The sequence below is a fragment of the Triticum urartu genome, chromosome 3A, assembly GCF_056163025.1.
Source record: "Triticum urartu cultivar PI428250 chromosome 3A, HENAU_Tu73, whole genome shotgun sequence".
Classification (NCBI taxonomy): Eukaryota; Viridiplantae; Streptophyta; class Magnoliopsida; order Poales; family Poaceae; genus Triticum; species Triticum urartu.
In genome coordinates this window covers 312,446,194-312,518,282 of record NC_141875.1, presented here as the reverse complement: position 1 = coordinate 312,518,282, position 72,089 = coordinate 312,446,194, and the positions used below count along the sequence as shown (strand labels likewise).

At 45.0% G+C, this 72,089-nt stretch overlaps 1 protein-coding gene and 1 pseudogene across 1 annotated transcript; one reads left to right on the top strand and one right to left on the bottom strand.

Moving 5' to 3' along the window:
• The first annotated feature begins 35,788 nt into the window (after nucleotides 1-35,788).
• Nucleotides 35,789-39,408, top strand: LOC147979557 (uncharacterized; annotated as a pseudogene).
• Nucleotides 39,409-41,374: 1,966 nt separating this feature from the next.
• Nucleotides 41,375-56,644, bottom strand: LOC147979556 (uncharacterized). The gene is made up of 4 exons (XM_087515263.1): nucleotides 56,387-56,644; nucleotides 47,364-47,841; nucleotides 42,330-42,392; nucleotides 41,375-41,394 (listed from the first exon to the last, which is right to left on the bottom strand). Exons 1-4 carry the CDS (start codon nucleotides 56,642-56,644, stop codon nucleotides 41,375-41,377), a joined length of 819 nt encoding a protein of 272 aa, XP_087371389.1.
• Nucleotides 56,645-72,089: the final 15,445 nt, after the last annotated feature.

Sequence of the window (72,089 nt, the reverse complement as noted above, 5' to 3'; positions counted from 1 at the left end):
TAAGCAAATTCAATATGAGGCAAGCATTCTTCCCACATTTTCTTGTTATTCTTCAAAACAGCCCTAAGCATAGTAGACAATGTTCTATTGACTACTTCAGTTTGTCCATCAGTTTGGGGGTGACAAGTAGTACTAAAAAGCAGCTTAGTCCCCAACTTAGCCCATAAACATCTCCAAAAGTGGCTAAGAAATTTAGTATCACGATTTGAAACAATAGTATTTGACACACCATGTAAGCGAATAATTTCACGAAAGAACAAATCAGCAACATTAACAGCATCATCGCTTTTATGACATGGTATAAAGTGTGCCATTTTCGAGAACCTATCCACGACAACAAATATGCTATCCCTCCCCTTCTTTGTTCAAGGTAAACCTAAAACAAAGTCCATAGATATATCCTCCCAAGGAACACTAGGTACAGGCAAAGGCATATATAAACCATGAGGATTGAGTCGTGACTTAGCTCTTTGACATGTAGTGCAGCGAGCAACAAAACGCTCAACATCCCGTCTCATCTTTGGCCAAAAGAAATGTGTAGCAAGTATATCCTCCGTCTTCTTGACGCCAAAGTGTCCCATTAATCCTCCTCCATGCGCCTCCTGCAACAACAAAAGACGAACGGAGCTAGCTGGAATGCATAGCCTTTCAATACCGTGAAGGCTTCTTCCTGTGCGGTACCCCAAACAAGAGGTACATCCTTCTTTGTAAGCTCGTTGAGAGGTGCAGCAATGGTGCTGAAATCTCTCACAAAACGCCTATAAAAACCAGCGAGGCCAAGGAAACTCCTCACTTGTGTGACCGTTTTGGGCTGCGGCCAACTCTCAATAGCTTCAATCTTGGCTTTATCAACTTCAATTCCCTGTGGAGTAACAACATAGCCAAGAAAAGATACTCGGTCGGTGCAAAAGGTGCACTTTCCAAGGTTACCAAACAAACGTGCATCACGTAGAGCAATAAAAACAGCACATAAATGTTCCAAATGTTCCTCCAAAGATTTGCTATAAATCAATATGTCATCAAAGTAAACTACCACAAATCGTCCAATGAAAGCACGTAAAACTTCGTTCATTAACCTCATGAAAGTACTAGGTGCATTAGTTAACCCAAAAGGCATGACTAACCACTCATATAATCCAAACTTAGTTTTAAATGCTGTTTTCCATTCATCTCCCAATTTCATACGAATTTGATGGTAACCACTACGCAAATCAACTTTGGAGAATATTGTAGAGCCACTCAATTCATCAAGCATATCATCTAGCCTAGGAATAGGATGACGATAACGAATAGTAATATTATTAATGCCTCTACAATCAACGCACATACGCGACGTACCATCCTTTTTCGGCACTAAAATGATAGGAACAGCACAAGGACTAAGGGATTCGCGTATATAACCTTTGTCGAGCAGTTCTTGTACTTGACGCATAATCTCCTTCGTCTCCTCTGGATTGGTACGGTATGGTGCCCGGTTGGGTAATGATGCACCGGGAATTAAGTCAATTTGATGCTCAATCCCGCGAATAGGTGGTAATCCCGGTGGCACGTCTTGTGGAAAGACGTCGGCGAACTCCTGCAAAATGTTAGTGACAGCAGGAGGCAAAGAGGAAGGCACGTCCTCGTATGAAAATAATGCCTCTTTGCACACAAAAGCATAGCAAACAGATTTGCTAAAATCTAGATCATCAATATCAGATTTGGTGGCAAGTAAACATGCACTTTTCAATTTAATTTCAGAAGCAACACTAGATTGTTTATTATTATTAGGCTGCATTTGTTGCTCAAATTCTTTTGCCACAATCTGATTTTCACTCTTAGTTTTCTCCTGTTTTGCTTTATTAGCTATATTAATATCATCTTTCAAAATGGAATCAGGAGTCATAGGAAGCAAAGTAATATTTTTATCCTTATGAACAAGAGTATACTGATTGTTTCTACCATGGTGAATAGAATTTTTATCAAATTGCCACGGTCTACCAAGTAATAAGGAACATGCTTGCATAGGTACGACATCACAATCAACATAATCAGCATATGTAGAGATACTAAAATGCACACGAACAGTACGTGTTACCTTAACCTTGCCGCTGTTGTTGAACCATTGGATGTAGTAAGGATGTGGATGTGGTCTTGTGGTGAGAGATAGCTTCTCCACCATCTCGATGCTAGCCAAGTTGTTGCAACTCCCTCCATCTATGATCACGCGAACAGAACGTTCCTTCACAACTCCCTTTGTATGGAACAAATTATGCCTCTGATTTTGCTCAGCTTGTGTAACCTGCACACTCAAAACACGTTGAGCAACTAAACATTCATACCTGTCAGCATCTTCAGGAGCCATGTATTGCGTCTCATGATCAGAATCGTCTCCACCGTGTTCGTCACGTGTAATAAGAGCCAAAGACTCCTCATCATAGTCACTAGCGGACTCATACCCACCATCCTCAGTAACAATCATCACACGCTTAGATGGGCATTCTCTCGCATAATGACCTCCACCCTTGCAACGGCGACAAATAATATCATGTGTTTGCCCTGTTGATGCCATGGATGAAGAAGAGCTCTTTGCAGGCCCAGAAGGTGTGCTCTTGGCAGATAGTGGTGATTGTGCCTGCTTTATTGTATCACGGTTGGAGGTGGCAGCCGACGGAGGCGCCGGTGTAGCAGAACGTGTGGAAGTAGATGATGCACGTGGTGTCCATGAAGAAGGTCGACCTGCAGAAAAGTTAGTCCGCGCCAATGCCTGTCGATCCTGCACTTCACGTTCAGCTTTACAAGCAAGATGGAATAAACGAGTGATATTAGTATACTCCTTATACTCTAGAATCGTCTGAATCTCTCTATTTAATCCACCCATAAAACGTGCAAGCATAGCTTCATTCTCCTCAACAATACCACATCTAATCATGCCAGTTTGTAATTCCTGATAATATTCTTCTACGGAATTTTTTCCCTGTCTTAAGCGCTGCAATTTTTGAAGTAATTCACGTTGATAATATGGTGGAACCCAACGAGTACGCATAGCAGTTTTCAAAGCAGCCCAAGTAGCAGGAATGGGATATAATCTACAATGCTCAGACCATCAAACACATGCAAAACTAGTGAATGCACAAACAACAGCAGGAACACGTCTCTCCTCGGGATATTGTAAACATGTAAATCGTTGTTCAGTTTCTAACTCCCAAGTAAGATATATATCAGGAACATATCTACCCTCAAATGGTGGAATATTCAATTTTAGTTTAGGGAGATGGTCATGATCTCGTACCTGAGGGTGAGCCCTACCATTGCCATTATTTGCATGTGGACGACCTGATGGCTGCTGTGCTGGTGGTGGCATGTAGTTCTGATTTTGATCAACCTCATCCTCGTAATCGCCAGCAAAATCATCCTCCTCCGCATCAGCAGCAGGAGCCACAGAAGTAGCAACAGCAGCACCAACAGTTTGGCCAGGTGCAAGAGGGAGACGGCTCGCTCGGTGGAGGGCTGTTTCACGATGTGTAGGTAGTCGTCGTTGTTGTTGTTGTAGAGGTGCGTTAGGTGCAGCCGGTGGTGGTGGTGGAAGACGCGCGAGCAATTCATTAAACCTGTTATCGAGCTTTGTTTCGAACGTCTTCTCCATGTCATCTATCTTCTCCATGGCCTCTTCAAATCTGTTTAGCACATCCTGCACCTGTCCATTCATCATTTGCTGAAATTTATCATGCAACTCCTGATTCGTCATGTTTTCCCAGTCAGTCTCGTCGGCTTGTGATCCTGCCATGGTTAGCAACAATAGAAAACACACAAGAATATGATCCTACAGAATACTAACAAGAGGTGGTGGTGGCGGGTGTCACAAATCCGTCAAGCAAATCTCAAATTCTTACCAGTTCTTACCCAGCAGCAGGCGGTGATCGGCAACCGTTGTAGTCAAAACTCTCAAAAGCTTGGATAGAGCGATTGCCAGGGAGAGTCAAACGCACGACGTAGAGGTATGTGGAGCTGGGAAGGCTTATAGTATGGTAGCAAAAAGGGTCAGCAATAATCAATTCAGAGATGCAAAGTTGAATAAACGCTCAACGACGGTACTGTGCTCGTCCTAGGCTAGACCGTGCTAGAGACGCGAGCCAAGAACACTAACAAAATCACGGCGCTGCACGTAAATAAGGGAAAAGCACACTCTGGAACTTTTTTTTCGCTTTTTTTTTGTGCTCCTCTTTTTTTTTGCGCTCCTCTTTTTTTTTGCGAAAAATTACTATAATGGCGAGTGTCTCAAAACTCTTCCCTCGTCAAACTGATAGGATGGGCACAAAAAAAAATTTCCACTTTTTTTTCGGAAATCAGGGCAGCGACGACGAAAAAGTGCGACAAAAAATCACTATGATGGCACGTGGCTCAAAAGACTCAGAAAAGCCTAAAAATAGGATAGGGAAAAAATATTTTTGCCCGTGAAAATTTTGGCCTAAAAACTGCCCGGGGGTCTCCAGACTTTTTTATTTCCGAGACCTACGCAGGCAAGGAAAGACGACTCGGAATTTAGATTGATCTCAAGAACAAACCTAATATGAGAAGAACTCGGATTGGTGGTGGATATATGGTTGTGGTATATGGCAGCGGTGGTGGTATATGGTAGCGGTGGTGGTATATGGATAGAGATTGGTGGTGGTATATGGATACGGATTGGTGGTGGTATATGGATATGGATTCAGAGCGGTGGCGGATAAGCAAAAGTGGTAGATGGGCGATAATGATGGTGCGGCGGCGGCGTGACAATTTATGACCAGAACTCGAAACTCTAAAAGACTAGACTCTAAGACCAGCAACTTGACACGACGATGCAACCGCAAATTCAACAAAGCAAAAACCCTAAAAAGATTATGCAAAGGCTCAGATTGGTTCGGATATGATGAACTAACCCTAATTTTTTTTGTGTGGCTTTGTCGTGGACTGTAGGTATGAAGAACAGACTCGATCTAATCTACGAAAAACTGTAAAATCTCACCGAGCAACCTGGAAATCTGATACCACTTGATAGAGGCAAAGGTGTCCCGATGTTTCGATGAGATGGTGGCTATCGTTTTCTGTGGGAGTCGACCTTGACGATCCGACTATGAACGTGCGAGATGCCGCGCCTTAGCAATCGCTAAACCAACTTCCGAGGGGTTATTGACCACGCCGGAGCACGATCAACCTGACCACAAGGGCCTGTTTCCTGCGAGCAAACGAAGAACAAGCAAGAAACTGAGATTGCAATCTGGATATTGCGAATATAAGATGAAAGCTTTATTGATCAAGGTGGGGTTCTGTGACGTCTTGGTCTGGTCGTTGGACACAAACGAAGTACGCGAAGTTGCAGCTATGGCGAACTTTTAATCTAAACAAAACCCAAAGTCTAAACGACGCCCTAAGGGCTGTATATATGGAGGAAGAGAGGGGAATTTCGTGGCCCTTGAGGGTGGGGTCCGAAACCAACCCTAACTCTTGTTTCCCCACACATACGGACTCTAAAAATAGCCTATACTTAAGTATTTCGAAATTACATGGGCCTGGCCCAGTAATAAGGTGACGCAGCACCTAGAATAGCCTATGGACGAATATTATGAAGTGGCATCTTGTATATTTCGTCCATGGCTTCATGCACTCCTTATGGCGGCTTCAAAGTCCTGAAATCATCACTTGTAACTCCGTTCTTGATCCCCTTATGCATGCCATCAAGTTCATGCGTGTTCTTGCTCCAATGTTCATCCTTCTCCAAGCTAGGCCCTTCATTTGAAAGCAAAACAAATGTATCCAATTTAGGCAGCATCATAATCTCATGAACATTAGAATCATTACCAAGAAACGAAAGTACCTGGTAATTTAATTGGCGTGCGCGAGCTCTAGTAATTGGTCCAGTATATGTAACAGTAGGGGCTGTGGGTGTAACAATGGTATTGATGTCCTCATCACGAGGGCTGTAGAAGAAGAGACAGGCGTCAACACTCTGGACAACCCGGAACCTCCGGCTAGAGCCCGGAACTTCCGGCCGACCCGGAGCTTCCGGCCGCTGATGACTTCGACCAGCCCAGGCGTGCCAACTCTCGGGTTAGCCCGGACCCCGTCCCGGACCTTCCGACGCCTGGAACTTCTGGCCCTGCCTGCGCGCAGCCACTTGGGCCGAGGCCCGTGTACCCTTTCGTCACCTAGACTATATATATTCTATCTCGTACAACTTTCTAGGGTTAGCGTTGGTTTAGCTCATACTTAGAGATAGAGCTTTGCTCATCCACATCGGATCTACTCCTCGTGAGAGACCGCGGCCTCTTCGGAGAAGATCCCTTTGGATTCAAGACCTCCTTTCGGAGAAGAACTTCAAGACCTCCTCACGGAGAAGACCAGCTACCCTTGTATCATCCTTAGTTGTCCGTGGATTCGTGTATCGTTCTATGTACCCGAGGATCTAGCACATGTGTGACTTGTTCTTGTAAGTTTGAGTGTTCCTCTTGTGTTTCCCCTTGTGTTTTCCCTCGTTTCCCTCTTTGTGTTCCTCGTGTTCTTCGCGGGATCCGCTCCTTTCGTGAAAGGTCGGGAGATTAGGGTTCTGCCCTACATCATCTTGGTATCTAGAGCAAGGTTGATCACGATTTTGGAGCCTCCCCGTTGTGTTTCTAGCCTAATTTTGTTGTTTTTCATCCTAATCCGAAAATCCCCACCAAAAATAGCCCCAAATTTTTTTGATTTGTTGGTGTGTTGAGATTTTGTTGGTTTTGATCCGTGAATTTTGTGTGTGGTTCGTAGATCTAGCCTCCCCACCCTTCTTTTCCTCCAATTTCTTCTTTTTCCCCTTCGGATTTAGGCTTTCCCCAACTTTTTCCGCCCAAATTGATAGAGGCAAAGGTGTCCCGATGTTTCGATGAGATGGTGGCTATCGTTTTCTGTGGGAGTCGACCTTGACGATCCGACTACGAACGTGCGAGACGTCGCGCCTTAGCAATCGCTAAACCAACTTCCGAGGGGTTATTGACCACGCCGGAGCACGATCAACCTGACCACGAGGGCCTGTTTCCTGCGAGCAAACGAAGAACAAGCAAGAAACTGAGATTGCAATCTGGATATTGCGAATATAAGATGAAAGCTTTTATTGATCAAGGTGGGGTTCTGTGACGTCTTGGTCTGGTCGTTGGACACAAACGAAGTACGCGAAGTTGCAGCTATGGCGAACTTTTAATCTAAACAAAACCCAAAGTCTAAAGGACGCCCTAAGGGCTATATATATGGAGGAAGAGAGGGGAATTTCGTGGCCCTTGAGGGTGGGGTCCGAAACCAACCCTAACTCTTGTTTCCCCACACATACGGACTCTAAAAATAGCCTATACTTAAGTATTTCGAAATTACATGGGCCTGGCCCATTAATAAGGTGACGCAGCACCTAGAATAGCCTATGGACGAATATTATGAAGTGGCATCTTATATATTTCGTCCATGGCTTCATGCACTCCTTATGGCGGCTTCAAAGTCCTGAAATCATCACTTGTAACTCCGTTCTTGATCCCCTTGCGCATGCCATCAACTTCATGCGTGTTCTTGCTCCAACGTTCATCCTTCTCCAAGCTAGGCCCTTCATTTGAAAGCAAAACAAATGTATCCAATTTAGGCAACATCATAATCTCATGAACATTAGAATCATTACCAAGAAACGAAAGTACCTGGTAATTTAATTGGCGTGCGCGAGCTCTAGTAATTGGTCCAGTATATGTAACAGTAGGGGCTGTGGGTGTAACAATGGTATTGATGTCCTCATCACAAATCCACGATCCCGAAGTCTCTGTTCTTTGCAAAATCACGACCACCGGAATTTCCGGTCCAGCCCGGACATTCCGGCCCCCGGACCTTCCGGCCTTCCCCGGAACCTCCGGACCCCGGACCTTCCGTCATGCCCGGAACTTCCGGCTTAGGTAGAAAGTTCGCACTTCTTCCACAACTCCGCCCAATTTCCTCCAAATTTTGTTTCGGTGCTTTCCATATACCATATATACTTCAGCATACCTCCACCACTTCCGCATAACCCAACTATTTTTTGACGGTTTTGCTCTTCGACACAATTGCTACTTCGAGGTTTGAGAAGTTGAGTTGTGGTACCGTATCCTTTTCTGTTTCGGCTATCTAGGTACGGTTCGACATCGACATCACCGCCGCTCATCTTCGCCACGGACGCGTCATCAACAACGACCACCTCGACTACATCTTGTAATTCGTGCCACCATTTTGACACCATACCGGAAGTAAGACTGGTAACCTCATCTTGGTATTGGACATATCACTCTTGCCATTACATTGTTAGCCATCATAGCCTTACTCCTTTGCGTTGCTTACCCATCAAGACTAGCCATTGAGTATTGCCGGCAATAAGACTTGTGCACATTAGTGATCATACTTCCCATAGCATACATACATCATTGTTGCCTATATTGGTATCATCTCTTGTGTCACAAAGTTGTCATCGCATACTCACTTGCTATCTTGGTTCATCAAGCATTGCATGAGAAAAGAGCTCAAACATCAAAGAGCCAAACAAGCTTTTAAGCAAAGAGGAAAGATAAGCAAAGATCTTTTAAGCAAGAACCATAGAATCATACAACATTAAGATTGTCATACTCGATCATCTTGGATCATATCATAGCAACACCTTGCATACAAAATATTTGGGATAGAAGTCGTTGCATTTTTGCTAAGTAGGTTGTGCACAAGTTCTTGTATCCGCCTATCGTGCAATCGTGCTAGTGTCTCTCTAGTGTTGTGCAACTGATGAGGACATCAATACCATTGTTACACCCACAGCCCCTACTGTTACATATACTGGACCAATTACTAGAGCTCGGGCACGCCAATTAAATTACCAGGTACTTTCGTTTCTTGGTAATGATTCTAATGTTCATGAGATTATGATGCTGCCTAAATTGGATACATTTGTTTTGCTTACAAATGAAGGGCCTAGCTTGGAGAAGGATGAACATTGGAGCAAGAAAACGCATGGAGTTGATGGCATGCGCAAGGGGATCAAGAACGGAGTTACAAGTGATGATTTCAGGACTTTGAAGCCGCCATAAGGAGTGCATGAAGTCTTGGACGAAATATACAAGATGCCACTTCATAATATTCGTCCATAGGCTATTCTAGGTGCTGCGTCACCTTATTAATGGGCCAGGCCCATGTAATTCGAAATACTTAAGTATAGGCTATTTTTAGAGTCCGTATGTGTGGGGAAACAAGAGTTAGGGTTGGTTTCGGACCCCACCCTCAAGGGCCACGAAATTCCCCCCTCTTCCTCCATATATACAGCCCTTAGGGCGTCGTTTAGACTTTGGGTTTTGTTTAGATTAAAAGTTTGCCATAGCTGCAACTTCGCGTACTTCGTTTGTGTCCAACGACCAGACCAAGACGTCACAGAACCCCACCTTGATCAATAAAGCTTTCATCTTATATTCGCAATATCCCGATTGCAATCTCAGTTTCTTGCTTGTTCTTCGTTTGCTTGCAGGAAACAGACCCTCGTGGTCAGGTTGATCGTGCTCCGGCGTGGTCAATAACCCTCGGAAGTTGGTTTAGCGATTGCTAAGGTGCGACGTCTCGCACGTTCGTAGTCGGATCGTCAAGGTCGACTCCCACAGAAAACGACAGCCACCATCTCATCGAAACATCGGGACACCTTAGCCTCTATCAAGTGGTATCAGATTTCCAGGTTGCTCGGTGAGATTTTTACAGTTTTTCGTAGATTAGATCGAGTCTGTTCTTCATACCTACAGTCCACGAAAAAAAAGCCACACAAAAAATTAGGGTTAGTTCATCATATCCGAACCAATCTGAGCCTTTGCATAATCTTTTTAGGGTTTTTGCTTTGTTGAATTTGCGGTTGCATCGTCGTGTCAAGTTGCTAGTCTTAGAGTCTAGTCTTTTAGAGTTTCGAGTTCTGGTCATAAGTTGTCACGCCGCCGCCGCACCATCATTATCGCCCATCTACCACTTTTGCTTATCCGCCACCGCTCTGAATCCATATCCACATACCACCACCAATCCGTATCCATATACCACCACCAATCTCTATCCATATACCACCACCGCTACCATATACCACCACCGCTGCCATATACCACAACCATATATCCACCACCAATCCGAGTTCTTCTCATATTAGGTTTGTTCTTGAGATCAATCTAAATTCCGAGTCGTCTTTCCTTGCCTGCGTAGGTCTTGGAAAAAAAAAGTCTGGAGACCCCCGGGCAGTTTTTAGGCCAAAATTTTCACGGGCAAAATTTTTTTTCCCTATCCTATTTTTAGGCTTTTCTGAGTCTTTTGAGCCACGTGCCATCATAGTGATTTTTTGTCGCACTTTTTCGTCGTCGCTGCCCTGATTTCTGAAAAAAAAAGTGAATTTTTTTTTTTCGTGCCCATCCTATCAGTTTGACGAGGGAAGAGTTTTGAGACACTCGCCATTATAGTGATTTTTCGCAAAAAAAAAGAGGAGCGCAAAAAAAAGGAGCGCAAAAAAAAGAGCGAAAAAAAAGTTTCAGAGTGTGCTTTTCCCATATTTACGTGCAGCGCCGTGATTTTGTTAGTGTTCTAGGCTCGCGTCTCTAGCACGGTCTAGCCTAGGATCAGCACAGTACCGTCGTTGAGCGTTTATTCAACTTTGCATCTCTGAATTGATTATTGCTGACCCTTTTTGCTACCATACTATAAGCCTTCCCAGCTCCACATACATCTACGTCGTGCGTTTGACTCTCCCTGGCAATCGCTCTATCCAAGCTTTTGAGAGTTTTTGACTACAACGGTTGCCGATCACCGCCTGCTGCTGGGTAAGAACTGGTAAGAATTTGATGAGGTCATCAATACCATTGTTACACCCACAGCCCCTACTGTTACATATACTGGACCAATTACTAGAGCTCCCGCACGTCAATTAAATTACCAGGTACTTTCATTTCTTGGTAATGATTCTAATGTTCATGAGATTATGATGCTGCCTAAATTGGATACATTTGTTTTGCTTACAAATGAAGGGCCTAGCTTGGAGAAGGATGAACATTGGAGCAAGAACACGCATGGAGTTGATGGCATGCGCAAGGGGATCAAGAACGGAGTTACAAGTGATGATTTCAGGACTTTGAAGCCGCCATAAGGAGTGCATGAAGCCTTGGACGAAATATACAAGATGCCACTTCATAATATTCGTCCATAGGCTATTCTAGGTGTTGCGTCACCTTATTAATGGGCCGGGCCCATGTAATTTCGAAATACTTAAGTATAGGCTATTTTTAGAGTCCGTATGTGTGGGGAAACAAGAGTTAGGGTTGGTTTCGGATCCCACCCTCAAGGGCCACGAAATTCCCCCCTCTTCCTCCATATATACAGCCCTTAGGGCGTCGTTTAGACTTTGCGTTTTGTTTAGATTAAAAGTTCGCCATAGCTGCAACTTCGCGTACTTCGTTTGTGTCCAACGACCAGACCAAGACGTCACAGAACCCCACCTTAATCAATAAAGCTTTCATCTTATATTCGCAATATCCCGATTGCAATCTCAGTTTCTTGCTTGTTCTTCGTTTGCTCGCAGGAAACAGACCCTCGTGGTCAGGTTGATCGTGCTCCGGCGTGGTCAATAACCCTCGGAAGTTGGTTTAGCGATTGCTAAGGCGCGACGTCTCGCACATTCGTAGTCGGATCGTCAAGGTCGACTCCCACATAAAACGATAGCCACCATCTCATCGAAACATCGGGACACCTTAGCCTCTATCAAGTGGTATCAGATTTCCAGGTTGCTCGGTGAGATTTTTACTGTTTTTCGTAGATTAGATCGAGTCTGTTCTTCATACCTACAGTCCACAAAAAAAAGCCACACAAAAAAAAATTAGGGTTAGTTCATCATATCCGAACCAATCTGAGCCTTTGCATAATCTTTTTAGGGTTTTTGCTTTGTTGAATTTGCGGTTGCATCGTCATGTCAAGTTGCTGGTCTTAGAGTCTAGTCTTTTAGAGTTTCGAGTTCTGGTCATAAGTTGTCACGCCGCCGCCGCACCATCATCATCGCCCATCTACCACTTTTGCTTGTTCGCCACCGCTCTGAATCCGTATCCATATACCACCACCAATCCGTATCCATATACCACCACCAATCTCTATCCATATACCACCACCGCTACCATATACCACCACCGCTGCCATATACCACAACCATATGATGAGGACATGGCTACCACAGTTACACCCATATCCCCTGTTGTTTTACCTCTTGGAACAGTTGCTAGAGCTCAGATACGCCAATTAAATTATCAGGTACTTTCGTTTCTTGGTAATGTTTCTAGTGTTCATGAGAATATGATGCTGCCTAACTTAGATACATTTGTGTTGCTTGCAATTGAAGGGCCTAGCACGGACAAGAAGGATGAACATTGGAGCATGGTCAAGCATGGAGATGAAGGTGCGTGCAAAGAGAACAAGAACGGAGGTTCAAGTGGAGATTTCCGGACTTTGAAGCCACCATGATGACATACAAGAAGATGGACGAAATATACAAGATGGCCTTTCATAAATTTCCTCCATAGCTTATTATTGGTGTTGCGCCACCTTATTTTGGGCCAGGCCCATGTAATCTATTTTTAGAGTCCATATTATAGGGGAAAGGACTTAGGAGGTGTTTTAGTCCCACCTTCCCAAGGGTGGACAAAATCCCCTCTCTTTTCCCTATATATATAGCCCTTAAGGCTTCGTTTAGACAGGGGATTTGTTTAGTTAAAAGTTAGCCATTGCAACTTCGTGTACTTCGTTTGTGCCAACGACCAGACCAAGACCGCTTACGGATCCCCACCATTATCAATACCTCATATATATTTGCAATATTCAGATTGCTTTATCATATTCTTGCTCGTTCTTCGATTGCTTGCAGGAATAGACCTTCGTGGTCAGGCTGACCGTGCTTCCGGCATCGTCAGTAACCTCAGGAGATTGGTTTAGCGATTACTAAGGCGCAACGTCGTGCACGTTTGTAGTCGGATCATCAAAGTCGTCTCCACCAAATCGATAGTTATCATCTCATCGAAAGATCGGGACCCTCGCCTCTATCAAGTGGTATCAGTTTTCAGGTTGCTCGGTGAGATTTCCAATTTTTCATAGTCTAGATTGCATATGTTCTTCGTACCTAGAGTCCAAGAAAAAGCCACCAAAAAAGAGTTAGATTAGTTCATCCGTGTCCCAGACAGTCTGAGCCTTTCGCTATTATCACTTAGTTTTTGCATTGTTGAATTTTCGGTTGCATCGTGTGTCGAGTTGCTGGTTTTTAGTGTCTAAACTTTTAGAGTTTCGAGTTCTAGTCATGTTTTGTTCACGTCACATCCGCTCACACCATCATTCACTTCATTATCATCTTTCGCTGCTACTTATTTTCGTTCGCCACTGCTGTCGCCATCACCACCATCCATCTGCTGTTGTTTGAAGTTGTGCACGTATCTTTGCAAGGAAAGAAGAGCCCCAAAAAGAAGTAAAAAAAAGGTGGTTCGGCCACATCTGGTGATCTTGTTGCGACTGGTTTTGTTGGATTCGGTTTTGGTAAGTTCTGATCGACCAAAAAAGAGAGAGAGAGATAGTTGCCACGTTTGGATATTGAAGGGAAAAAAGGAGGCAATTTCGAAACAAATCTGCACACAAATCAAGGGTTACCTTGTTGGCAAAGATTCTGTTCATTTCTTTTTCCTTGTCCAGTTTTCCAGGAAAGAGAAATATAAGGAAAGCATTGCGTGGCAATTTCGTTTTGAGGAAAGTTGAGATCTGGTTCGGTTTACAATATAAATCTATTGATTTTATTTTTCTTTCCTTGTTTGCCACGTTGGAGTTTGGAAAGCAAAAAATATCAGAAAGGAAAGATTTGATCGGCCACAGAAGAAGGGCAACCGCAGATCTGTTTGGTATTATTTTTTTTGTAAGGTAAAAAAAATCTGAGAGGAAAGATTTGAAAGAAACAAATCACGCCAGTAGTTGGAAGGAAAGTAAACAATATATATAGTCCTATTTTTCTTCGGTTGTGCTCTACAAGGAGAGGCAGAAGAACGATTGATTGAGGAATAAAATAAAGAAGGAAAGGTCTGACCGGTTTGGCAGGTTTTAATCGATTAACAATAAAGTGCAGATCTGTTTCCAAGTTTGGAAGGTATTCAAAGAGAAGAAAACAGGGCAAGTCTAATCAGCCAAAAAAGATAGAGGAGGAATTAAAAGAAATATAAGAGGGAGAATAAAGGAAGGAGATTGAAAAAGATAGGAAAGTGCACGTGGATTTTGCCTAGGTCCTCACGTTGGAGTTCAAAAAGTCTCTTGGCTGATTCAGTTGTGTTTCCTAAAAAAACAGCCCATGCAGTTTTTTTTTCTGAGAGAAAGGAATTAGGAAAGAAAGGAAACAAAAGGCTTACGTGCTATCGATTTGCACTGGGAGTAGTAGGCCATTTGGTTTAACAAAAAAAAAGGGTGGTTGTGTGCAGCACTACAGAGAGATAGATCATCAGGACAGCAAAAAAAAATCAACCTTTTTAGTACGCCCATTTTTTGCTGGTTGCTTCCTGCTTATGCATGCACATCCGTTCGTCAAGTTGTTACGTGAATCCCTCTGTGTCTTAGGCTCGCGTCTCTAGTACAGTCTAGCCTAGGACCAGCACTCGACCACTTTGAACGAATTTTCAGCTTGCACTAATTAACGTGGTTGTAGCATTTTTTTTCCACATATATAAAGCCAACCCAGCTCCACATATTTCTACACCGTCTATCCATACGTTCACCTGGCAATCGCTTTACCCAACTTTTGGAGTTACTTGACACCGCTGGTTGCCGATCACCGCCTGCTGCATGGTAAGACATTGTAAGACATTGATATTTGCTTTACTGTGAGCGTTTTACTACCACATCCTAGTAGTTATAGGAACATTATTTTTGGATTTTGTTTCTTGTTTCTACTAATCATGACAGGATCTAGAGTCAATCCATGGGCTTTGTCGATCGCGGGAGACGTGCCACCACCTATGCAAATTCCACAACGATCACGAGAGGTGCATAAACATCCAAATGCACATGATCAGGTTAATGTTTCTATACCATCATTTAATGGCCGTTTTAGACCTGCTTTATATATTGAATGGGAGTTCGACATAAATATTATATTTGCTTCCCATAATTTTGATGAATGTAAAAAAGTTAAGGTTGCGGTTGGTTCTTTCACTGGTTATGCTTTAGTTTGGTGGAGTGAATATTGTCGGTTACACCCTGAATATATACCTATTACTTGGGATGATTTGAAACTTGCCATGCGACATACATTCGTCCCCGCTTATTATACTCGTGACATGATTAAAAAGTTGCAACATTTAAAACAAGGTAGTGACACTGTAATGAAATATTATGATACTTTACAAACTACCTTGTTGCATTCCTCTTTAGAAGAAAGTGAAGAAGATTTTATGGATAGATTTTGGGGAGGATTAAACCGTGACATTCAGGAGATACTAATTCATGAAACATGTTATCCTATGGACCGTTTGTTTCGTCTTGCTTGCAAAGCTGAACATGAGATAACAAGACGTGTTGCCCACAAGATAAACAAGCGGAAGGTGCAAATCCCACGAGTTGCGACGGTTGTTCCTTCCACCACTGCGTCTCCTATGGCAACAACATCCATTGTTGAGAGCACTACATCAGCTCCACCATGTGACGTGTCGCCACCTAGAGTGCCTACATCATCTTTGTTGATCATAAGAGGTAATGACAAAGGTACCGATCTTCCACCTCCACATGAGTATGATGAATTCCTTGTCAATTTAAATGAACCATGCGATGAGCTACCCACTACTTTGATCACACCAGCTATTTTAGAGGACTATGTTCATGATTTGACTTTGCCATGTGATCAAACAATTTTGAGTGAACCCATTGAATTAACTATTGATGCAAAAGAACCATGTGAATCAGTGAAAAGATCAGATTTGGATCAAATACGTTTGAAAATAGTTGTGCCAATGTTTAATCATTTTGATATGACCTCTAATCTTGGTGATGGTTCATCAAGGTTGGGATGGTTTAATGATGAGCATTGCCAATCTTTTATTATGAATAAGAGCTTCACTTATATGTGCAAACTGAGTTGCAATATTTTCATGCCTTTGACTTCTTGTGATAATATATTGGCTTTATTTTTCACGACTTTTGAAGGGTGCTCTTGTATAACTGTGTCACATGTGCCACAACTGAGATCAGTTAAAATGGATGACATATACATATACAACGTGTACACCTTGTCTCTATTGTTAGCCATATTTCAGATTAAGCAACGCCGAGGACGGCTTTGTTTTCAAGAAGGGGAGGATGATGAGGACATGGCTACCACAGTTACACCCATATCCCCTGTTGTTTTACCTCTTGGAACAGTTGCTAGAGCTCAGATACGCCAATTAAATTATCAGGTACTTTCGTTTCTTGGTAATGTTTCTAGTGTTCATGAGAATATGATGCTGCCTAACTTAGATACATTTGTGTTGCTTGCAATTGAAGGGCCTAGCACGGACAAGAAGGATGAACATTGGAGCATGGTCAAGCATGGAGATGAAGGTGCGTGCAAAGAGAACAAGAACGGAGGTTCAAGTGGAGATTTCCGGACTTTGAAGCCACCATGATGACATACAAGAAGATGGACGAAATATACAAGATGGCCTTTCATAAATTTCCTCCATAGCTTATTATTGGTGTTGCGCCACCTTATTTTGGGCCAGGCCCATGTAATCTATTTTTAGAGTCCATATTATAGGGGAAAGGACTTAGGAGGTGTTTTAGTCCCACCTTGCCAAGGGTGGACAAAATCCCCTCTCTTTTCCCTATATATATAGCCCTTAAGGCTTCGTTTAGACGGGGGATTTGTTTAGTTAAAAGTTAGCCATTGCAACTTCGTGTACTTCGTTTGTGTCCAACGACCAGACCACGACCGCTTACGGATCCCCACCATTATCAATACCTCATATATATTTGCAATATTCAGATTGCTTTATCATATTCTTGCTCGTTCTTCGATTGCTTGCAGGAATAGACCTTCGTGGTCAGGCTGACCGTGCTTCCGGCATCGTCAGTAACCTCAGGAGATTGGTTTAGCGATTACTAAGGCGCAACGTCGTGCACGTTTGTAGTCGGATCATCAAAGTCGTCTCCACCAAATCGATAGTTATCATCTCATCGAAAGATCGGGACCCTCGCCTCTATCACCATATATCCACCACCAATCCGAGTTCTTCTCATATTAGGTTTGTTCTTGAGATCAATCTAAATTCCGATTCGTGTTTCCTTGCCTGCGTAGGTCTCGGAAAAAAAAGTCTGGAGACCTCCGGGCAGTTTTTAGGCCAAAATTTTCACGGGCAAATTTTTTATTCCCTATCCTATTTTTGGGCTTTTCTGAGTCTTTTGAGCCACGTGCCATCATAGTGATTTTTTGTCGTACTTTTTCGTCGTCGCTGCCCTGATTTCCGAAAAAAAAGTGAAAAAAAAAATTTCGTGCCCATCCTATCAGTTTGACGAGGGAAGAGTTTTGAGACACTCGCCATTATAGTGATTTTTCGCAAAAAAAAGAGGAGCGCAAAAAAAAGGAGCGCAAAAAAAAGAGCGAAAAAAAAGTTCCAGAGTGTGCTTTTCCCATATTTACGTGCAGCGCCGTGATTTTGTTAGTGTTCTAGGCTCGCGTCTCTAGCACGGTCTAGCCTAGGACCAGCACAGTACCGTCGTTGAGCGTTTATTCAACTTTGCATCTCTGAATTGATTATTGCTGACCCTTTTTGCTACCATACTATAAGCCTTCCCAGCTCCACATACATCTACGTCGTGCGTTTGACTCTCCCTGGCAATCGCTCTATCCAAGCTTTTGAGAGTTTTTCACTACAACGGTTGCCGATCACCGCCTGCTGCTGGGTAAGAACTGGTAAGAATTTGAGATTTGCTTGACGGATTTGTGACACCCGCCACCACCACCACTTGTTAGTAGTCTGTAGGATCATATTCTTGTGTGTTTCTATTGCTGCTAACCATGCCAGGATCACAAGCCGACGAGACTGACTGGGAGAACTTGACGAACAAGGAGCTTCATGATACGTTTCAGCAAATGATGAATGGACAGGTGCAAGATGTGATAAACAGATTTGAAGAGGCCATGGAGAAGATAGATGGCATGGAGAAGACGTTTGAAACAAAGCTCGATAACAAGTTTGCTGAATTGCTTTCGCGTTTTCCACCACCACCACCGGCTGCTCCTGCCGCACCTCTGCAACAACAGCAACAACACCGACTACCTCCACGTCGGGAAACAGCCCTCCGCCGAGCGAGCCGTGTCCCTCTTCAGTCGGGCCAAACTGCTGGTGCTGCTGTTGATACTTCTGTGGCTCCTACTGCTGATGTGGAGGAGGATGCTTATGTGGGAGATTATGAGGATGAGGTTGATCAAAATCAGAACTACGTGCCACCAACAGCACAGCAACCACCAGGTCGTCCACATGCAAATAATGGCAATGGTAGGGCTCACCCTCAGGTACGAGATCATGACCATCTCCCTAAAATAAAATTGAATATTCCACCATTTGAGGGTAGATATGTTCCTGATATATATCTTACTTGGGAGTTAGAAACTGAACAACGATTTACATGTTTACAATATCCCGAGGAGAAACGTGTTCCTGCTGCTGTTTGTGCTTTCACTACTTTTGCATGTGTTTGGTGGTCTGAGCATTGTAGATTATATCCTATTCCGGCTACTTGGGCTGCTTTGAAAACTGCTATGCGTACTCGTTGGGTTCCACCATATTATCAACGTGAATTACTTCAAAAATTGCAGCGCTTAAGACAGGGAAAAAATTATGTAGAAGAATATTATCAGGAATTACAAACTGGCATGATTAGATGTGGTATTGTTGAGGAGAATGAAGCTATGCTTGCACGTTTTATGGGTGGATTAAATAGAGAGATTCAGACGATTCTAGAGTATAAGGAGTATACTAATATCACTCGTTTATTCCATCTTGCTTGTAAAGCTGAACGTGAAGTGCGGGATCGACAGGCATTGGCGCGGACTAACTTTTCTGCAGGTCGACCTTCATCATGGACACCACATGCATCATCTACTTCCACACGTTCTGCTACACCGGCGCCTCCGTCGGCTACCACCTCCAACCGTGATACAATAAAGCAGGCACAATCACCACTATCTGCCAAGAGCACACCTTCTGGGCCTGCAAAGAGCTCTTCTTCATCCATGGCATCAACAGGGCAAACACATGATATTATTTGTCGACGTTGCAAGGGTGGAGGTCATTATGCGAGAGAATGCCCATCTAAGCGTGTGATGATTGTTACTGAGGATGGTGGGTATGAGTCCGCTAGTGACTATGATGAGGAGACTTTAGCTCTTATTACACGTGACGAACATGGTGGAGACGATTCTGATCAACGCAATACATGGCTCCTGAAGATGCTGACAGGTATGAAAGTTTAGTTGCTCAACGTGTTTTGAGTGTGCAGGTTACACAAGCTGAGCAAAATCAGAGGCATAATTTGTTCCATACAAAGGGAGTTGTGAAGGAACGTTCTGTTCGCGTGATCATAGATGGAGGGAGCTGCAATAACTTGGCTAGCATGGAGATGGTGGAGAAGCTATCTCTCACCACAAGACCACATCCACATCCTTACTACATCCAATGGTTCAACAACAGCGGCAAGGTTAAGGTAACACGTACTGTTCGTGTGCATTTTAGTATCTCTACATATGCTGATTATGTTGATTGTGATGTGGTACCTATGCAAGCATGTTCCTTATTACTTGGTAGACCATGGCAATTTGATAAAAATTCTGTACACCATGGTAGAAACAATCAGTATACTCTTGTTCATAACGATAAAAATATTACTTTGCTTCCTATGACTCCTGATTCCATTTTGAAAGATGATATTAATAGAGCTAATAAAGCAAAACAGGAGACAAATAAGAGTGAAAATCAGATTGTGGCAAAAGAATTTGAGCACCAAATGAAGCCTAATAATAAACCATCTACTGTTGTTTCTGAAATTAAATTGAAAAGTGCATGTTTACTTGCCACCAAATCTGATATTGATGAGCTAGATTTCAGCAAATCTGTTTGCTATGCTTTTGTGTGCAAAGAGGCATTATTTTCATTCGAGGACGCGCCTTCCTCTTTGCCCCTGCTGTCACTAACATTTTGCAGGAGTTCGCGGACGTCTTTCCACAAGACGTGCCACCGGGATTACCACCTATTCGAGGGATTGAGCATCAAATTGACTTAATTCCCGGTGCTTCGCTACCCAACCGTGCACCATACCGTACTAATCCAGAGGAGACAAAGGAGATTATGCGTCAAGTACAAGAACTGCTCGACAAAGGTTATATACGTGAATCCCTTAGTCCTTGTGCTGTTCCTATCATTTTAGTGCCGAAAAAGGATGGTACGTCGCGTATGTGCGTTGATTGTAGAGGCATTAATAATATTACTATTCGTTATCGTCATCCTATTCCTAGGCTAGATGATATGCTTGATGAATTGAGTGGCTCTACAATATTCTCCAAAGTTGATTTGCGTAGTGGATACCATCAAATTCGTATGAAATTGGGTGATGAATGGAAAACAACATTTAAAACTAAGTTTGGATTATATGAGTGGTTAGTCATGCCTTTTGGGTTAACTAATGCACCTAGTACTTTCATGAGGTTAATGAACGATGTTTTACGTGCTTTCATTGGACGATTTGTGGTAGTTTACTTTGATGACATATTGATTTATAGCAAATCTTTGGAGGAACATTTGGAACATTTACGTGCTGTTTTTATTGCTCTACGTGATGCACGTTTGTTTGGTAACCTTGGAAAGTGCACCTTTTGCACCGACCGAGTATCTTTTCTTGGCTATGTTGTTACTCCACAGGGAATTGAAGTTGATAAAGCCAAGATTGAAGCTATTGAGAGTAGGCCGCAGCCCAAAACGGTCACACAAGTGAGGAGTTTCCTTGGCCTCGCTGGTTTCTATAGGCGTTTTGTGAGAGATTTCAGCACCATTGCTGCACCTCTCAACGAGCTTACAAAGAAGGATGTGCCTTTTGTTTGGGGTACCGCACAGGAAGAAGCCTTCACGGTTTTGAAAGATAAGTTGACACATGCTCCTTTACTCCAACTTCCTAATTTCAATAAGACTTTTGAGCTTGAATGTGATGCTAGTGGAATTGGATTAGGAGGTGTGTTATTACAAGATGGAAAACCTGTTGCATACTTCTCTGAAAAATTGAGTGGGCCTAGTCTGAACTATTCTACTTATGATAAAGAATTATATGCTCTTGTTCGGACCTTAGAAACATGGCAACATTATTTATGGCCCAAGGAATTTGTTATACATTCTGATCATGAATCTTTGAAACACATTAAAAGTCAAGCAAAACTGAACCGTCGACATGCTAAATGGGTTGAATTCATTGAGACTTTCCCTTATGTGATTAAACACAAGAAGGGTAAAGAAAATGTTATTGCTGATGCCTTGTCTCGTCGTTATACTATGCTTTCACAACTTGACTTTAAAATATTTGGTTTGGAGACCATCAAAGATCAATATGTTAATGATGCTGAATTTAAAGATGTATTGCAGAATTGTAAGGAAGGGAGAACTTGGAACAAGTTCGTTCTTAACGATGGATTTGTGTTTTGTGCTAACAAGCTATGCATTCCAGCTAGCTCCGTTCGTCTTTTGTTATTGCAGGAGGCGCATGGAGGAGGATTAATGGGACACTTTGGCGTCAAGAAGACGGAGGATATACTTGCTACACATTTCTTTTGGCCAAAGATGAGACGGGATGTTGAGCGTTTTGTTGCTCGCTGCACTACATGTCAAAGAGCTAAGTCACGACTCAATCCTCATGGTTTATATATGCCTTTGCCTGTACCTAGTGTTCCTTGGGAGGATATATCTATGGACTTTGTTTTAGGTTTACCTAGAACAAAGAAGGGGAGGGATAGCATATTTGTTGTCGTGGATAGGTTCTCGAAAATGGCACACTTTATACCTTGTCATAAAAGCGATGATGCTGTTAATGTTGCTGATTTGTTCTTTCGTGAAATTATTCGCTTACATGGTGTGCCAAATACTATTGTTTCAGATCGTGATACTAAATTTCTTAGCCAGTTTTGGAGATGTTTATGGGCTAAGTTGGGGACTAAGCTGCTTTTTAGTACTACTTGTCACCCCCAAACTGATGGACAAACTGAAGTAGTCAATAGAACATTGTCTACTATGCTTAGGGCTGTTTTGAAGAATAACAAGAAAATGTGGGAAGAATGCTTGCCTCATATTGAATTTGCTTATAATCGTTCATTGCATTCTACTACTAAGATGTGCCCTTTTGAAATTGTGTATGGTTTCCTACCTCGTGCACCTATTGATTTGTTGCCTCTTCCATCTTCGGAGAAGGTTAATTTTGATGCTAAAGAACGTTCTGAATTGATTTTAAAAATGCATGAGTTAACTAAGGAAAACATTGAGCGTATGTATGCTAAATATAAACTTGCTGGAGATAAGGGTAGAAAACATGTTGTGTTTGCACCTGGCGATCTTGTTTGGTTACATTTGCGTAAAGATAGATTTCCTAATCTGCGCAAATCAAAGCTAATGCCACGTGCTGATGGTCCTTTTAAGGTTTTAGAGAAAATAAATGATAATGCATATAAACTTGAGCTACCTGCAGATTTTGGGGTTAGTCCCACTTTTAACATTGCAGATTTGAAGCCTTATTTGGGTGAGGAAGATGAGCTTCCGTCGAGGACGACTTCATTTCAAGAAGGGGAGGATGATGAGGACATCAATACCATTGTTACACCCACAGCCCCTACTGTTACATATACTGGACCAATTACTAGAGCTCGCGCACGCCAATTAAATTACCAGGTACTTTCGTTTCTTGGTAATGATTCTAATGTTCATGAGATTATGATGCTGCCTAAATTGGATACATTTGTTTTGCTTACAAATGAAGGTCCTAGCTTGGAGAAGGATGAACATTGGAGCAAGAACACGAATGGAGTTGATGGCATGCGCAAGGGGATCAAGAACGGAGTTACAAGTGATGATTTCAGGACTTTGAAGCCGCCATAAGGAGTGCATGAAGCCTTGGACAAAATATACAAGATGCCACTTCATAATATTCGTCCATAGGCTATTCTAGGTGCTGCGACACCTTATTAATGGGCCAGGTCCATGTAATTTCGAAATACTTAAGTATAGGCTATTTTTAGAGTCCGTATGTGTGGGGAAACAAGAGTTAGGGTTGGTTTCGGACCCCACCCTCAAGGGCCACGAAATTCCCCCCTCTTCCTCCATATATACAGCCCTTAGGGTGTCGTTTAGACTTTGGGTTTTGTTTAGATTAAAAGTTCGCCATAGCTGCAACTTCGCGTACTTCGTTTGTGTCCAACGACCAGACCAAGACGTCACAGAACCCCACCTTGATCAATAAAGCTTTCATCTTATATTCGCAATATCCCGATTGCAATCTCAGTTTCTTGCTTGTTCTTCGTTTGCTCGCAGGAAACAGATCCTCGTGGTCAGGTTGATCGTGCTCCGGCGTGGTCAATAACCCTCGGAAGTTGGTTTAGCGATTGCTAAGGCGCGACGTCTCGCACGTTCGTAGTCGGATCGTCAAGGTCGACTCCCACAGAAAACGACAGCCACCATCTCATCGAAACATCGGGACACCTTAGCCTCTATCAGCAACAAGAGCATTTTTGTGGATTCCATATTTTGGCTCACCCTTGGTTGCACAACCCCACTTATCTTTTTGCGTATGTGTTTCCGTGTACCTTATATGCTTGGTCTACTTGTTACATTGCATCTTACGAATCTTTTCCAACATTATTGAAGCTCACTTACAATTGCATCAAATTTTGTGCCACCATCCTAGCCAAGCTCCACCAAAAGCTTTTACTTGTGTAGGTGTGAGAAACCGACAAGAACTCGTACCAAATGTGCTATTTCCTTGTCCTACATTGGAGTGATCCTCGATCCACTTTCAACTTGGGTCAAGGTACATTTGGTACTCATAATTCTCTTTGTACCACTCGCATTTGTCTTGGAATGATGGATAGGCCAAGTACTTCTACCAACCCACTCTTCATGGATCAAGACGGCGACATGAACTCCTTCGTCACCAAGAGTCACCTCTTCGGTGCACAACGTGCTTTGCATCAAGAGCAACAAGCAATGAGTGAACGCATCGACAACCTTGCTGTCGACGCGCGACTTTCCGAGCAACGTACAAAGGACTACTTCGACCAGAAGCTCGACGATCACAAGCAAGAGAATGACGCAAGGATGGACGAAATTCGTGCTTTGTTGCTCAACTGCTCGTCTTCCATCTCAAGAAGGAGCCGTTCAAGCCGCCACTCCGACTTTACACTCTCTGGCTCAAGTACACCGACATCGAACACTCTTCGTCGAGCCGCGCGCGCCGACCGTCAAGCAAGCCTCAATCCCCTAAGAGACACCGACTCTCAAGAGCGCCGACAATGTCAAACTCAAGAAGCCTTTGCGCTTGCACGAGAACGGCAACAACAACAACGCCAACATGAAGAGGAAGAGCGAGCGCGTCTACACCAAAATGCCCAAGATGCCGAGGCACAACGTCAAGAACAACAACTCCATGACGCTCAAGCACTTGCGGCGCAACAAGCTCTACGCGATTCGAGTCAGGCCGTTGCCGACCGAAGCCGACAAGCCCGTGAACAAGAGGAAGCACATCGCGAAGAAATTCAAGAACAAAGATTTCATGCTCGCGTGCATCGTCAAGTTCCTCTTCGAGCTCGCGAAGATCCTCCACAAGCTCGCCAACACCATCAAGTTCATCGAGAGCATGAAGACAATGGAAATCCTCCATGACAAGAGCAACATGAGGATAACAACCCTCCGCGCCAAGAGCACCACGAGTTGAACAATCATCTACAACATGGGCATCATCATCCCCGACCCCAACACAATGAAGAGCAATGCTACGGCAAGCTCAAGTCCACCATGCCCAAGTTCAACGGAAGCAACGATCCCGAAGAGTACCTTTCATGGGCATTGAAAGTTGACAAGATTTTCCGTTTGCACAATTATGAGGAAGAGAAGAAGATCGCAATGGCATCCCTTGAGTTCCAAGACTATGTGCTCATTTGGTGGGAACAAGTCATTGAGCGCCGAGAGGCAAGAGGTGAACCACCCATCCTACCTACTACAACCGCGATCTCTTCAAGAAACTCCAACAACTCAAGCAAGGAACCAAGAGCGTTGAGGAATACTACAAGGAGATGGAGATTGCAATGATAAGAGCAAATGTCATGGAATATGATGAGCAAACAATGGCACGTTTCTTGAATGGACTCAATCATCCTATCAAGAAGATCGCCGACTTCCAACCATACTCAAATCTCATCGAGCTAGTGCACCAAGCTACCAAAGCGGAACGCCAAGTGCAAGATGATTCCAAGTATGCCAAGTTCTCATCCAAGTCCTACGGCTTCTCCAATAACCAAGCTTCAACGACTCCATCACCGACTACAAAGCCTTCTACTTCCAACATCGACAAACAGACTTCCAAGAAAGCTTCGTCCACTACAAGCCATCCTACTACGAGCAACTTCAAGCCGAGAGCTTCATCATCATCAACCCCAACCGATGAGACCATCAAGACGAGTTCCTTCAAGTGTTTCACTTGCGGAGGCCGAGGCCACAAGTCCTATGAGTGCACCAACAAGCGAACCATGGTCTTCAACGACAATGGCACTTATGACTCCATGAGCGAAGGCGAAATGGAAGCCCTCGAGTAGGTCTCCATGCACCGCCAAGTGAACAATGAAGAAGAACAAGTCTTTTGCGATGAAGACTCAAGTCCCGCACTTGTTGTCTCCAAAGTCTTGACTCTCCAACATCACCAAGAAGAAGACCAGCGATGCAACATATTCCACACCAAGGCCTGCATCAATGGACGATCCGTAAAGGTCATCGTCGATGGAGCGAGTTGTCACAATCTCGCAAGTGAAGAACTTTGCTCCAAGCTCCAATTGCCCAAGACGAAGGATCCACATCCATACAAAGTGCAATGGCTTAGTGACTCCGGCACTATCCAAGTCGAGCACCGAGTACAAGTCTCCTTCAAGATCGGCGCCTACGAAGACACCTTGGAGTGCGACGTCGTTCCAATGACCGTTTGACATCTTCTCCTTGGACGGCCATGGCAATTCGATAGAGGAGTCGTCCACAACGGCCGAACGAACCACTACATCTTCAAGATGAAGGGCAAGGACTACGTCCTCCGTCCAATGTCGCCAAGTCAAGTGATCGCCGACAAGCAAACCACCCATCATGGAGATCATAGTGAGAGAGCGAGCCACCAAAAAGAGAGTGAGCGCCATAAGCCAAAATCGAGTGCCTCCACAATGAGCAACAAGAAAAACTTAGTTCTATTTGCCACCAAACGTGAGATGAGAGAAGTGTGTGAGAACCCATCGAGTGTCTTACACTATGTCCTATTGTGCAAGGACAAGGAACCACAAACTAACACCTCTCACAATCTACCCTTGGTGTTATCTTCTTTATTGCAGGAATTTCACGACGTTTTCCCCGATGAGCTACCTCCGGGACTACCACCACTACGAGGCACTTAGCACCGCATCGACCTCATCCCTGGAGCTCCGCTTCCGAACAAAGCTCCCTACCGCGTCAACCCCGAAGAAACCAAAGAAATTCAAAGGCAAGTAAAGCATCTCATAGACCATGGACATGTGCGTGAAAGTTTGAGCCCTTGTGCCGTACCGGTCATTCTTGTGCCAAAACGTAACGGTAGCTTTCGCATGTGCTCCAATTGTAGACCAATCAATGCTATCACCGTTCACTATAGGTATCCCATTCCACGCCTAGATGATATGCTAGATGAGCTCAGTGGTGCCACTATAATTTCCAAAATTGATCTTAAGAGTGGTTACTATCAAATCCGCATACAAGAGGGTGATGAATGGAAGACCGCATTCAAAACCAAGTTTGGTTTGTATGAGTGGTTAGTCATGCCTATGGGTCTCTCGGAAGCACCGGGCACTTTTATGCGCCTTATGAGTCATGTCTTTCGCCCTTATATTGGTATATTTGTTGTGGTTTACTTCGATGACATTCTTGTGTTTAGCAAATCTATCAAAGAGCATATCATCCATGTCCGCACCGTTTTGCAAACTCTTAGAAAAGAGCGCCTCTATGCTAATATGGAGAAATGCCTTTTTGGTGTTGATAAGCTCGTTTTCTTGGGTTTTGTTGTTTCTTCTAAGGGTGTTCATGTAGATGAGTCCAAGATCAATGCTATTAAGACTTGGCCGCAGCCAACCAACTTGCATCAAGTGCGTAGTTTTCTTGGCCTTGCGAGTTTCTATCGTCGCTTTGTGAAGGATTTTAGCACCATTGCTTCGCCTTTACATGCTTTGAGCAAGAAGAATGCGCCTTTCATTTGGGGACCATCCCAAGATAGCGCATTCAATGAGCTAAGAACTTGCTTACTCATGCTCTCGTGCTTGCTTTACCCAACTTTGACAAGCCTTTTGAGATTCGTTGCGATGCTAGTGGTAATGGCATAGGAGGTGTGTTAACACAAGAGAAGCACCCCATAGCTTACTTTAGTGAGAAACTTTCGGGAGCGCAACTCAATTACCCCATCTATGACAAAGAGCTATATGCTTTAGTCCATGTTTTGCATGAATGGGAACATTACCTTCGTCCCCATGAGTTTATCATTCATACCGATCATGAGACCCTCAAGTATCTTAAGGGTCAATCCAAGTTGAACAAGCGTCATGCTAAATGGAGTGAATTTATTGAGTCTTTTCCCTATGGCATCAAGTACATAAAGGGTAAAGAAAACATAGTAGCGGATGCTCTTTCCCGCATATGCATGCTTGTCACATAACTTGATTTAGATGTCATTGGCTTCGAGCATATCAAAGACTTGTATGAGCATGATGCAATGTTTGCTAATCCTTATGCCAAGTGTTTGTCGCATACATCTTGGGAACGCTATTACATCAAAGATGGCTATCTTATGAGAGCTAACAAACTTTGCATTCCCGAGTCCTCTCTTCGTTTGTTGCTTTTGCAGGAATCTCATGGAGGAGGCTTAATGGGACACTTCGGACGCGGCAAGACGTTCGCCACGCTCTCGAAGAGGTACTTTTGGCCAAAGATGTTTCGGGACGTCAATCGTTTCACCAACCGGTGTTCTACATGTCGCAAAGCTAAGTCCAAAGCTCAATCTCATGGTCTCTATATGCCTTTACCAATTCCATACCAACCTTGGGAAGACATTAGCATGGACTTTGTACTTGGTTTGCCTAGAACTCGAAATGGGAAAGATTCCATATTTGTCGTTGTGGACCGTTTCTCAAAAATGGCACACTTTATTCCTTGTAACAAGATAGGCGATGCTTCACATGTGGCTAATCTCTTTTGTAGGGAAATATTGCGTCTACATGGTGTGCCAAAGACTATCGTCTCCGACTGCGACGTCAAGTTCCTTAGCTAATTTTGGAAGACCCTATGCGCCAAGCTCGGAATCAAGCTACTCTTCTCCATGGCGTACCATCCTCAAACCAACGTCCAAACGGAGGTGACAAACCGCACACTCTCCGCTCTACTTCGAGTACTCATCAAGAAGAATATCAAGGAGTGGGAGGAGTGCCTACCTATCGCCGAGTTTGCCTACAACCGAGCAAGACACTCAACAACCGGCAAGTCCCCTTTCGAGGCCGTCTACGGATTCAACCCTTTGTCACCATTGGATATTCTACCTCTACCACTCCAAGAGCGAATCAATTTGTACGCAAGTGCACGAGCGATCCATCTCAAGAAGGTGCATGATGATACAAGACACACCATCGAGCGCCAAGTACAGCGCCTTGCGACCAAGCTCAACGTCAACAAGCAACCTATGGTCTTCAACATTGGTGATCTCGTGTGGCTACACCTTCGCAAGGAGCACTTTCCACAAGAACGCAAGTCTAAGCTTCGACCTCGAGCAGATGGACCCTTCAAGGTACTCGCACGCTACAACGACAACGCTTACAAGATCGACCTCCCGCGTGACAAATACAACGTGAGCGACATCTTCAACATCAAAGATCTCTCTCCCTTCCATGGTGATGAAGAATTCGATCCAAGGACGGATCTTCCCCAAGGGAGGGGAGATGATGCGGAGCATCCCACGACCATCCCCATGGACGCCACCTCAACTATCCAAGCTCCAAGTGGACCCATGACAAGGGTGAGGGCACGTGCTATTCAATCCGAGGTGACATCGCTCCTACTTGAGTTTTCCCCCTCTTCAAGTGAGACATGGCTACTGCCTAAGTCCGAGATACTATGTGTCATCAGGTACAACGCTCAAGACTCGGAGCCGAGGACTGTAGAAATAGAGACAGGCGTCAACACTCTGGACAGCCCGGAACCTCCGGCCAGAGCCTGGAACTTCCAGCCCCCGGACCTTCCGGCCGACCTGGAGCTTCCGGCCGCCGATGACTTCAACCAGCCCAGGCGTTCCAACTCTCGGTTTAGCCCGGACCCCGTCTAGGACGTTCCGGCGCCCGGAACTTTCGGCCTAGACCAGAACTTCCAGCCCTGCCTGCGTGCAGCCACTTGGGCCGAGGCCCGTGTACCCTTTCGTCACCTAGACTATATATATTCTATCTCGTACAACTTTCTAGGGTTAGCGTTGGTTTAGCTCATACTTAGAGATAGAGCTTCGCTCATCCACATCAGATCTACTCCTCGTGAGAGACCGCGGCCTCTTCGGAGAAGATCCCTTTGGATTCAAGACCTCCTTTCGGAGAAGAACTTCAAGACCTCCTCACGGAGAAGACCGGCTACCCTTGTATCGTCCTTAGTTGTTCGTGGATTCGTGTATCGTTCTATGTACCCGAGGATCTAGCACATGTGTGACTTGCTCTTGTTAGTTTGAGTGTTCCTCTTGTGTTTCCCCTTGTGTTTTCCCTCGTTTTCCCTCGTTTCCCTCTTTGTGTTCCTCATGTTCTTCGCGGGATCCGCTCCTTTCGTGAAAGGTCGGGAGATTAGGGTTCTACCCTACATCAAGATCCCTTTGGATTCAAGACCTCTTTACGGAGAAGACCATCAAGACCTCCTCATGGAGAAGACTGTTACCTTTTGTATCGTCCCTAGTTGACCGTGGATCATGTGATCTCTTATGTACTCAAGGATCTAGCATATGTGTGACTATTTCTTGTTGGTTTAGTGATTCTCTCGTGCTTCCCCTTGTGTTTCCCCTCGTGTTTTCCCTCGTGTTCTTCGTGTTCTTGTCGGGGTCTGCTCCTTTCGTGAAAGATCGGGTGATTAGGGTTCCACCCTACATCACGGTGGCCCTGGGGTGAAGCGCCTCACTATCAGGGGCGACTCGCAGCTCCTCGTCAACTTCTCCAACAAGGTATACGAGCCGAAGGACGAGTACATAGAGGCATACCTCGTGGAGGTAAACAAAATGGAAAAGCATTTCCTGGGTCTAGAGTTGCAGCACGTACGCCGTGGCACCAACAAGGAGGCCCACGACATCGCCAAAAGGGCGTCAAAGTGACAACCCCAAGAGCCTAGCGTCTTTGAGGAGCGGCTCTTCAAACCGTCGGCAGCACCTCCGTTTTCAGGGCCGGCTCCACCTCGGGAGGAGCTCCCCCAACCACCTGCCTCGGGAGCCCCGGCCTACGGCCCGACCTCGGGAGCGCGCCTACTCCTGGCGCTCGAGCCTTAGGAGGGGTGGTGAACCAAGGATCTCAAGTAATACCTGACGCAAGGGACGCTGCCGGAGAAGGAGGAGGACGGGGAGCACGTGGCCCGACAGGCTACGACACACCGCTTCCAGGATGGTGAGTTATACAGGAAGCGGCCAAATGATGTTTCCTTACGATGCATATCCAGGGAACAGGGGAATGAGTTGTTGGCTGATATACACGGCGGAGACTACGGGCACCACTCGTCGTTATGAACCCTCATCGGCAAGGCGTTATGCAGCAGGTTCTACTAACCTACGACGCTGAATGACGCAACCGAGCTGGTGAAGGCCTGCGAGGCCTGCCAATTCCACGCCAAGCAAATCCATCGGCCAGCTCAGGGCCTCCAGACCATTCTGCTCTCATGGCCGTTCGCAGTCTGGGGGCTGGATATCTTAGGCCCGTTCCCTCGAGCGCGTGGGGGTTATCTCTACCTCTACGTCCCCATCGACAAGTTCACCAAATGGGCGGAGGTAGAAGCTGTCTGCACCATCCCTGCCGGATCTGCGGTCAAGTTCATCAAGGGTCTCATGAGCCGGTTCGGGGTCCCTAATCGCATCATCACCGACAACGGCTCACAGTTCACTAGCAATCTCTTCAAGACATATTGTGCTAACCTTGGAACGCAGATCTGCTATGCTTCGGTGGCACACCCCAGGAGCAATGGTCAAGCCGAACGCGCCAACGCGGAGGTCCTCAGAGGCCTCAAGACCAGGACCTTCAAGAAGCAGCTTGAGGCCTGCGGCAAGGGCTGGCACGATGAGCTCCAGCCTATGCCGTGGTCCATCCGCACCACCGCCACCAAGCCAACAGGCGAGACCCCGTTCTTCCTCGTCTACGGAGCAGAAGCGGTTCTCCCTCACGAGGTCAAGCATCGCCTGGAACATCTAGCACCTCCGGAAGTTCTACCCATGAAGCAAGGCCCAATGCCTGTGAAGCAAGGCCCTGTGCCTATGAAGGTCTCCGCCCGTGACACTCTCACGTAATAATGAGTGGGGTTGTACATGCCCCGGAGTCTCAGGAGTGCCTCCCTCGGGCCTCGGGGGCTCCCTCCCACATCCTAGTGGCAGCACTTAGCTCTACGCTAGTGAGAAGACTAGACTAGGTGCCAGACACGGCTTTTCATTTGCTTTCCGTAGTTGGCTTGCCCCTTTTCTTAATGGAAGTTCGCATTCTGGTTTTTCTTGTCATCTTGATTCGATCGCCTTTTCCTCTGTTCTTCGCTTGGTTCATTGTTTTGGCCCGTACTCTCCCTCACCTGCCTCGCGAGGGGGCTGGACGGGTGCACTCGTGAGCGCTTCTCCTGTTCTTCGCGAGGCACCCTCGCTCGAGCTCCCTTAATCCGTGCCCCTCGGGTACCGCAATGCGGAGCTCTGGGTCATGGCCGGCCGCGCCTATGACCTGGGCTTGGAAGAACAAGAGGTGCTTAACAAATTTTTGCAGTTCTTCGATACCTCCCAAGCCAATGGCAAGGAGATCTCACCAGGTAGTGGGAGAGGCGGCCTCACGAGGCGGAAACTACTTCAGACACATCAAGGTAAGTTATCTCTACACGCCTAGATAAAACGCTGATACCGCAACACGACGCAGGAACGATAAACATAACATAGCGACTTGGATATCATAGTTCATTACACACCCCTGCAGGGCCCCATACTTGTTTCTTTTTAAATGTAGGAAGGAAAGAACAAAACAAAAGCGGCGCGCACCCCTGCGGTGGTTCGTGAGGGTAGGCCCTTGGTGCGCCCCCGGACTCAACCCGACCCCTCCTCGCGCTTCACTGGGGCACGACGAAGAGACGATCCGCTACCGCCTTCGAAGCGGGCGTGGCGGCTGGTCATAGCCGCCACCGCTGGAGCTGTCGCCAGAGGAGGAGCCGCCGTAGCTGGACGAGCCGCGGCCAGCGCCGAGGACGAGGCCACCTTCATCCTCATCACGACCGTCGCCAAGGCCGAGCACCTCGTCGTCGTCGTTGTCCTCGGGGCAGCACCCGACGCGGCGACCATTTTCCTCGAATACCCACACATAGAGGGTCGCGTCACCGTCGTACTTGAAGTGGAGGGTACACCGTGCCCAGGCCGTGCACTGTTGATGAGGACATCCCAGGTTCACCTCATTTATCATCTTCTCCTGATGATAAATCTCAGCCATCAAGTGAAGCTTCTACAAAGAAGATCTATTTGGGTCCCATGACAAGGAGCCGTGCCAAACAAATAGCACAAGAGGTGAACGCGCTCCTAGCTTATCATAATTCAAATGACCATGAGAACTTTATACTGCCTAAATCTCGTGTGCTGATTTTACTTAGGTACAATGTCGAGGACAACCAACAACATTCAGCACATGAAGAACCAAGTTTTGGAGCCCATTCAACAAGTTTAAAGAGAACAAGTTTCAACTCTGATGAAAGCCTTGTTTTGGTGACAAGGACAACTAGTTACACCGCAAGGAAGAATAGCTAGCCATCTCAACACGCTATTGTTGCATGTGCAGTCCCAGAATTCGTCCCAGAACTTGCTGAATCATGCAACGCAAATATATGAGCATCCAGCATGTGTGGGAGTACAAAATGGAGAGCATATGAAGTCTACTTTCAGGAAAATCAAATGGTGCATCATTTGGAGTCCTGAGTCAAAGGATATGAGAGTTCCAATGCAAGCTGTCCAGGGCATTAATTGCTACGCGAGGCTCCATGAGTTTGCTCCCTTGACCAGCTGGTTAGCATGAATTTGAGCCCCTCTTTTGGCTTGGTTTCACACCTAAACTAGGAGGGTTGTTCCTAATATAAATACCCCTTCCCCCACTTCAGCCACAGCTCTTTGGCAATTTGATTTCAGCATAGGTTAGCTAAGTGCAACCAGAATATTGTTTGAGAGTTCACTTCCTCCTTAGCTCTTGTAATCTTGCCTTGTGAGAGGGTAAACTCACTTTGTGATTTTACAACAGCAGCCATTGAGGCGGCGACCAGTTCGTGCTTCCAACTTCGTGCGTGGTTGCGTGGATTAGAACTAAGAGTGTGGTTGGGTGAATATTTGTCGCTGGTTGTTGCATTTGCAATAGTTAGCTTCGGTCTCGTCAGGTTGCACTAGTTATTCTTTACCCGACAGCGTTGTTGGTTGGGATCGAGGGTTTCCTTCGTAGCCTTCAGGTGGCGTTGATTCGCAACATAGAGCCGATCCTCCATGAAGATTGGTCAACCCCGTATCATCTTGGCATCAGAGCTTCAGTTGACACGGTAGGATCTTGTATCCCTAATTTAGTTTGTGTTCTTGTTCATCCTAAAAGTCCAGAAAATAGCCCCACAAAAAAATCCCTTTACCTAGCCCTTTGCAGCCTTTAATCTGTTATTTGGTGAGTTTTATCAAGTTCTTGTCCACTAGATCTTTGTTTTTAGTTGCTGAGTTTCTCCCCATCCAATCTTGTGTGTTTGTGTTCATTTTCGTGCACAGATTTCAGATCTGCATCCTCCACCAAATCATGCATATCTTTGTCATCCGGAGTCCATTTTGAGTGTTTTTGTGCATTTTGAAAAGCCCGCACTGTGTGCTCTCCATTCATCCTTGTTAGATCTGATTCCCATCGTCTTTTCCACCCAGTAAAATCAGATCAGTTCGTGTGTGTTTGCTTTGAAAGTTTCAGCTGCATGTTCTTGTTGGTTGACTTCATCTATTGTGATTTTCGTGATTCCCCCAAAGTGTGTGTTCAGATCCAAGTCCCTTGTTGAAAGTTTGTCAAAAAAAGAGCAAAAAAAGGGAAAAAAAGAGATCTGCCCAAAGAAAGAAAGTGTGTGCAAGAAGCAAAGGAGAGAAAACTTGGGACTGTTCTTCACTTATATCTTGAGAAATCCATGTTTGTGTTGTGAGCTGAAACGTGTCAAGTGTGCAAAGTCTTCAATCCTTGCTTGCAGCAAATCTGATTCCTTGGCGAGAGTTGCATGTACCTCACGTATATCTCATTCAGCAACTAAATGCATTAGAATCTTATGTGGATGATTACTTGGTTCAACAATATCTAGATTGCAGATTAGTGCACCTTTTGCTACATATATACCCCACCCAAACTCCACCAAACAGCCCCGCATGTGCAACCCTAGACTTGTATTCGCTTGATTATCACTCTTTGTATACCAACCACCGACACCACGGTTGAGCATGATTCTGCTCTCATTTGGAAGTTACATGAGCTTCGGTTGGTAAGTGAGGTGAGCTTGAGTTGTTATCCACATATATGCTTCTAGTACTATAGGGCTTTTGGAGAACTAACCATGGCAGGTGAAGAAAACGAGTATGATGTTGAAGGAAATGGGCATCTCAATCAGCCCGTCACACGGTTTCACTTCAACGCATTACGTGATCATCTACGCCGAGAGTTCAGAAATAGCCTTGACCCAATTGAAGAGAAGCAAGACAAGTTGTCGAGAGATTTGCAGCAACTTATGGGTAATGTTGATGAGCAACTCACTCAGAACATAGCAGCCATGAGGACTGGTATTGTTGCTGATATTGTGCGAGAGCTTCGTCAGAACCGAGAAGATGCAAGTGTCCATGGTGAAGAACAAAATATAACTGATGGGGAAGGTGCTGCCTCCAATGCACAAGCTAGAAGAAACCGTGCTCCTGCTCCCCATGCCATGAGACCTCCCGGTCCCGGACGTGGAAATGATCATGGTAATGGACGTGGTCATCATGAAGTTGCTGCTGGTCGTGGTCTTCGAGGAGGCCACCGAAGAGCAAATCTGCACCATGAAGGTAGTGGAGATGAGTTTGATGAAGATGAAGAAGGCATGCACCATAATGACAGATTTCATCATCATAGAAACTATGGTCGCGGACGACGGGAGGAGGAGAGGTTTGGAAAGCTAAAATTTACCATGCCCAAGTTTGATGGTGGATCTGATCCAGAAAGTTATCTCACATGGGAATTGAAGGTTGACAAGATTTTCCGCATGCACAACTACTCTGAAGAGAAGAAATTAGCAATGGCCTCACTTGAATTTGAAGACTATGCTCTAATTTGGTGGGAGCAAGTTTAGATTCAGCGAGAAGAAGAAGGAGAGCCTGCTGTTCCTACATGGACAGAAATGAAAAGAGAGATGAGGGCAAGATTTGTCCCAAGGCATTATAGACGTGACATCTTTGATAAGCTCCAGAATTTGAGGCAAGGAAAGTTATCAGTTGAGGAGTATCATAAGGAGATGGAGAAGGCAATGATAAGAGCCAACATACATGAAGATGAGGAGCAGTCCATGGCAAGGTTCCTCTATGGGCTGAATTCTAATGTTAAATGGGTGGTTGATTTGCAGCCATATCGTAATGTAGTAGAGCTGGTACATCTTGCTTCTAAGGCTGAACGTCAATTGCAAGAAGACTCGAAGCAAAACATAACTACATCCTTCACAGCTCGAACTACATCAAGTGGGAGTAAGTTTATACCTCAATTCAACGTTGGTCGAGGTATTATGACTAGTTCTGGTGGTGGAAATCAGCCCCATGCACGTGCAGCCACGAGCAGAAATGATGCATCAAATTTGAAGGAGAAGAGCAAATTTGCAGCTCCTAGTTCATCCTCCATTGGCTCCACGGGGAAAACTAGTGAGATAGAGTGCTTTACATGTAAGGGACGTGGCCACATGAAGAAGGATTGTCCCAACAAGCGTACCATGCTGATCACCGCGAATGGAGAATATGAGTCTTGTAGTGAACCTGAAGAAGAAACTGAAGATGGTGATGGTTCAGATGGTGATGAGCAAACCTATTGTGATTATGAGCAAGGTGCCTCTCTTGTTGTCACTAAAGTTTTGAGTGTGCAGATCAAAGAAGCTGAGAATGGACAACGACACAATCTGTTTCAAACAAGAGCCAAAGTGCAAGACAAGGTATGCAAGGTAATTGTTGATGGTGGGAGTTGTCACAATCTTGCAAGCAAAGAAATGTGTGATAAGCTTGGGCTGAAGCTGCTACAACACCCTCATCCATATCATATACAATGGTTGAGTGAATGTGGAGAGATTAAGATCACACACATGGTACAGGTGCAATTCAAGATTGGAGATTATAATGACACCGTTCAGTGTGATGTGGTGCCAATGAAGGTGTGTCACTTGCTGTTGGGCAGACTGTGGCAATATGATCATTCAGCTCAACATTGTGGCAGAACCAATCAATACACCATCAAGTGGAGAGGAAAAGACTTGGTGCTTAGACCCATGACACCCCAACAAATCATGGCTGAGCACTTGCAGAAAGTTTCTGAAGTAAAAATAGTGAGTAAGAAAGAGGGAGAGAAAAAGAGCGAGAGAGAGATCCACAAATCGGTGAGTGAGTGCCACAAGCCAAATCTGAGAGAGAAGAATAAAAGAGAGGGAGAGAACTTAGTAATGTTAGCCACCAAATCAGAACTGGGAGATGTGAGGCTCAACCCAAATCAAGTGGTCGTTGTACTTGTGTACAAAGATGCTTTGCTTTCAGCTAACGACTTAACATGTCTCCCTAGTGCTGTTTGTGATGTCTTGCAGGAATTCGAGGATGTTTTTCCGGAGGAAGTACCCGCTGGTCTACCTCCCTTGCATGGCATAGAACATCAGATTGACCTCATTCCAGGAGCATCACTTCCGAATCGACCTCCCTACCGCACCAATCCTGAAGAAACAAAGGAGATACAAAGGCAGGTACAAGAACTTTTAGATAAAGGTTATGTGCATGAAAGCTTAAGTCCTTGTGCTGTACCTGTGATTTTGGTGCCCAAGAAAGATGACACATGGCGATTGGTAATGGATTGTAGGCCTATCAATATTATAACTATTAGGTATCGTCATCCTATTCCTAGGTTAGATGGTATGCTTGATGAATTGAGTGGCTCTACTGTTTTCTCTAAAATTGATTTGAGGAGTGGATACCATCAGATTAGGATGAAAGAAGGAGATGAATGGAAAACTGCTTTCAAAACAAAATTTGGATTGTATGAGTGGTTAGTCATGCCTTTTGGATTAACTAATGCACCAAGTACATTCATGAGATTGATGAACCATGTTTTGAGAGCTTACATTGGAAAATTTGTTGTTGTGTACTTTGATGACATCCTAATCTATAGCAGATCCATTGAGGAACATATTGAACATCTAAAACAAGTGTTGGATGTGCTAAGGACAGAAAAACTATATGCTAACGTTGAGAAGTGCTCCTTTGCACAAACAAGGTTGTTTTTCTTGGCTATGTCGTTTCAGGACAGGGAATTGAAGTGGATGAATCTAAGGTGGAAGCAATCAAGAATTGGCCAACTCCAATGAATGTAAGCCAGGTAAGAAGTTTTCATGGCCTTGCTGGTTTCTACCGGAGGTTTGTGAAAGATTTTAGTACAATTGCTGCACCTTTGAATGAATTGACAAAGAAAGGAATTCCCTTTAAATGTGGTGCACCACAAGAAGAAGCATTTCTTGAGCTTAAGAAACAATTAACTGAAGCACCTTTGCTGATTTTACCTGATTTCACTAAAACTTTTGAGATAGAATGTGATGCTAGTGGAATAGGTGTTGGAGGTGTGTTAATGCAAGAATGAAAACCAATAGCATATTCTAGTGAGAAGCTGAGTGGTGCACAACTGAATTATTCTGTTTATGATAAGGAGTTGTATGCCTTGGTTAGAGTGCTTGAAACTTGGCAACACTACTTATGGCCTAAAGAGTTTATTGTACATTCTGATCACGAGGCCTTGAAACATTTGAAAGGCCAAGCTAAACTGAATCGTAGGCATGCTAAATGGGTAGAATTCACTGAAACTTTCCCATATGTTGTGAAGTATAAGAAGGGAAGGGAAAACATGGTTGCTGATGCTTTGTCCCGTAGGCATGTTCTTTTGACACAATTAGAAGTGAAGGTACCAGGACTTGAGAGCTTAAAAGAACTATATTGCACTGATCATATATTTTCAGAACCATATGCAAAATGTAAAGATGGGAAAGGTTGGGATAAATACCATGTGCATGATGGGTTCCTTTTTAGGGCTAACAAGTTGTGTGTTCCAGATTCGTCGGTTAGGCCTTTGTTGTTGCAGGAATCACATGCAGGAGGATTAATGGGACACTTTGGTCATGAGAAAACTTATGAGCTGTTGGCCGATCACTTTTAGTGGCCAAAGATGAGGAAGGACGTTGAGAGATTTGTGTAGCGATGCATCATATGCCACAAAGCTAAGTCTAAACCGAACTCCCATGGTTTATATACTCCCCTACCTGTTCCAAATGCTCCTTGGGAAGATATTAGCATGGATTTTGTTTTAGGACTGCCTAGGACTAAGAGGGGGAGGGATTCAGTTTTTGTTGTGGTTGATAGGTTCTCAAAAATGGCACACTTCATTCCATGCCACAAGAACGACGATGCTTCACATGTTGCTGATCTGTTTTTCAGGGAAGTTGTTCGCTTGCATGGAATGCCAAGGACTATTGTTTCAGATCGAGATGTGAAGTTCATAGGCTACTTTTGGAAAACATTGTGGGCAAAATTAGGAACCAAGTTGCTATTTTCAACAATGTGTCACCCCCAAACTGATGGGCAAACAGAGGTAGTGAACCACACACTCTCGGCCATGCTGCGTACAATGATCAAGAAGAATTTGAAGGAGTGGAAAGAGTGTTTGCCGCACGTGGAGTTTGCTTACAATCGGGCAGTTCACTCTACCACAAACATGTTCCCATTTGAGGTGGTATATGGATTCAAACCACTTGCACCAATTGACTTGCTGCCACTTCCATTGCAAGAGAGATGTAACATGGAGGCTTCCAAGCGTGCTGCATATGTGAAGAAGATTCATGAGAAGACCAGAGAAGAGATAGAAAGGAAGTCCAAGTACTATGCTGCTAAGGCAAACAAAAATCGCAAGAAGGTAACTTTTGAGCACGGAGATCTGGTTTGGATACGTTTGCGCAAAAGATCGGTTCCCAGAGAAGCGCAAATCCAAGCTAATGCCTCGTGGAGATGGACCATTCAAAGTCTTGGCCAAGATCAACGACAATGCTTACAAAATCGAGCTTCCTGAAGACTATGCTATGAGTCCAACTTTCAACGTTGCTGATTTGTCTCCATGCTTCGATCAAGAGGGTCAAGAGTCGAGGACGACTCCTTTTGAAGAGGGGGAGGATGATGAGGACATCCCAGGTTCACCTCGTTTATCATCTTCTCCTGATGATAATCTCAGTCATCAAGTGAAGCTTCTACAAAGAAGATCTATTTGGGTCCCATGACAAGGAGCCGTGCCAAACAAATAGCACAAGAGGTCAACGCGCTCCTAGCTTATCATAATTCAAATGACCATGAGAACTTTATACTGCCTAAATCTCGTGTGCTGATTTTACTTAGGTACAATGTCGAGGACAACCAACAACATTCAGCACATGAAGAACCAAGTTTTGGAGCCCATTCAACAAGTTTAAAGAGAACAAGTTTCAACTCTGATGAAAGCCTTGTGTTGGTGACAAGGACAACTAGTTACACCGCAAGGAAGAATAGCAAGCCATCTCAACACGCTATTGTTGCATGTGCAGTTCCAGAATTCGTCCCAGAACTTGCTGAATCATGCAACGCAAATATATGAGCATCCAGCATGTGTGGGAGTACAAAATGCAGAGCATATGAAGTCTACTTTCAGGAAAATCAAACGGTGCATCATTTGGATTCCTAAGTCAAAGGATATGAGAGTTCCAATGCAAGCTGTCCAAGGCATTAATTGCTGCGCGAGGCTCCATGAGTTTGCTCCCTTGACCAGCTGGTTAGCACGAATTTGAGCCCCTCTTTTGGCTTGGTTTCACACCTAAACTAGGAGGGCTGTTCCTAGTATAAATACCCCTTCCCCCACTTCAGCCACAACTCTTTGGAAATTTGATTTCAGCATAGGTTAGCTAAGTGCAACCAGAATATTGTTTGAGAGTTCACTTACTCCTTAGCTCTTGTAATCTTGCCTTGTGAGAGGGTAAACTCACTTTGTGATTTTACAACAGCAGCCGTTGAGGCGGCGACCAGTTCATGCTTCCAACTTCGTGCATGGTTGCGTGGATTGGAACTAAGAGTGTGGTTGGGCGAATATTTGTCGCTGGTTGTTGCATTTGCAATAGTTAGCTTCGGTCTCATCAGGTTGCACTAGTTATTCTTTACACGAAAGCGTTGTTGGTTGGGATCGAGGGTTTCCTTCGTACCCTTCAGGTGGCGTTGATTCGCAACATAGAGCCGATCCTCTGTGAAGATTGGGCAACCCCGTATCAACTGTAACGACCAAACCTCGAAAGATTTGAGTCTATGTGCTTACCGTGCTAGTCCCTGGATCGAACTCGCTGGCACACACAGTATAGATGAATACCAGAATAGAAAGTGCATCATTTATTACATCGTATGATACAAAATATATAAAATAAAACAATCTGCATAGCACTTGGCTAGCTTTATTCAATCAAACAGCGGAAAGTAGCAGAAAATAACGATGAGTCCCATCATAGCCCATTGGCAATGCTGAGTGCAGACTCGCGACCCTAACGGTACCTTACTCTTCGTCTGAATATCCTGCAACATGAGACGTTGCAGCCATATAGGTCAATACTTTGAATGTATTGGCAAGTTACACGGGAGTAATAATAAAGCAGACCTACATGTATATGCATAGTGTATCAAAACGAAGGCTTGAGGGTTTATCTTTGCAGAAAGCTGATTTTGTCCTCATAACTACCTAATAGTCAAATTTTTATTTAGTTCTTTTATTACTACAATTAAATACACAAGGTTGAGTTGGCAAAATCAACTCCAACCTACCCTTTATTAAGTTTTCCCACAAATATTATTAAGTGTCACATCTGTCAAGATCATCCAACAACTGTAATGGCATAGTCGCTCAAAGTTACCCATAACTGGGGCACGGCTAATCATGATTAGTTTTTAATACTCTGTAGAGTTTAGTACGCTTTACCCACTAGACCCAACCCGAAGATTGAGACGAAGTCTTTCAGAAGCAGTCCCCTAGTCCCAACAGGAGGCTCATCCCAACTATTATATCTACATCTGCTGGCACATCCGGGTAAGGGTTCCACAACTGATAAACTAAGCCAGAGCCCACTTAGCAAGTGGTCGCACATGGAAGCTACTAGTCACTAAGTCTGTCTGATCTTTTTGAACCTGGGCGGCCGTCCACTTACATTCAGAGGGTATAAACCATGATGTTCTTGAAACCACCCTAGCAATACCAATTCCGCCCAAAGGTGAATTAAATCCTAAGTTACTACTCAAATTATTATATATATAATCCTCACATAAGCTCAATGAATACACGAACCACCCCCGTCTACAAAGCATAGAAACTACAACTACCACAATCTGCAGTGACGGGAGATAGCTCAATAATATAGAAAAGTAATATAGTAATCCTATACATGCATATATTCATAGTGTGATATAACTACATGCATAGAAAACAATAGGTAAAAGATGCTCAACATGTAACTTGCCTTGGTTCTGGTTTAGAAAGTCACACTCCTGACAATAGTTCACGTCGCACTCCGGACAATCGACACATTTCACACAATTCAACAAATCAATCACCGGAACACGAATAGAACCAAAACAAAACCAACAGCAAGAAAACCATTTTTAAAACTCAACAACACAAGCTTAACAGCACCTAAAATTGCACTATGGTCACAATGCAAAAAGAATCACTCGATTCCGATAAACAGTTTGAAAGATACGGCCTCCGGAAGATTTAATTCAAATTCAAACGAATTCAAATTTGAACAGTGCAAGCATGTGAGATTTTGGTACTGTGATAAACTACTGGTATTTGTGAGTGCACAGGAAAAAGAATTACCTAAGTTGGATATATGTGCTAAAAGATATAGCTAATGGAAAATTGGTTGAAATTCTGTAAAAACAACAAAAAAACTCTGTTTTGAGCTACTGTTCTTTACTGTAGCAGGTTGCCACGTGGCAGTTCTTGATTGGCTAGAGCATCTCCTGTGCATCGGTGCTCACCAGAACAGAGGGCGGCGGTGGTGGCTCGGGCGTCGACGGTGGTGCATCTCCGGCGGGTTTCAGGCGAAGGCGAAGGAACGGAAGGGTGCGGCGGTGAGTGGCGGAGGCGGTGGTGGTGTCGGACGGCGGCGAGACGGACTGTGCCGGCGGCGGTGAAGACCTGAACGAGGCGGCTCCGGTGGCGGCGGTCGAGCTCGTTCCTCTCCCTCTGCTGCGTTTATGGCCACGAGAAGGAGTTAGCGAGAGCGGCGTAGAGAGGGGCTTTGAATAGTGACAAGTGGAGCGGTCGGGGCGTCCTTACGGTGGCGGAATCGACCGACAAACGACGGCGGACGGCGGAGCTCCGTGAGAGATCGGTTCTGCCCTAGCTCGCGCATGCGGCAGCGTGGAAGAACGACGAGTGGATGCGGGGTTTCCCTGGGTCTTCTGCTTGCACACGGTGACTCGGAGCGCTCGAGGTGGACCAGGGGCGCTGGGCGAACCGGCTCGGCCTTGACGTGCGTGCGCGCAAGCGACGCGCGGTGTCCGGCTCGGCGGAGGGGACGAGCAGGGCGCGGGACCCACTGTCAGCGGCTGGGGGCGAGGGGTGGATCGGGCGCGGGTCGGGTGCGAGCGAGCAGGCGTATCGCTTCGCTAGGTTTAGCGGGCTGCGGCTGTTGCGCACTGGGCCACGGGCGGTGGCGGCTAGCTGGGCCGCGCAGTGTGCTGCGCTGCGGTTTTCTTTTTTTTAACACAAACCCCAGCAGTAAAAATAAATAAAATAACATACACAACATAAAATCTAAATAAAAATACCTAGACACACAGTAAAATCTATACTGGTAATATAAACTACAAGAACACTAGTTGCTCACCTAATGCAATATTAGAAATTCATTTTGATGCAAAAGGCCACACAAACAGTAAAATAACACACAATTAAAATATTTTGGAGATTGCAAAAATTACCAGAACATATCAGATGAACTGGAAATAATATTCTGCACATTATGAACATTTTTAAAATAGGGGAGAAGTCATGTTATCTCCACTCCAATAAATTGCCTTTAGTTGCATAATGAAGAGAATATTCCAGAAAAGCAAATAATGCATGGAAAAGTATGAGATGCATATGAATGATCTATTAACATCCAAATTGGGAAAATTGGGATGTTACAAACCTACCCCCTTAAGATGAACCTCGCCCTCGAGATTCGGGCTGGCTAGCAAATAGGTGTGGGTGATCCTGCCTAAGATCCTCCTCTCATTCCTAGGTAGCTTCCTCCTCTGTATGATGATCCCACTGAACCTTGCATAACTTGATTGTCTTGGTGCGAGTAACTCTCTCTGCTATCTCCAAAATCTTAACTGGTTTCTCCTCATATGTCAAATCACTCTCCAACTGAATTTCCTCAAGTGGCACCGTGTCCCTCAATGGAACATCCATCATCTCTGCATGGCACTGCTTCAACTGAGATACATGAAACACATTATGAACTCCAGACAAAGATTCTGGCAACTACAGCTGATAAGCTACCTCTCCTCTATGCTCCAAGATCTTGTAAGGCCCCACAAAACGTGGTGCTAACTTACCTTTGATTCCAAACCTCTTAATTCCACGAAGTGGTGAAACTCTAAGGTATCCACGGTCTCCTGCCTCATATGTCACCTCCTTACGTTTAGCATCTGCATAACTCTTCTATCTGGACTGTGCTATCTTCAGCCTGTCATGAATCAACTTGACCTTCTCCTCAGCATCTCTGATCAAGTCTGGTCCAAAGAACTGACGTTCTCCAACCTCATCCCACATCAATGGTGTCCTGCACTTCCTACCATACAATACCTCAAATGGTGTCATCTTCAGACTAGCCTGGTAACTGTTATTATATGAGAACTCTGCATAAGGTAAATTATCATCCCAACTGGACCCACAGTCCAAAGCACAAGCTCTCAACATACCCTCCAAAATCTGATTTACCCTCTCTGTTTGCCCATCTGTCTGTGGATGGAAAGCTGTATTGAACTCTAGCCTGGTGCCCAAGGATTCATGCAACTGACGCCAAAATTTGGATGTGAACTGAGTACCTCTATCAGACACTACCTTCCTTGGAACTCCATGCAGACAAACAACTTTAGACATATAAATCTTTGTTAGCTGAGCACTGGTATAAGTAGTCTTTACCGGGATGAAGTGAGTGACTTTAGTCAAACGATCAACAACTACCCAAATAGAATCATATCCTGACCGAGTCCTGGGTAGACCTGTAATGAAATCCATACCGATCTCATCCCACTTCCATTCAGGTATAGGCAATGGTTGTAACAAACCTGCTGGCTTCTAATATTCTGCTTTAACTCGCTGGCACACATCATATGTTGCAATATAACCAGCAATTTCCCTCCTCAGGCTAGGCCACCAAAATGTTTCCCTCAAATCCAAATACATCTTAGTATTACCTGGGTGAATAGAATAAGGTGAATCATGCGCCTCCTGAAGAATCAACTTCCTGATATCTGCATCTTGAGGTACACAAATACGCTTCTCAAACCATATGGCTCCATGTTCATCCTCATGGAAACCATCTGCCTTACCTTTAACCATGTTTGCTTTTATCTCAGCAATCTCCTTATCACCCTTTTGAGCTTCTCTGATCCTGTCAAGCAAAGTAGGCTTTACCTCTAGTGTTGCTAAATATCCCTTAGGAACCATCTCCAACCTGAGATTCTTGAACTGCTCACATAACTCGGGTGGCATATTATCAACATTAATTGCATTAGCATGGCTCCTACGACTCAACGCATCAGCAACAACATTAGCCTTACCAGGATGATACTGCACATCCAATCCTTAATAAGCTCCAACCATCTCCTCTGCCTGAGGTTCAAATCCTTCTGAGTAAAAATATACTTCAAGCTCTTATGATCAGTAAATATATCACGATGATTGCCAATAAGATATGGCCTCCAAGTTTTCAATGCATGCACAACTGAGGCTAACTCCAAATCATGTGTAGGATAATTGTGCTCATGATTCTTAAGCTGACACGAAGCATAAGAAACAACTTTACCTTCCTGCATCAAAACACTCCCAAGTCCTTGGCGAGAAGCATCACAATATACCTGGAAGTCCTTATGTATATCTGGCAGAGTTAAGACTGGTGCTGTAACCAAACGCTGCTTCAATTCCTGAAAGCTGGCTTCACATTCATCAATCCAAACAAAATTCTTTTCCTTCTTCAACAGTTCAGTCATAGGCTTTGCAATCTTGGAAAAGTTCTCAATAAACCTCCTGTAATAACCTGCAAGGCCCAAAAAACTGTGAATCTCCCCAACTGTCATGGGTGTCTCCCACTCTGTAACTGCAGCAACCTTAGATGGATCAACTGCAACTCCATTACCTCACACGACATGTCCAAGGAATGCTACCTCATCCAGCCAAAACTCACATTTGCTGAACTTGGCATACAGCTGATGTTCCCTTAGTTTCTCCAGTACCAAACATAGATGCACCTCATGTTCTTGCTTATTCTTGGAGAACACCAATATATCATCAATGAAAACAACCACAAGTTTATCCAAGAACTCCATAAACACCTTGTTCATCATATTCATGAAGTATGCAGGAGCGTTAGTCAATCCAAAAGACATAACAGTATATTCATACAACCCATACCTCGTAGTAAAAGCAGTCTTTGGAATATCTTGCTCACAAATCTTCAATTGATGATAACCAGAATGAAGATCAATCTTAGAAAACACAGTAGCTCCCTCCAACTAGTCAAACAGATCGTTTATCATAGGCAGAGGATATTTATTCTTAATGGTTACCTCATTCAAAGAACGATAATCAACACACATCCTCAAGGTCCCATTCTTCTTCTCCACAAATAAAACTGGAGCTCCCCAAGGTGATGAACTTGGGCGAATAAATCCTTGTGCCTGCAATTCTCTTATCTGCTCCTTCAATTCTTCCAACTCTTGAGGAGGCATTCTATACGGTCTCTTTGCAATAGGTCCAGTGTCCGGTATTAAATCAATAAGAAACTCAATATCTCTATCTGGTGGCATACCTGGCAACTCCTCTGGAAACACATCTGGATAATCCCTCACAACTGGCACCTCTTCCAGGCTACCCCCCTTAAGAGAGTTCACCTGCACCTGATTATGCTTATACTTACATACATATTTGATCCTCTTCCCTCTTGGTGCACTGAGAATAATAGATCGACTAGCACAATCAATATGACATTTATATAACTGCAACCAATCCATACCCAAAATAACATCCAGACCTTGTGACTTCAATATAATCAAATCCGTAGGAAACTCATGCTTCCCAATAGACAAAGTCAACTGATGACAACCAACACCTGCTATCATCTCAGCTCCTGGGGAACTCACTCTAATAGGCATACTAAGTGTTTTGGTTGGCAATCCATGTTTATCAACAAATACCCTCGAAATAAATGAATGCGATGCACCAGTATCAAAAAGAACAAGTGCAGGTACTGAATTAACCAAGAACTTACCAATCACTGCATCAGGTTCATTATAGACTTCCTCAACATTAACATGGTTGACATGACCCTTTTGGAAGGGGTTTGGCTTGCTGACTCCTAAATTCCCATTGCCGTTCTTGCTCTCTGGACAAGCATTGTAGCAGTGGCCCATCTGCCTACACTTATAACACTGAACCTGGCGAATATCCCTCTGCACAGGCATACTCTGGTGGCTCCGGTTATTATTCCCTCCATTACCTCTACCATTGCCATTGTTACTCTTGTGCCCATTGTGATGATGGTGGCCATTATGGTTGTGGCCATTCCCTCCATGATGATTATGCCCATTACCTCCATGATGATTATGCCCATTACTTCCATTACCATGATATGAAGTGCGTGGCTTCTGCTGTGGTCCTGCATTATACCTGTTATTATTGTTGTACTTCCTCTTGCGATTCTCTATGGCATGTTGCTTTCCCTCCAGCACAATAGCCTTATCAATCAAATCCTGACAATTCCTAAAAGTGGCCGCTGTCAACTGAAGGCTCAAGTCATCATTTAGGCCCTCCAAGAATTTCTCCTACCTAGCTGCATCAGTGTTAACATCATTAGGAGCATAGCGTGCAAGATTATTAAATTCCTCCACATAAGCATTAACAGTGCGACCTCCCTGGCGCAAACTGCGTAACTCCTTTTTCAGACTCATAGCACCAGCAGACACATGTGCAGCACGGAAAGCATCCTGAAACTGTACCCAAGTGATACTAGCAATGGGATAAGTGACCAAGTAGTTGTCCCACCAAGCTGCAGCAGGACCCTCCAACAAATGTGATGAGGACATGACTACCTTGGATACGACCAAAAATATTGCATACATGCATATTTGTCAGGTGATTTCTAATGCAAACTATTCATTAATCTATTTATGTTATCCAGAACAAAAATACTTCACACATTTTTGTGTTTTGTCTAATTGCAGGTGTATGGGACATTTGTACAATCCACATATGAAGACAAGGGAAAAGGAGAAGTTTAGGTTGTGTTCAAAAAGTCCTCTCACGTCACTTTTGGGCCAAGAGAAGATAGAGTCCAAGTCTCTCACGTTCTGGATTCAGATTCGGACTGCACAGACATACCTGACTCAAAACACCAACAACTTTTTCATACGGACTCCGAATTGGGTGATTCTTCTTTTGTTGGAAACTAGATTTCGTGCTCTTTCCAACCCAATTGGATTCACCTTCAAATTCGTCCGGAGCATTGAGTTACGGACGAAACAATCTGACGTTACAGCAGAATCCGAGTCAAACTACAAGCCCAAAGGTGTTGCATCACCTCCACTTGGGCCCATGGGCCTTGTACGACTTAGGGTTAGTTTTAGGCTGCCTTGGGACGTCCTCCCACCTCCTTGGCCGCCACCCCTTGCTCCTATATAAGTAGATCCATCTAGTAGCTTTTTGCTTGGGATTTGTTTAGTTAAAAGTTAGCCATTGCAACTTCGTGTACTTCGTTTGTGTCCAACGACCAGACCAAGACCGCTTACGGATCCCCACCATTATCAATACTTCATATATATTCGCAATATTCAGATTGCTTTATCATATTCTTGCTCGTTCTTCGATTGCTTGCAGGAATAGACCTTCGTGGTCAGGTTGATCGTGCTCCAGCGTGGTCAATAACCTCTCGGAGGTGGTTTAGCGATTGCTAAGGCGCAACGTCGTGTACGTTTGTAGTCAGATCGTCAATGTCGTCTCCACCAAATCGATAGTTATCATCTCATCGAAAGATCGGGACACCCTTGCCTCTATCAAGTGGTATCAGTTTTCAGGTTGCTCGGTGAGAATTTCCAGTTTTCCTAGATTAGATTTATTTTCTTCCCTATTGTCCAAGAAAAAGCCACAAAAAAGAGTTAGATCTATTCATCCTTGGTCCAAGCCAGTCTGAGCCTTTGCAATTTTCTTTTCATTGCTTGCATAGTTGAATTATCGGTTGCATCGTCGTGTCGAGTTGCTGGTCTTAGTGTCTAGTTTGTTTAGAGTTTCGAGTTCTGTTCACATTAGTCACGCCACCGTGCATCATTATCTCTTCCGCTGTCCACCACCCATCCATCAAATTCCACCACGTGCTGCCCACCATTCATTGTCATAATAATAGTTGAGATCGTTCACATCTTCACTTGATCCAATCTGCATCTTATCTAGTTTGTTTTGGAAAGAGGGAGAAAAAAAGAGAGAAAAAAACGAGAGAAAAAAAAAGAGAGAAAAAAAAGTCAGAGAAAAAAGGAGAGAAAGAAAAAAAAAGTGTGAGGAAAAAAAGAGAAAAAAAACAAAATTCAGATCTATCTAGACTCAATCTCGTAGTTGAATTCGGATTGGAATCTGTTTTGTGCACTGTTCAGTAAAACAGGCATAACTTCCTCATATGAAGTCTGTTTTGGCTCCGCGAGTACTCAAATGAAAGGTAGCGATGAGCCGCATCTAAATAGTTGCAGAAGCTAGTTCAGTATTTGGCACCTCAACATCAGCTTCTAAATAGGTCTACTGCTATTGTGATCTTCACTTATATCTTGCTGTCCAAAGCTACTTCATATCCTTTATTGATGCTAGTTGTGCTACGACGTGACCTCATTAGTGTTCTAGGCTCGCGTCTCTAGTTTGGTCTAGCCTAGGACCAGCACAGTACCGTCGTTGAGCGTTTATTCAACATTGCATCTCTGAATTGATTATTGCTAATCTTTTGCTACCATATATAGCCAACCCAGCTCCACATATTTCTACACCGTGTATACGTACGTTCCCCTGGCAATCGTTTTACACAATCTTCGGAGTTATTTGACACCACTGGTTGCCTGTCACCACCTGCCGCATGGTAAGAACTTGTAAGATATTGATATTTGCTTTACTGTGAGCACTTTACAACCACATCCTAGTAGTTCATAGGAACATTATTCTCGAATTTTGGTTCTTGTTTCTACTAATCATGACAGGTTCCAGAGATAGAAGTTCTTGGATGACGGACACATCTTCACCATCACGAGAGTTGGGACAACACACACAAGCATATGGTCAGGTTATCTCTTTACCATCATTTGAGGGTAGATTTAATCCTGCTATTTATCTAGCTTGGGAGCTTGAAGTAGAACAAGTTTTTAGTCACCATGATTTTTCTGAACTTGAGAGAGTACGAGCTACCATTAGAGCATTTACTGGTTTTGCTTCTGTTTGGTGGAGTGTACATTGTAAGAAAAACATTGATAACCAACCCACAACTTGGAAAGTTTTGAAAGCTGTAATGAGACAACAATTTTTCCCTCCTTATTATCGTCGTGAATTGCTTCGCAAATTTGAACAATTTAAACAAGGCAACAACACTGTTCATGCTTACTACCAAGAGTTCAAATCTTATATGCATCATTGTGACATAGAAGAATCTGAGAATGATACAATGAATAGATTTTTTGGTGGTTTGAACCATGATATTCAGGCAAGATTTCAGTATATTCCTCGTTGCATTACTGGTATGTATGTCCGTGCTTGTACCTTTGAGAGACAGATACAGGAGGATGCATTAGGTGACTACAACAACTACTATTCCAGTTCATGCTCACCACCGCCGGTGGGTTCCTCCATCATTGCACCTCAGATTACGAGCGCGGCGTCATCTCAAGGGTATGGTACATTGTCAACGTCCGCACCTACATCAGCTACATCTTTGCCACAAGGTAACAGTAAAGATATTGATGATACAACTTCACATGAGAAAGATGCATGCCTAGTTAACTTGAATGCGTCATGTATTGAGTTACCTGTTGATTTGAGCACACCACCTATTTTAGAGACTCTTGTTACTGTCATGAATGCGTCATGTGATCAAACAACTGAAATATCAACAATTTTGAGTGCACCCATTGAATTAACTGTTGATGCAAAAGAACCAATGTTTAATCATTTTGATATGACCTCTAATCTTGATGATGATTCTGTGTCCAATGACTTATTGCATGTTTGCTTATTTAAGCATGTTGTAGCATGTAAATTTGATGCAAGTAAGGTTTATTCATCGAAGTTAGGATGGTTTAATGATGAACATTGCCAATCTTTTGAAGAGAATAAGAGCTTCACTTATATGTGCAAACTGAGTTCCAATATTTTCATGCCTTCTACTTCTTGTGATAATTTTTTGGCTTTAGATTTTATGAACAATGAAATTTACTCATGTATACATGTGACATATGTGCAAAAATCAAGGGAAGTTAAAATGGATGACATATACATATACAACATGTACACCTTGTCTCTTTTGTTAGCCACATTTCAGATTAAGCAATGCCGAGGACGGCTTTGTTTTCAAAAAGGGGAGGATGATGAGGACATGACTACCTTGGATACGACCAAAAATATTGCATACATGCATATTTGTCAGGTGATTTCTAATGCAAACTATTCATTAATCTATTTATGTTATCCAGAACAAAAATACTTCACACATTTTTGTGTTTTGTCTAATTGCAGGTGTATGGGACATTTGTACAATCCACATATGAAGACAAGGGAAAAGGAGAAGTTTAGGTTGTGTTCAAAAAGTCCTCTCACGTCACTTTTGGGCCAAGAGAAGATAGAGTCCAAGTCTCTCACGTTCTGGATTCAGATTCGGACTGCACAGACATACCTGACTCAAAACACCAACAACTTTTTCATACGGACTCCGAATTGGGTGATTCTTCTTTTGCTGGAAACTAGATTTCGTGCTCTTTCCAACCCAATTGGATTCACCTTCAAATTCGTCCGGATCATTGAGTTACGGACGAAACAATCTGACGTTACAGCAGAATCCGAGTCAAACTACAAGCCCAAAGGTGTTGCATCACCTCCACTTGGGCCCATGGGCCTTGTACGACTTAGGGTTAGTTTTAGGCTGCCTTGGGACGTCCTCCCACCTCCTTGGCCGCCACCCCTTGCTCCTATATAAGTAGATCCATCTAGTAGCTTTTTGCTTGGGATTTGTTTAGTTAAAAGTTAGCCATTGCAACTTCGTGTACTTCGTTTGTGTCCAACGACCAGACCAAGACCGCTTACGGATCCCCACCATTATCAATACTTCATATATATTCGCAATATTCAGATTGCTTTATCATATTCTTGCTCGTTCTTCGATTGCTTGCAGGAATAGACCTTCGTGGTCAGGTTGATCGTGCTCCAGCGTGGTCAATAACCTCTCGGAGGTGGTTTAGCGATTGCTAAGGCGCAACGTCGTGTACGTTTGTAGTCAGATCGTCAATGTCGTCTCCACCAAATCGATAGTTATCATCTCATCGAAAGATCGGGACACCCTCGCCTCTATCAAAATGTGAGGCAAACCTCACCCTCCCTGCATCTGTGCATCTAACCGTCTCCAGGTTCCTATTGACTGCACGGAGCCAATCATCAGCCACAATAGGTTCAGGGGAACTAGAGAACCTCTGAGGATTCAACCTCAAGAACCTGGTAAGCATATCCAGGGGTGGCGGTGGCGGCGGATTGTTGTTGTTATTGTTGTTGTTCTGGTTCTGAGTAAGCAACTGGATCAACTGGGCCTGTCCCTCAATAACCTATTGTATGTATGGTGGTACTCCATTGCCATTGTTGTCTCCTCCTGCAGTATTGCGTCTAGTATCATGCCTTGGCGGCATCTGGTGGGCAAGCATAGATGACGTATAGATATAATAGGGCCCAAAGCTATGTATATATAAATATATTCTACCCATATGCATAATATGATCAAGCCAACAAAACACAACAACGAATAACACCAACAAACAAATAGCAAACAAAAAACAAAAAACAACAAAATAATATTGTATATATATATAGTCGAATAATTTCGACACTAAGCAATTTGACAAACAACTACCAATCAAGCAAACAATCTAGTATATTCATACCACAAAAGTGGACATAATCAGATACGCTAACACGATAACATCGCAATATAAAACAAACATCAATGGTGGTCTCAACACTAGTTCCTACTTAACTGGTCAACATACTTGAGGGGGTAACTAATAAATAGTAAAAAGTATACCTAGTTTATAAAATAATTTTCACTCCTATGGCTTTTCTAATCCATTTTCTAGGGTCATGTCCTACAGTCAACACACTGCTCTGACACCATCTATAACGACCAAACCTCGAAGGATTTGAGTCTTTGTGCTTACCGTGCTAGTCCCTGGATCGAACTCGCTAGCACACACAGTATAGACGAATACCAGAATAGCAAGTGCATCATTTATTACATCATATGATCCAGAATATATAAAATAAAACAATCTGCATAGCACTTGGCTAGCTTTATTCAATCAAATAGCGGAAAGTAGCAGAAAATAACGATGAGTCCCATCATAGCCCAATGGCGATGCTGAGTGCAGACTCGCGACCCTCACGGTACCTTACTCTTCGTCTGAATATCCTGCAACATGAGACGTTGCAGCCATATAGGTCAATACTTTGAATGTATTGGCAAATTACACGAGAGTAATAATAAAGCAGACCTACATGTATATGCAAGTGTATCAAAAGGAAGGCTTGAGGGTTTATCTTTGCAGAAAGTTGATTTTGTCCTCATAACTACCTAATAGTCAAATTTTTATTTAGTTCTTTTATTACTACAATTAAATACACAAGGTTGAGTTAGCAAAATCAACTCCAACCTACCCTTTATTAAGTTTTCCCACAAATATTATCAAGTGTCACATCTGTCAAGATCATCCAACAACTGTCATGGCATAGTCGCTCAAAGTTACCCATAACCAGGGCACGGCTAATCATGATTAGTTTTTAATACTCTGCAGAGTTTAGTATGCTTTACCCACTGGACCCAACCCAGAGATTGAGACGAAGTCTTTCAGAAGTAGTCCCCTAGTCCCAACAGGAGGCCCATCCCAACTATTATATCTACATCTGCTGGCACATCCGGGTAAGGGTTCCCCAACTGATAAAATAAGTCAGAGCCCACTTAGCCAGTGGTCGCACATGGAAGCTACTAGTCACTAAGTCTGTCTGATATTTTTGAACCTGGGTGGCCGTCCACTTACATTCAGAGGGTATAAACCATGATGTTCTTGAAACCACCCTAGCAATACCAATTCCGCCCAGAGGTGAATTAAATCCTGAGTTACAACTCAAATTATATATATATATAATCCTCACACAAGCTCAATGAATACACGAACCACCCCCGTCTACAAAGCATAGCAACTACAACTACCACGATCTGCAGTGACGGGAGATAGCTCAACAATATAGCAAAGTAATATAGTAATCCTATACATGCATATATTCATAGTGTGATATAACTACATGCATAGAAAACAATAGGTAAAATGTGATCAACATGTAACTTGCCTTGGTTCTGGTTCAGAAAGTCACACTCCTGACAATAGTTCACGTCGCACTCCGGACAATCTACACGTTTCACACAATTCAACAAATCAATCACCGGAACACGAATAGAACCAAAACAAAACCAACAGCAAGAAAACCATTTTTAAAACTCAACAACACAAGCTTAACAGCACCTAAAATTGCACTATGGTCACAACGCAAAAAGAATCACTCGATTCTGATAAACGGTTTGAAAGATACGGCCTCCGGAAGATTTAATTCAAATTCAAACGAATTCAAATTTGAACAGTGCAAGCATGTGAGATTTTGGTACTGTGATAAACTACTGGTATTTGTGAGTGCACAGGAAAAAGAATTACCTAAGTTGGATATATATGCTAAAAGATATAGCTAATGGAAAATTGGTTGAAATTATGTAAAAACAACAAAAAGAAAAACTCTGTTTTGAGCTACTGTGCTTTACTGTAGCAGGTTGCCACGTGGCAGTTCTTGATTGAGCATCTCTGTGCGTCAGTGCTCACCAGAACAGAGGGCGGCGGTGGCGGGTCGGGCGGCGTTGGTGGCTCGTCTCCGGCGGGTTTCATGCGAAGGCGAAGAAACGGAAGGGTGCGGCGGTGAGTGGCGGAGGCGGTGGTGGTGTGGGACGGCGGCGAGGCGGACTGTGCCGGCGGCGGTGAAGACCTGAACGCGGCGGCTTCGGCGGCGGCGGTCGAGCTCGTTCCTCTCCCTCTGCTGCGTTTATGGCCACGAGAAGGAGTCAACGAGAGCGGCGTAGAGAGGGAGTTTGAACGGTGACAAGTGGAGCGGTCGGTGCGTCCTTACGGTGGCGGAATCAACCGACAAACGATGGCGGACGGCGGAGCTCCGGGAGAGATCGGTGCTGCGCTAGCTCACGCGTGCGGCAGCGTGGAAGAACGACGAGTGGATGCGGGGTTTCCCTCGGTCTTTTGCTTGCACAGGGCGACTCGGCAGCGCTCGAGGTGGACCAGGGGCGCGGGGCGAACTAGCTCGGCCTCGGCGTGCGTGCGTGCACCGCGCGGTGTCCCGCTCGGTGGAGGGGACAAGCAGGGCACGGGACCCGCTGTCAGCGCCTGGGGGTGAAGGGGTGGATCGGGCGCGGGTCGGATGCGAGCGAGAGGGCGTATCGCTTCGCTAGGTTTAGCGAGCTGCGGCTGTTGCGCATTGGGCCACGGGCGGTGGCGGCTAGCTGGGCCGCGCAGTGCGCTGCGCTGCGGTTTTCTTTAAAAAAAACAAACCCCTACATAAAAAATAAATAAAATAATATACTCAACATAAAATCTAAATAAAAATACCTAGACACACAGTAAAATCTATACTGCTAATATAAACTACAGGAACACTAGTTCCTCACCTAATGCAATTTTAGAAATTCATTTTGATGCAAAAGGCCACACAAACAGTACAATAACACATAATTAAAATATTTTGGAGATTGCAAAAATTACGAGAACATATCAGATGAACTGGAAATAATATTCTGCACAATATGAACATTTTTAAAACAGGGGAGAAGTCATGTTATCTCCACTCCAATAAATTGCCTTTAGTTGCATAATGAAGAGAATATTCCAGAAAAGCAAATAATGCATGGAAAAGTATGAGATGCATATGAATGATCTATTAACATCCTAATTGGGAAAATTGGGATGTTACATTCGCGCGGGGAAACGTCTGCCAGCCGCGGGCCAGGGCTGCGTTGCCTGCGACGTAGACTTCCACTGCGACCCACGAAGCCTTGCTGCAGCAACAGCCCGCCTGCAGCCAAAGATCGCCTGGACCTGCGGCCGGTAGTTCGCCGGCAAAGAACCGCGGGAGCTGAAGCCAGGTGCCAGCCGGGTTCTCCGACCACACGATGAACTCCGGGAGCACCTCTGCCGAGTGGAAGCGCGGCCGAGGAGGCCGCGCAACCATGGCGCGCCTCACTTCATCGACGGGACTACCACGACCTGGCCGACTCCCACCGCGCGAGGAGGCACCGCCGCAGCCGCGAGGGGGCCACGGTGGGGGTCGCGGCATGCTTACGCGGGCGACCACGCCCCCTCTTGGGTGGCGGCGAGCCGGGGCCCTCCTGGCGGGCCTTGCCCTTTTCTACGGCCGAGAACCTCTTCACGGTGCCATAGGTGTTGCTGCTTGTAGTGAAGCAAGGGAGAAGAAGCAGGAGAAGCGAAGGAAGAGATGGGTGATGGGGGCTCCACCCCCCTTCCCATTTATAGCCAAGAGGAGGCCAACCGCCGGCCTCCACGATCTAAGGTAATAATGACCTTTTTTCTGCATGCAGCAGGGACTCGTCAAGTCGGGCAGTTGCCGAGGTAGCATGGGGAAGCGGAGACGCCCACATCCCATCTATCGCCACGCGTCAACCGAGGCCACAGGCTGTTGGGGCCCGCGGCACTCCGCACTGGCCCCTTGGCTTCACCTCGAAGCCAAGTCCGAGCGCGCCTTGGGCCCGGGGCTACTGTCGTCGTACTGGGAACGGGGGTCCCCAGACTTGCCTGCCTGCGACCCATGGCGTGGCTCCACCAGCGGCTCCGTACGACCCATCTTCAGCAGCGAACACTCAAGACCCTCGCGAGGTGCCAAGCCTCGCGAGGCGGATGACGCAAGACATCCTCGGGGGCGGCCTCACCAGGCTGGCTCATGAGGGGCGGGGAGATCAAGGCAGGGGGCACCTCGCGAGGTCCCTATGACATAAGCCATGACAACCAAGGCCAGGCGGACACCAGGCGGGCGCCAGCGCACCCAGTGTCCTCGTTTCCACTTTGGTGCTAAAAGGACAGGTGCAAGCGAGTAGTCCTGAGGCAGCAGGCAAAGGTTTCCATATCGGTGCAACAAGACCAAGACCAGCAGGACAGAGGTCACCATGGAGCCCAGGTCGGTGTCACCATCAGAGCCTTTGGCTGGTGAAGACCACCTTTTGTCAGGATAACTTGTACTAGTTGTCTCCCTTCGAATTTGGCCGTTGTTGGATCCCTTCCCGCCTACATTTGGGAAGAGGACCCAGGCCTCTATAAATAGGGCTAGCCACCACCATAGCACGAGGATAGATTCAGACCACCCTCAAACACACCAGCTCATTGAGCTCAAGAACACCTCTTCTCAGGAGACTGTTCTTCCCATGTACTCGTTCGTCCACAGCCCAAGCGGCAATCCACCACACCACACTGGAGTAGGGTATTACACCACAACGGTGGCCCGAACTAGTATAAACCCCGTGTCCTTTGTTCTGCCAGTTCGACGTGCTTAGCTTTGAGATTGTGGTGAGGGTGTGAGCTAGGGGGGAGAGATTTTCGTGCGCACCCCAGAGTTCGAACCTCAAGGGTTTTGCCAGAACCCAAAATCTGACAACCGGATAAGAACATTGAAAGAAAAGACTGAAGACACTTCTCACAAATAAAAGGATACATAATTATGAAATCTGAATCCTTGAAGAAAAAGGGTGGGAGGGCGGGAAAACGAAGACAACTTGGGACGGATGAAACAAACACTGTTGAGATAACTTAGAATTGATTTCGCAAATGTTGAAATGATTGGATCCACTTGAAGAGAAGCACGCCGGTTGGAAAAGAATTAACATGACAACCTCGATGATCAAGAAGGATTAGTATTCACATAGAAATATGAGAACACCGCTTAGGAAAGGTATGGAATCAACACTTGACTTTGAAGCAACTCGAATACCAAAACTCAAAACAAAACAAAGGATTGGCTTGGGAAATAAGCCGGAAACAAACACAGGATAGATCCCATATTGTATCATGTGCCTGTTGGAAAGATATCCTACGTGATACCTGAATTCCCACCTATTAACTCCCGAAACTTTCTGGTTATGCAATCTGGTGTTGAGGATACAGGGAGGCACAAATATCTCACACAACTAACAAATCCTACACTCCAACCGTATCCATCCGTCAACACATAACCAAGAAAACCTCAGAAATCGTGTACCTCAGACCTTCAAAAACATTTGATATACTAGATGTCGCAATACATCTGATCGCTCTCCCCAGTACTGGGTGTCACCAAACTACTCTCACCACAAAGAGTATAGAAGCGTTTTCGATGTCGGCGAACTCTGGTATTCTGAAACTAAAATGATAAGCACTGTGACAAAAACACCTTGGAGCTCAACTCCTCGGGACACTACCATAACCCCTAAATGTCAGGAGGCACCAAGACAGAATCGCCGTCACAATGATATCGCAATGATCCAACAATACTCGCGTGATCCTAAAAAAATTTGAGTGAAAAAGAGGAGAGTGAAGTCAAAACATCTACGCCCGGAGTCCTCACTAGAGCGACGAAGGGGCTAAGGAGTAAAAAGAATTCCTACTCTCCGATATAACTAGACTCAAAAATAGTTTTCTTCTAAACTCAACAACTGTAGCGGTTCGATCAATCAAGGGGCTCCTAAGGTCGGTAAGGCTCTGATACCAACTTGTCGCGCCCAAGATGCGATTCTATCCCAATCATTTGATGAATTCATGATTTTGGCACAACCGCATTTTGAGCGCATAGCAAGGTGGATATCATTACAACATACCATGTACTGAATAGATGAGAATACAAGATAAAGGCTTACACTAGCCACAAGTTACAATGTTCATACAACAATACATCAATACATAGCAATCATCATACAAAAGAGTAGGATCAGACTACGGATGAAATCAAACGAAAAAGAAGAACGACATCCACCCTGCTAATCGCAGGTTCCCCGACCCGTAACCTATCCCTTGAACAAAGAAGATGAAGCTCAACACTGTCCTATTTTCCTACGTTCTCTTCCTTGGGCTCTATACACCAAGAAGCAGAAGAACTCCAAACAAGGAAGCATCGCACTCGCGTCAGATCATTGCATTACCTGTACCTGCAACTGTTGTTGTAGTAATCCGTGAGCCACGAGGACTCAGAAATCCCACTACCATGCGTATCAAGACTAGCAAAGCTTAATGGGTATGGAAAGGATAAGTGGTGAGGTTGCAGCATGCGACTAAGCATTGTATGGTGGCTAACTTATGAGTACAAGAGTAAGATGAGAAGCTACGCAAATGGTCGCAAACTAATAATGATCAAGAAGTGATCATGTACTACTTACGTTCAAACATAACCCCACCGTGTTCTCCTCTTGAACTCACTCGAAAAGAGATGGTCACGGTTACGCACGCGGTTGGTGTATCTTTGCTGAGTTTAGTTTGAGTCCACTACAACGAGATATTAACAAATTCCCATCTACCACATAACCGCAGGCACGGCTCTCGAAAGTTTAAACCCTGCAGGGGTGTCCCAACTTAGCCCATGACAAGCTCACGATCCGCAGAGAAAATCCTCCATCGCTGGACCCTCCGATCAGACTCGGAATCCCGGTGCACAAGATATTTCGACAATTGTAAAACAAGTCCAGCAAGACCTCCGGACGTGCCGACACCCCGATAGGAGCCGCGCGTATCTCGTCTTAGGCCTCGATCGGATAGGTCAGCCTACAGGTATATACCAAATATCTCGGGTTTCCCCGAGGCGGCCCCACAGTCTGCCCCATTTGGACCAACACTCATGAGGAGCACTGGCCCAGGGCTTGATTAAGAGTCCTCGGGTGCTAGCTGATCCCTATGCAAGTTTTAGTTGTTATTAGGCAAATGGTAAAACCAATGTTGGGCCTTGCTGGAGGAGTTTTATTCACAGCGAACTATCAAGAGGGGCCCATAAACCCTCACCATGTTAGGGACGCAAAATCAAGGAACATAACACTGGTATGACGGAAACTAGGGCGGCAAGAGTGGAACAAAACACCAGGCATAAGGCCGAGCCTTCCACCCTTTACCAAGTATATAGATGCATTAATTAAATAAGAGATATTGCGATATCCCAAGATATCCATGATATCCATGTCCCAACATGGAACAACCTGCAACTTCACCTGCAACTAGCAACGCTATAAGACGGGCTGAGCAAAGCGGTAACATAGCCAAACAGCGGTTTGCAAGGATGGTGGAAAAGGTTAGAGGCTACCATGGCAATTTGGGGGGCTTGATAACCAAGTGGTAGGTAGCGAGACATAGCGGTAGCATCGAGACAACTAGCAAAGAAAAGATAGTAGTGGTATCTAGAGTAACAGTCATCTTGCCTGAAATCCCGCTAGGAAGAAGACCGAATCCATGAAGTGGACGAACCAACGTAGTCGAATGAATCCTCACAATCGCAACGTAACCGGAACTATCAAGAAAGAGCAACACCAAAAAAAAGCAATCGACATAGTAAACAACCATCACATAAACATGGCATGATGCACAACCAAGTAAGATGCATGTCCGGTTTAATGAGACATGGCATGGCAAAGTGCAACAAACAATACTACAAGTTAAGTGGAGCTCAATATGCAACGAGTTGCATATTGATGAAACACCACATTCAATCATTTAGTTCACTCTCGTTTATGTACCCAACAATATTAAATGTTATTAAACATGGCGAGGGGTGAAGCATAATAAAACTATCTATCTAGGCAATTTAAATGAGGCCTGAAACAAGAAACAACAATTCCAGAAAAAACTCATATGCATATTTCGAATTTGGTACTGTTCTGCCCTATACACAATTTTAGAGTTGTTAAGCTTGCAAAATGAGTACACCATGTTAATCTATGCATTTTTCTACCCCATTTACATATAAAGTTTATTTAATTCGGAGCTACAGTTATTTAGCTATTAAATAAATCATTTTGACATGCTATTTATGCAAATAAACACAAACAACATTTTTAACATTTTTAACATGGATGAAAGTAGCATATTATGAAAATAGATGAAATTCTAAGCACTTTTCATATGTAAAGTTTTTACATATGATGCACGGTTTGTGAGTTATTAAATGCATGAAGTATGAGGGCTTTTCTGCAAAATTGCAGTTCTATGGATAAATAGCAAATTCGCAGATCTGGGAAAAAATGTATGCGAGCTGAATCTGGCTGGCCCGATAGTGTACAGGAGAGGTGCTGGAGGGCCTGCTCACCCATGGGCTTCGGTCCGGTCGGTGAAGCAGTAGGCCGCGGGAAGGGAACTGGGCCGGCTTGAGTCAGTGTGCTGGCCCAGGCGAGAGGAGGCAGGGCGCGGTCAACGGGTGTTGCTGGAGCTGGGCCCCGCGTGAGGCAAAGGAGGGGTCAACATGCGGCAGCGCGTTTCCTCGTTTGATGCAGGGGAAGTAAGGCGATGGCGCTGCTGGTCAGCGGCGAGGCGGGGAACTCCAGCAGGACGGCTGGGATGGAGGGGACGGGCGGATGCGGACTTGGGGAGCCCAATCTAGCCGGTGGCAGGGTCGAGCTTGGCCAATGGGAGCGGGACATGGCACTGGAACTTGGAGGCCAAAGCAGTAGAGGGCGCGCCGTGGGACTTGTAGGGGGGGTTCCGGCCACAAGGAGCACGGGGACACCAGGCTACATGGTGCAGGAGATGGATCCGGCGTGGCTTGCCGGATCTGGCGCGGAGGAGCTCGGGGAGGGCACCATGGCGCCGGTGTGCTCATGTAGAATGGCAAGGCGGAGATGTTGAGAGGAGGGAGAGAAATACTGGGAAGGAAGAAGAAGCAGGGGAGGAAGGAGAGGGTTCCTATGGGGGTTACCGACGGCAGGGCTCGCCGGAGCTGCGGGAGCTGCTGCTGCTCATCGCCGACGGGGACGGTTGGCTCGATCTGCTCGGGTTTGAGCTCCTGTGGGGCTCGCGCGTGGGAGGCTGCTCGGGGCCGCTGCGTCGTTGGATCAAAATCCAGCGGAGCAGAGGAGAGGTGGCTGACTAGTTAGACTGGATCGAGAGGAGGCTGCGGGATTGGTTCGGTGTGGAATCCGAGGAAGAGAGTGGCGGCGGCGGGATGGATGGGACTGATTCCAGGTTAGGGTTGGACAAAAATTTATAGATGTGATGGTGAGTTTAGGGCCTAGGAGGACCCTCCGATTTAGATCAGATGGTCAAGAATAAATAGGCCAGGGATTCCAAATAAGAAAACGAAGATGTTATAGGGATGTTTGGGGATGATCTGAATCCAATGGTAACGACAGCCCGGTTCTAGTCCGGTGGAGTTTCGGATGCGCTCAAGGTGTCGATGAAATGTGCAGAGAGGGTGGACATATAGACGAGAGGGGAAATCGAAGACAACATGGTCCGACAAAATGCCACGGAGAAGACAAGGGTGAAGAGAGCGGTCCGGTTGGTCTGAAAGAAGGTCAACAAAGGCAAAGAAGAGGCTGCAACCACGAACGGATGCAAGTTTTAAAAACAATGACGTCAATGAGTGTCGATGCAATGCAAAAGATGGCATGATGAATGCAACAAAATAATTTATTAACACAGCTGACACGCAAAACATGAAAGGCATCTCGAGCATTGGTCTCGGGTCGTCACAGGGATACTGTTCATCTCCACCGTCGACTGCCTCCACGGGCTACTGTTGATCCACCGTCGACCTCCTCCAGCCTCCACCTGCGACTATTCATCCACGAGCTCCTGTTCATCTAGCCTCCACCGGCTACTGTTCAACCAGCCCTCTCCGCGGGGTCCTATTCAACCACCCTCCCCGGGCTACTGTTCATCCAGCCCTCCACCGTATACTGTTCAACCAAACCTCCATGGGGTCGTCCGGTTCATCCAGCCCTCCACAGGGTCCTGTTCATCCACCCCCCAACCGGCTCGATCGATCGAGGTCCTATTCATCCAGCGGCAACACCACGGGGCCCTGTTCATCCAACCCCCCCAGCCCCCACCGGGAACTGTTCATCCAACCTCCCGCCCCCCAACAACGCTCACTGTTCATCAAGGGAAGGAGGCAGCAGGGTTCGATCGGCCTCAGTTAGCAGCACTAACAAATGAATCGCTCGATCGGGTTCAGTTAACAGTCAGATCGATCGATCGCTCGGGTTCAGTAACGCGTAGCCTGCAGTGCAATTGCTCGGGTTCAGTAGGCGAACGCCTTGCTCGGGTTCAGTTTGAGTCCAATGCCTCGCACCCACGCGCGTACGTGTACGAGACAAACGCGCATCGCTTGGCCCCCGACCACCCATCGTAACCAGGAACTCCCCGATATTTTCCTCGCCCTCGCTTCTACCATGGTTTTTTCCGTCATGGACGGCCCAAAGAATGTCATGCAGCTGCGTCTCCGGCCCGGCCAGGACGAAAAGCCCATTTTTTGGCATGATTTTTTGTCATCGAAGCAAGAGCCCACCACATCTATGATGATACCGGGTTTTGTCACAATTATTGTCATAGAAGTATCATAAGCATGACAGAAAAAATTTCGTTTGGCCCAAAATGTCACGGATGTGTCTTTTTTTGTAGTGTAGGAGGATGTAATATGTACGAAAAACAGGACGGCATGAGATAATGAGAAGTATGATGTGTAAACTAAGCAGAAGGCATTTCACTAAATTAGAAGCAATGCAATGGAAGGTAGACACCATATGAAAGATGCTACAAATATCGCTCGTTAACAGTGTCTCATCATAACTGGCGTTTAAACAAATGTGAAGCGATACAAGAAATAAATCATATGCAAGATGCAAACAACATCACACTACCAAGTAAAAGGTCTCTCGACATTAATGCCATTGCATATTCACAGCATTGCATATTCACAGCTTATGATGTGTAAACTAAGCAGATGGCATTTGAATAAATTAGAAGCAATGAAAGCTAGACACCATATGAAAGATGCAACGAATATCACTCTACCAAGTTAAAATTGTCTCGTCATAAGTGTCATTTCAACAAATTAGAAGTAGTACAAGCTAGAAAAGAATGTGAGATGTAAGGCAAACTGTTGTAGGGTAGAACCCTAACGGCCCGATATTTCACGAAAGGAGCAGATCCCGTCCAAGAACGCGAAGAACACGAGGGGGAAACGAGGGAAAACACAAGAGGAAACACGTGAGAATCACTCAACCAACAAGAATAGATCACACATGCGCTAGATCGATGAACACAAAGGTAAGATACAAGATCCAAAGTCAACAATGGACGATACAAGAGGTAACCGGTCTTCTCCGTGAGGAGGTCTTGAATCCATGGGGGGATCTTCCCTTAAAAAGGGGGCTTGAATCCAAAGGGATCTTCTCTATAGAGGCCGCGGTCTCTCTCGTGGAGTAGATCCTATATGGATGAGCGTAGCTCTATCTCTCAAATGAGCTATCACAATGCTAACCCTAGAAAGGAGGTGGAGGAGGTCTATTTATAGTCTAGTGGGCCAAGGGGTAAGTGAGGGGGCGAAACAGGTACATGGGCCTCGGCCCGGTGGCATGCACGCAGGTAAGGCCGGATGATCCGGGCGTCGTCCGGATGATCCGGCTCCGCCGTGGAGATTCTGCAAGCTTCGGGTGTCTTCAGATGCAATTACCCGGATGATCCGGAGGGGGGCCCGGATGATCCGGCTGAGCCCGGATGATCCGGACGGCGGTCCGGATGTCCGGCCTGGCTCCTGCAGCCGCTCCATCTTCTTCTTCTCCTTCCTTTCGTCTTCTCTTCCACGATTCCCTCACGGATGGTGTAGACGTACACTTGCGCTCGCACTCCTCCTCGACAGTCATGATGTTCCGACAATACATATGCATGCACACGGAAGGAGTGTCAAGTAGTATACCATCCTCGAGAGGGTCAAGTGAGCACGTGTAAAGGAGATGATTCACCTTTGTGTATGTGAAGTAGATGTCGCACGTGTCACTTGCCAAATGGTCTCTTGACATGGTGATGTCCGTAGGATGCTCCGCTTCATCCCCTCCCCCTTGGGAAAGATCCGACCTTGGATTGAAATCCAAACCACCATGGGAAAGAGATGGCGTCGCCGTGTAGAAGTGGTCAATCACCAAGTTCTCATCATCCTTAAGCTCAAAATGGGCACTCTCCAATGTCACACCATCTTGGGATTCCTTCAAAAGGAGCAAAGACAACAAACACTTGGAAAAACTAATGTGGTTAGCGTTAGTGCAAAACCAAGCATTCAGGAGGTGATTCACCCAACAAGTGTCGTCATCAAGCATAGCATATGGTGTGACAAAGGATTGTGACATGGCATGTAAGCACATAAATTGAGCACAAAGAAGGACTTCATGGAAACAAGTATGCAAATGGGAGGTAGAGATGCAAATATGTTTGACAATTGAACAAGCATCTACCTCAAGGTCATAGCAATCATGCATAAAACACTCGACAAATGGTCTATGGTAGGCAAAGGAAGCATTCACCACACCAAATAAAATGAAGTGTCTAAACACATGAGACAAGTGCAAGACAATCCAAGCATAATGTAAATAGGGTGTAGTGAAGATAGTATGGCACTCAACACAATAGAAAGAGCAATTGTTCATCATGTGTGAGGCAATCAAGTCAATCATGTGACAAGCAATGGGACATGGCATATGTGAAGAAGTGACATTGTTGTAACCAAACATGTGAGAGGAGCAAGTAATCCAAGAATTGGATGAAACACACAAGGCATATATATCACGAGGCATGGAAATGTTGAAATGGCAAGCAAGATCTCTAACATGTGCGCAATCAAGGGGGCCAAGATGAACAAGTCTCATGGGGAAAGCAACACAAGTAGTATGATCCATAATATCCATGCTCAAGAAAGATGTCACCTTGAAGGCGTGTCCTTGTTCATTCTTCACAATACCGAAACACAAGCAAGTGTGATGTAGAATCGTCGTGGTAGAAGGTGGTTCACTCTCAAGAGCTCGGATGGTCAACTCATGTGACCTGGAAGTTGACACGAAGTCCAAGTATCCTACACATGCACACAACAAAAGAAAGAACGTATGCGCATGGTAGATAAACACATCATCCATCATGATGGTTCTCTTCTCTTGCACATAACCATTAGAAGCACAAGTGCGTGAACAATATGATGCAACCAAGGCAATATTCATGGCACGAGGTATATGGTGCAAAGAGGTAAGACAAGCATGCTTCACAAGAAATATGTCAAAATCTCCACATATATGTGAGAATGCTATGGGGGCAATCTCATTAGTAAGATTAAAATCATTGTTGCACTCAATACATGGCAAATCATTTAGCATGAGAGAGGCAACATATGGAGATATATGGCAAGAAGCAATAACAATAATGTGCAAAGCATGTAAATGGTTGTCATCAACCGCATGTAATAAGCAAGTATGAATCATGGGTGATGCAACAAGGCAAGCAATCATAGTAATCAAGTCGTGCAAGCTAGTAGTGCGAAGATGCAACATACTAGAGGAAATCATGGCAATCATGTCATGTGAGCAAATAATATGCATAGGCAATGCACATGACATATCGCAAGCACGAACACAAAGCAAGATCATAATATAATCATAGGCATGGGGCACAAAGCAAATATGGCAATAACAAGTGATATCTCCACCAAGCTTGCAAATACACATACAAGTATTAGAATTAATCATCATGAGTAATGCAAAGCATGGGTCACAAATGCATGGCAAAGGCATGGGAATGAGCAAATCATGCAAAGTGAACATGGCAAGATGGGCATAGAATATGTAATGGACAATAATCCATAACCATGTGAGGGACATGTAGAATAAATGCGCGAAGTCTTTGCGTGAAGAGAGCGATGTGATGAGGACATCAATACAATTGTTACACCCATAGCCCCTACTGTTACATATACTGGACCAATTACTAGAGCTCGCGCACGCCAATTAAATTACCAGGTACTTTCGTTTCTTGGTAATGATTCTAATGTTCATGAGATTATGATGCTGCCTAAATTGGATACATTTGTTTTGCTTACAAATGAAGGGCCTAGCTTGGAGAAGGATGAACATTGGAGCAAGAACACGCATGGAGTTGATGGCATGCGCAAGGGGATCAAGAACGGAGTTACAAGTGATGATTTCAGGACTTTGAAGCCGCCATAAGGAGTGCATGAAGCCTTGGACGAAATATACAAGATGCCACTTCATAATATTCGTCCATAGGCTATTCTAGGTGCTGCGTCACCTTATTAATGGGCCAGGCCCATGTAATTTCGAAATACTTAAGTATAGGCTATTTTTAGAGTCCGTATGTGTGGGGAAACAAGAGTTAGGGTTGGTTTCGGACCCCACCCTCAAGGGCCACGAAATTCCCCCCTCTTCCTCCATATATACAGCCCTTAGGGCGTCGTTTAGAATTTGGGTTTTGTTTAGATTAAAAGTTCGCCATAGCTGCAACTTCGCGTACTTCGTTTGTGTCCAACGACCAGACCAAGACGTCACAGAACCCCACCTTGATCAATAAAGCTTTCATCTTATATTCGCAATATCCCGATTGCAATCTCAGTTTCTTGCTTGTTCTTCGTTTGCTCGCAGGAAACAGACCCTCGTGGTCAGGTTGATCGTGCTCCGGCGTGGTCAATAACCCTCGGAAGTTGGTTTAGCGATTGCTAAGGCGCGACGTCTCGCACGTTCGTAGTCGGATCGTCAAGGTCGACTCCCCCAGAAAACGATAGCCACCATCTCATCGAAACATCGGGACACCTTAGCCTCTATCACGATGGGAAAGACACTCCGTGGGATCCCAAGTCATCGTTGCTCTCTAGAGCTCGTTTTGTCAACTCTGGGATTGCGAGGTTGATAAGAATTCGTGGGTACCTACACAAATGAGACACAAACGAAAGAGATTGTGTGTGTGGTAAATGTACACATCATCCATCATGATGTGTATGTGCACGTGAGAGTTAGCACAAGATAAGCATCGCTCAAAGAAATTTGATGCATGGTATAAGAACATGTCATCCATCATGAAAGAATAGTTGTTATGTATAACACGATGGGGATGCAAATTGAGCATATAATTATATGGCACATCAATAGCATGTTTATTCATGGGAAGCATATGGTGCACACAAGTATTGGGATCACGCAATGGGTGGGAGTGATCACAATCTCCTAAAATATATGAGGAAACTATGGGGGTCTCCTCATGTGCAATATTTGAAACATCATATGGAGAAAATGGGCAACACCCAAAACAATGCATATCCGAAGCAAGATGGTTATGGCATGGCATATGAGATAAATGATGCAAATGTAGCATGTCAATATCATCACAAGAGAAACAAATGCCAATAACCATAGGCTTGTCATCTATGCCATAAGTGCAAATTGGGTTAATCTTAATGGCATATGCATAGTCACTATGAAGAGATTGCAAATATGACATGTGGTCGATCTTATGCATAGCATATGACAAGTCAAGCAGGTTGGCAAACATGATGTGACCAAGAGAATTAGCACAAGAAATCCTATGTAACATGGCATCACCACTAATAGGCTCCACATGGCAATCATCATACTCATCATAAATGGGTAAATCATCGCATGGGGAAGTCACACTAGCATGAAGCATGGAAATAGGTTGATCAACATCATGCAAGAAATCAATGTCATGATAGTCCACTAGTGGGACAAGAGCATCACCTTCACCTATGTTACCTTTGTCATTCCACTCACGTGGTGTAGGTGAGGTGGGTAAGACCGAATGGTGGTCAAGATCATCATTGTGATGGAACCATGTGGAGGGTGCATCATATTCCACCATGGCCATCGTCTTGTCCAAAGGTAGGACGAAGTCGTCGAGAATCGGCGCGTCATCATATAAGGGACCTAGCACCAAATGAGAAGACACAATAGAGGTAGAGGTCAAGTCGTTAGTGTTGAAAGTGGCCTCACATGACCTATCAAATATCTCACTCTCTCTATGTGGTGGTTCACTCACTCCCACAAAATAGGTGTACTCAATCTCATGTATGGTGGAGTCACTCATCTCACTCAAGTGGTGGGGGGTGTGGCTCTCCTCACATGGGAATGGGGGTAACACATCTATGGGGCTAGTGGTGAAGTCACTCTCACTCTCAATATGGTGGCACAAGTCACTCAAGTCATCATACGTCGCCGTGGTCGAAGGGAAAATGATAGAGGCGAGGGTGTCCCGATCTTTCGATGAGATGATAACTATCGATTTGGTGGAGACGACTTTGACGATCCGACTACAAACGTGCACGATGTTGCGCCTTAGCAATCGCGAAACCAATCTCCTGAGGTTACTGACGATGCCGGAAGCACGGTCAGCCTGACCACGAAGGTCTATTCCTGCAAGCAATCGAAGAACGAGCAAGAATATGATAAAGCAATCTGAATATTGCAAATATATATGAGGTATTGATAATGGTGGGGATCCGGAAGCGGTCTTGGTCTGGTCGTTGGACACAAACGAAGTACACGAAGTTGCAATGGCTAACTTTTAACTAAACAAATCCCAAGGAAAAAGCTACTAGATGGATCTACTTATATAGGAGCAAGGGGTGGCGGCCAAGGAGGTGGGAGGACGTCCCAAGGCAGCCTAAAACTAACCCTAGGTCGTACAAGGCTCATGGGCCCAAGTGGAGGTGATGCAACACCTTTGGGCTTGTAGTTTGACTCGGATTCTGCTGCAACGTCAGATTGTTTCGTCTGTAACTCAACGCTCCGGACGAATTTGAAGGTGAATCCAATTGGGATGGAAAGAGCACGAAATCTAGTTTCCAACAAAAAAAGAATCACCCAATTCGGAGTCCGTATGAAAAAGTTGTTGGCGTTTTGAGTCAGGTATGTCTGTGCAGTCCGAATCTAAATCCAGAACGTGAGAGACTTGGACTCTATCTTCTCTTGGCCCAAAAGTGACGTGAGAGGACTTTTTGAACACAACCTAAACTTCTCCTTTTCCCTTATCTTCATATGTGGATTGTACAAATGTCCCATACACCTACAATTAGACAAAACACAAAAGTGTGTGAAGTATTTTTGTTCTGGATAACATAAATAGATTATTGAATAGTTTGCATTAGAAATCACCTGACAAATATGCATGTATGCAATATTTTTGGTCGTATCCAAGGTAGTCATGTCCTCATCAGACAATCCCATGCTCAACCATCTCGTTGTTGTCGCCGTGGATGAAGGCCGAAGATGGCACATCATCACTCTCGCCTCCTAAGATGGAAGCATCATCCTTGCTCGTCACCATGTCGCTCGCCTCCAAAGCTTGGTCCTTGATGGTGTCCGTAGTCGTAGTCGTCGCCGCACCATCTTGAAAAAGAGTCGAAGTAGACTCAGCATCGTCAATGCCACAAAGAGAGATGGCGATGAAGTCGAACTTGGGAGCATCGTCTTGGAGCTCGTCGGGCTTGGACATTATGGTGGTACCAGCCTCATGCTCGTTCTCATGGAGCTTGGTCGTCGCGAAGTGAGCTTGGGGTGGAGAAGCTTTGGCCTTCATGAGTTCTTGTTCTGCCTTGAGAGCACCAATGTAGTTGTCGTCGAGGGACTTGTAGTTCTCGGGGAAGATCGTCTTGGAGATGTCGCTGTTCAATCCAATCATGAAGTGGAACTTCATCAAAATGGGGTCGCCCACGCCGGCTCGTCGCAAGGCAATCTTCATCTCCTTGAAGTACGCGTCGATGGACTTGGATCCTTGGGTGGTGTTCTCCAATTGGCGTAGAAGTTGTTCCGTGTAGGTTGGGGGCACAAACTCGCACTACAAAGCTCTCTTCGTCTTGGGACAACTCATGTCATAGGTCTCTGAAGGTGCGTGAAGCCACCATGTGGACGCGTAGTCGTGGAAGTTCCTTGTGGCACACTTCACTTGATCTTCGGGAGGAACTTGATGTAGCTTGAGGTAGTCGTCCATTAGGCGCTCCCACTCAAGATACTCCTCGGGTTCTTGAGTCCCATAGAAAGGAATCTTGTGGTCGGTGTCGAGGCCGTAGTAGCTCGTGGAAGTCGCGGACTTGAGCTTGGGGAGCTTCTCTTGAGGTGCTTGTGGGCGAAGATGCCGTATGTCCGTAGGCGAAGATGCCTTGAAGTCGCTTGGCGAAGATGCCAAGGGGGATGGTGAAGTCATTGAGCGGTTGTTGGTGTTGAGCTCTTGACCTTCACGTCCTTGTTGGTCATGGTGTCGATGCCGATGTGATCTTGCCGGAGATGGTAGCTCGGAGGCATGTGCTCTTGAGCGTCTTCTCGAAGATGAGGAAGACCGCTTGTAGGACTTGATGAGGGCCTTGATCTCCTCCATCTGAGCTTGCATCTTGGCGTCAGTGGAGTTGTTCGCGGCATCGAACTCGTCGTTGTTGTTGTAGACCGAAGATGAAATGCCTTGCCTATCCATCACTCCAAGAGAAAAATGTGAGTGGTAGAAAGAGAAGAATGAATACCAAATGTACCTTGACCGAAGTTGAAAGTGGATCAATGATCACTCCAATGTGGACAAGGAAATAGCACAATTGGTACCAATTCTTGTCAGTTTCTCACACCTACACAAATAAGGCTTATGGTGGAGCTTGGTGAGGATAGTGG

Excerpts from the sequence above, each read along its gene's own strand:
- LOC147979556 (XM_087515263.1), bottom strand. The coding sequence starts at position 56,644 with ATGGTTGCGCGGCCTCCTCGGCCGCGCTTCCACTCGGCAGAGGTGCTC. Across the intron at positions 47,842-56,386 it reads AGACGTTTCCCCGCGCGAAT|GATTTGATTGATAAGGCTAT; the intron begins GTAACATCCCAA and ends AGGAATTGTCAG. Across the intron at positions 42,393-47,363 it reads TAATGAACCTGATGCAGTGA|TCGATTGTCCGGAGTGCGAC; the intron begins TTGGTAAGTTCT and ends GTGTGAAATGTG.